Source organism: Helobdella robusta, assembly GCF_000326865.2.
Source record: "Helobdella robusta unplaced genomic scaffold HELROscaffold_28, whole genome shotgun sequence".
NCBI lineage: Eukaryota > Metazoa > Annelida > Clitellata > Rhynchobdellida > Glossiphoniidae > Helobdella > Helobdella robusta.
Genome location: NW_008704435.1, coordinates 269,765 through 334,370, shown reverse-complemented (window position 1 = coordinate 334,370; position 64,606 = coordinate 269,765). Strand labels below are relative to the sequence as shown.

The window sequence follows — 64,606 nt, the reverse complement described above, 5'->3', positions numbered from 1 at the left end:
CGCCAAACATTCGGTAGAATTTATAGAATATTGTAAAAATTATGGATATTACCAACATATGTATATATATATATTATTATATGTATATATATATATATTATATATATATATATAATATATATATAACGCCAAACATTCGGTAGAATTTATAGAATATTGTAAATATATATATATATATATATATATATATATATATATATATACTACATTTTAATTTAGATTATCAACATCTTCGTTCTGCCAAAGCACCATTTCTTCATCACAACTCAACATCCAATCTGAATGAAACTTTCTGCTTCAGACGCCAGAAACACTAGCTCTCTGCATAAATTCAAATCATCATAAAAAATTAAATATTTTATTGTAGCTTTTAATGAATTTTATTCTTTGTCTTTTTATTTTAATTTTATCGTTTACATTTTGATTTTATTTTTGTGGCTTTTAACCATCACAACTTTCATTTTTAATTATTTTTTTCGTTCGGTTCGGTGACAATTATGGCGAGGACGCCTCAGTCGCTTGTTTTGGCGCTTCAAAAATGACATTAATATTATTATATATAATGTATATATATAATATATACATATAATATAATTATATTTCTATTCGTTTACATAATATGTTCTAACCGTTAACTGGGCTTTTAATATGTTTTGTTTTACAACACTTTTCTTCGAGTTCATAGATAAGTTGTTCTGGCATGCCTTAGAAAAGTTTTCTAAATCAACTGAAAATTTTCTTTTGCTTGTCCAAAACTGGTCATTTAAATAAGCCAAAACTTCTCGTTTTTTAATTTCATGTGCCTTTTTATCCCATTTTACTGTCTTGATTTTATTTGTTAAATCACTGATTACCTTTTCTTCATTGTTTTCACTTGATGAAGAAGTTTACAAATCAACAAAATGATCATTAGTTTCTGCATGTAACTATAGATAACTAACAATTTAATAACGTTACGCGAATGAATGATGTTTCTTTCTTCAGTGAAACTGTTGATTTCTTCAAAAAAATTTTCCTCCGTGAGATTCGCAATGCACATCTCAATAAGTTCTCGAATCAGCGCACTGTTGTTGAATATAGAGATAAACAAGTTAAGAAAAATAAATAGAAGTTTTATGAATGTGTAATTACCAGTATATTACATACAATGAGCCGTTTAAAATAAAAGTATTTTAACCTGCAGTCTATTTTGTTTTACAAAAACTAACAACTATCACAACCGACGATCGTTCGAACATCCGAGAAAAAAATATCGCTAGCACAGTTATCAATAATTGCTTTTGGATCAAGAAATAAAGAAATGAACTGTTGTGTGCAGTTTTCATCGATTTACCAAAATAAACAAAAAATCGTTCTTGCAGTTGAAAATGAAAAATGCCGATTTAGAGGGTTGAAAATTCAAAGTCGTTAGGAAAGCATTGATAATTTGACAAATACGCTGCAGGAAATGTTTAACGAAAAAACTAACGATCGCTTAGTTCAATGTATAAATAACAAAAGTATTGTATTTCTGTATGATAAATACATAATATTATACTTTATAGAGTTACAAAATAACAAAGATTCATTTGTATGCGAATTTCATGTCCAAAACAAAGTGTGGCATAATGAATAATAACAAAAAGATGACTAGGAAAAAATATATGAAATAACAAATGGACCAAATTCAATTTAAGTTCAAACACACCTATTCAAAATTCATAACAAGACAATTATAGGAAAAATTATTAAATTGAAAAATTTTCATCATATAAAATCTTTAAAAAAACAAGTTAAAAAACCAATCATCCTGTAATTTAAAACGAAACAATTTATACAAGTCTATAAAAAGTTATTTGAGCTCCGTGCCGTGAATTAGTTGGCCCATCGGTGTGCATGTTTAGATGATCAAAAATTGAATAAGATAGAAAAGTTAAAAATTGGCTCAACCTTCAGGTGGAGCAGCATAATGACTCGGCATCGAAGATTTTTGCTGTCTTTATGTATGTATGTGTGTGCTTGAATGCTGTATTGGTTTGCTATATGTTTAATTTAAAAGTAACCAAACAAAAATGTACCAACCATTCTTGGCTTACATCGTCTGCAAGCTAAAAAAATAAATCGTTAAAAAATTGTTTCACTAAAAATGGAATATATAATGTAAAATAAAATATATGTTAACACTTGTTAAAAAAATATAAACACAAAAAAGAAATTAATTGAAAATTAATTAGTAAACTAAAAAATATAATTTAAATTAATAAGTTAAAAAAAGGTCAACTACACTCTTCCAAAGTTCAGAGGATTCAACAAAGCGCACAAACATCGTAAATGAATACGTGCTAAACGACGCATCACACACGAAGCATGTGATAGGCGGGGATCTTTTTGTCATATTCGAACCCGGTTACTGCGAAACAGCACCAGGCGACCTTAACCATTAGACCATCACGCCGCCCAATGAAGTTAAACAATCACGAAATGTTGAATATTTGGCAACCAACTCGAGTTCTATTTGTGAAACAAATAATGCCATTCATTAGTTTCAAAACATGTTAAAATTTTGAAAAAATTATAAACTGTTTCCAGTGAACAAAAAATATTTTTCTTACAAAACTTTTGAACAAATGCTGAGGTAAAAAATGTCTTTATTACAACTTTTCATTAATTAGAAAAAATAGAAATTGACACCATACTATTTGTTATTAGACCTGTCAGCCGAATATTTTTAGAAGTTTTGACCGACTATCATAAAATTTCGACTGACGGTTAGCCAAGTTTCATTCGGCGGCAGCTTATAGCGACTTTTCTTTGGCTAACGGTTGGTAATCAAAATACTTGTCTTATTTTGTTTATGGCGCACGTGTAGTTGATTAACGTTTTGAGTAATTTTTTAAATGAATTTTAAACAAAAAATAATTTTCAATATTTTCAAAAATCAATTTTCAAAAATTGTTACATAATTGTCACAATCAACTTCTTCACAACATCATCACAACTATCATCTCCATCGTCATCACCTCCATCTCCATTCTCCATCATCATCATCATCATCACCAATAAGATAAACATTCAATAGAAAATATTATATCATCAATTGTCTCACCAGATTCATTCTTGACATAATTAAAATTATCATGTACGAACAAAATTTTCACTACATTGTTAAATGCCAATAAAGACATTTTGCCATTGCAGCAATAGAAAACATTGATTCAACTGGTATACATTTTGTAAAGTATCTAATGTTTTGTATTCTATATAACAAAATATTTTCAGTTTGCTAAAATATAAGTATAAAAATTCATTGCAAATTTTTGCATCACAACTGTTTATAAATGTGTTTTATAAGTCTCAAATTAACGTTCGGTGGCTGGTTCGGCTAGCCAAAAAAATATTCAGCGACTGACGGCTAACAACAAAAATTCTACTGCAACGGCTAATGGTTGCTATCTATTTGCTATCAAGCAATCAATGATTTCCCACAACCTCATGCAGTATCATTGAAGTCAATGGTGTTTTTCTTTCTTGTCAATTTTCTAAATTTTTTCTTTATTTGGCCAGTTTAATTAAATTCATTGTTCCCATTCTGTAATGTCATCCATTCATTTTTTGGCAGGTGTTCTAGTTCTAACCTTTTTTAGTGTTCCCTAAACACATTTTTAATAAGCCTGTCAACCGACTTTTGTGAATGTATCTGCAAAAGTCCAAGTTTTATTTAATTTTTCATGTATATTATATTATTATGTTTTATGTATTACACAATCTGGGCATATACTTTTTCATATACATAACTTATTCGTCGTCTTTTTTTATTTCAAGACACAATTCGTTGTATTTCCTCCCTCTTTCTCTTTTTGTTATCTAATATTTCTTCGTCACCCTTTAAAAAGTTTTATTGTTTCACGCTTTTATAATACTTTTCTTGATTTTACAAACTTTCGCCTGCTTTGAAGCTACTTCTAGATTGTTTATTCTGTTTTCTTTTAGTGGCGTGGCCAGAAATTCTGATTTTTTTTGCTTATTTTCTTTTTTGTACTAATTTTCGTAATCAAAAACATCCTCTTGCTAATTTTTTCATTAATTTTTCATTTTATTATTAGTTTGTAGAATAATTCAGCATCTTCATCTGAGTGATATTTTTGTTCATTAAGCTACTACATCAATATCACTCGGATATTTTTTAAACCCTGCATATATCATGCTTTCATATACTGAATTGTATTAGATATTAAACTTGTATTACTTACAGTCAACCGCAGACTAAATGTTTTAGATAGAAAGAACGTTGCTAGATGTACAAGAAAGTTCTTTTCGAACTCCGTATTTGGCAAAAATATGTAGTTAGTATCGAAAGAAAGAGAGCGTGCAGATCGATAATATAAAACTACAGACGGATAACAATTTAATTGTTTTAGGCCGTTTAAATATCAACAGCCTTGAGTAACAAATTTCTAGCAGTCAATGAATTAATCCGAAATAAAAAAAACTTGACGCTTTGGCCATTAGTGAAAGCAGGCATTTCTCGTCCAACGAAGTGGGTTTGCTTTGTAGTGTTGGAGTCGGATGAAAAATATCCGACTCTGTATTCGATTTCGGCCCCTCAAAAAATCCGTCTCCAGACTTCGACTCTGGCCCTTCAAAAAATTTAGACTTCGACTCCGTGTAAAAATTTCTGACTCCGACTTCCGACTCCGATTTTCGGCTCATACTTCCAGAAAGATTTTTTAACTTTTGCATCATAATTTCACCTTATTATCACTATTAAATAGAAAATACTTGAAAAAATCACTTAAAATCAGTTAATGTAAATGTTTTTCAAAGTAAAATTGCTGTAAAACTATGTTTTAAAACATACTGAAAAAATTTGTCATGTTTTGGATCATAATTTCACCATTTCATCACTACTGAAAATAAAATAATTTAAAAAATACTTAAAATCAGTCAAAAAATTGCTACACACATTTATTTTCCAAAAATACCGTCTTAAAAATTTTCAGAAAAAAAATAATTAAAAAAAAAAATTAATAACATTTTCCGGAGTCAGATGAAAAAAAGTAAAGACTTGGTCACATGCAGAGGCGTAGGCATTGAGGGCTTTGGAACTGAAGCCTTTCTTCTGTTGCGGTTGCGCTCATGTATGAAAACGATAAACCTGGAAGTAAGAAAATACTAAAACAGGAAGTAAGAGATTACTAAACCAGAAAGTAAGAGAACACTAAACCAGGAAGAGCAGTGCGCATGAGTGAAAAGAAAAGAATAGTATTCGTTTGGACAGGCTGGACACGTGTCTCGTCCATACCAGAAATTCATCAGCAGCCTAAATACCTATCAAAATTATATCACAGTTTCTCCTTCCATAGCCCCCACGAATCACTTCGTTAGTTTTTGGTGTTTTTATTTGTTTTGAGGATCGTTAGTTTTAATCTTTAGGGTTTGCGATCCGACACAACACAATAGATAATTATGCTAGGGCTAAGGCTAAATAGAATATTAATTGAAATTTATTTATATAAAGTTGTAAAAATTTAGATTAAAAACAATATCACAACTATTTCACTTCCAAACTACTTTACAATTATCTAATTTTGTTCAAAACCACTGGTTTTAATAGCAAAATTTTTTAAAAATTGTGTCATAGGCAAAAAAAGGTTGTCAATTTTTTTTAATTTAAGCTGCCCACAATAAATTTCTAGCTGCACCACTGGTTAAGTGTGCACTTGTTAATCGCTGAAGAAGTTAGATCAAATTAATTTTAAATATAACGAACAATCACCATTAGTAAAAAAACTCGCTTTTTAACAAACGCCAATAATATAACGATTATGATTTGTAAAACCATGCCCTCAAACAAAAAAAATTCAAGCAAGTGAAAAAATGAACTTACGAATCGACATATTTTTTTTATAAATACTAACATTTGCTGTTTTCGAATAACATGAAACTTTTTGTATTATTTCCAGCTGATCCAAAGCGTCTTTCAGAGTCGGTAATATTTGAATAGCTTCTATCGCATCCATTATCCTCTACATTATATATTTTTCAAGCTTTATTAACTGTCACTAACAGGAAATCGTTTTCAAATCAAAAAAGGTAAACTAAGCGATATAACTAATACGAAAAAAATCCGAGCAGGTAAGTTACGTTCAAAAGGAAAAATCATAGCATAACATAAAGTTAAATTTGAGCTGATTTCAAAAGCTTTTTTGGCACCATCGATCTTATTGAAGTGCCAATTCCAGGTGAAATATCACTCAACTCAGAGATCCGGATTATACCATTTAGACAGCAGGAGTTTCATCAATAAGAAGCCCTAGATAAATAACTATAGACTAAAAAAATTAGTCTTATATGCTTATGCTGATTATAATATAAAAATATCTTTTAATAACGCTTTAATTTAATTGATTAATTCCATTAACTGAAAAAAATAGTTTAATAGTGCTTGATAGCTTTATTTACAAAAATTTGTTTCATGATTTGATAATCAATAACAACAATTATACAAATAATGTGAAATTCACATTAACTTAACAGCCTTAACTTAACTCTTGAACTTTTTGTCAGTACATTATTTTTTTTAAATTTTATTTCCCTTAATGTTGAAATGAATACTGGTTTTCAAACTTTAATAAAAAACCAATCAATAACGAAAACAGTTGCAAGATGAAAAAAGTTTCCTAATTAAAAAACAAGTGTAGAAAAGGTTTAATTTAATTAAACATTGAATTATATTATAATTATATTAAATACATTTCATCCAGGTAATGAAATGAATCTGAACATTGACCTGGAAGCAATTACATCATTACACTGTAATTTTACGCTGTAGTGCAAACGATCACCAGCCCTTGAAATCCTCTGCATCAATTATAAAATGGATGGAAGCAATTCCAGTTTAAAATTCCATAGATTAAAACGATTACATTAACATTTACATTTTACATTAGTTAACCATAACATTAACATTTAACATTAACTGAACAACATCACTAACTTGATGATACTTGATGATATAAATTTTCGATCATTTAATAGCAACCTATTTTGTATATGTTAATAAAAATTTAATATTTTAATAATTTAATATTTAATTTAATTAATTTTAATATAATTTTAACAAAGAATAACAATAATTTTTTAATTAATTTATCATTGCAAATAAAAAATCATTAACAAATTTTGATAGTTTTTAATAACCTTAACTAAGTCTAATTATAAATATTTATTTAGTTATGCTTTAAAAATTCATGTTAATAGATCTAACACAGGCACAAATAAATAACGATAACCATCTAATAAATGTAAAAAAGATGTTGACATAAGGTAGCCATAGCAACAATCTGTTGAACCTGTAAGAAAATTGTGAGCCGCATATTTGCTTTTTTTATTTTTCAATTCTTTTATTCAATAAAAGTTAGATCTAATAAATGTTGTTGTAAAACGAATAACAAAATTCAACATAATTATTACAAATACTATAAAATTGGCAATCTTTCAATTTAAGTGCCCCAATTCTTCCACGTAGTGCACACCAGTAAAATTGCAATGGTTTTTTTTATTTAAGTTTCTATGTTTTTAATTGCTTATCGGCAATAGTGTCATTAGGTTAGGTGAAAAAACAAAGGGAAAGGTGATTTCATGTGGAAATTCCTGATTGAAGAGCTATAACACTTGAATCACTAATTTTGCAGCATATCTTGCCAAGTTCATACATAGTTTCAGATTGTATGACAGCATATAGGGAGAAATATAAAATACATGCACTCAGCCGTGATACACCAACAGAATTTTGTAGATAACAATGATGACATTGACAACAATAACAACAATGACAAAACAAAAGTTTACACAGAAAACTAAAAATGTTCGGAAACGGGCCAAGAGAGAAATTCGTCGCCTGTGTGGAACATCAATAGAACTGTTTCTGTCAATAAACAAGAAATAATGACAAATGTTGAATGAAGTGGCGAGGTTGAAAATTTGTCTTAAGATGAATCGTATAAAAAACATTTGATGAGGTTAAAACCGATGCCAAAAAAGAATTAAACCGCTGTTTGAGTTTGACTGATGAATCAAAACTAGAGTATTGAGTATTAGAGTAAAACTCTTGTTGAGAAATGGCAAGCAAAAGTTTGGTGGCGTGATGGCTTAAATTTTAAGGCGCCTGGTATTGCTGTGACTGGTTTCGAATTCAAAGAGATCCCCACCTTTCATATGCAATGTGTATGATGCGTGGTTTTCACTGTGTGCTTGTCATAGATACCTCTGAAGCAAGTGCAAAAGAGGAAATAATCCTTAACCTTCAACTATTTTGTACTTTATAGTTAAATCCCTTCGTTACAAGTATCAGTACACGATATAATATCCAGTAAATAAACTGACGTTATCATTTCTCAACCAACGTTATCCTGAAGTTGTGAAGATGCAGCAGCAACAAAATATCAGATTAGCAGAAATTACTGTTGACAACGCCACCATGAAAGACCCTCTTGTACAACCTATTTATGTTGTGGTGACCTGATAACAAAAATTGTCAATCCGCTCAACAATGAAACAATTTTTTTGTATTCGATTCGGTTCAAAACATTTACAACACTTTTTGCAAACCGGAAAATTTTTTACTTTCTTTACTCGAAAGTAATTTTATAAAATTTGCTGTAGTCATGCTTGAACAGGCGATGTCAAAGAAAGCTCATAAGCTTACCTGTGGACGTCTCGATATTTCTAATTGATGGTAAACTAATCTTATCAGGTTTTCAAATATTGTAGCATGCGAACATATCAACGTATGGCATAGAATTTTATTTTTTTCATAAAAAGATAATGCAATAGGGTTAACAAATAAATGGTATAAATTTAATAAATTATTTCATTACCAATTGAATAACTTAAAAATTGTTAATTAAATTTTAATTATAAAAATTGCTTAATTTTCGTTTTCTATAAAGTATATTTTCAACATTAGCATTTTCATTGACATTTTTAATCAAATTTGTTGACAGGCATTAAAAATTGTCCACAAATCATTTCTTTGACGTCATGGGTTAATGTGCGATACATGTTTCCAATGATAATATCATCCGGAGCGTGCCGGAAGATTTCTTTTGAATAATTGATTTCAAAAACATCTTCAGAATCATTTTCGGAAAGAAATTCGGTTAAATATGACTTGAGACAAGAAAGTGAATTTAAAAGTTAGCTCATCCTGTTAAATTTTTGTCAAGAGTGCCCACCATAAAACATAAATGAGGATGGCAATTTTATTCCTTTATGGTAACTACAGGATCAATTCTTTGCTTACATCAATCACTCATTAATGATAAAATTAAAATAAGAGTGGAGCAGTTATTTTTAATGGTCATTTCATAAATGATCAAAAAATTGCCGGTCTATTTGTACTCATACCCTAATGGGAAAGTATTTTTTTGAGTAATCTGCGCAATAACTCATCCTATCTACAATTGTTTAACAATTCGTTTTTGAAAAATTCAGCATCAGCTTTTTCTGCATTTTTTGAAATGATAAATACATCTATATTAATAACTTGTGTGCAGTTGTGCACACAAGGAAACAAAAACAAAAGTTATAGAAAAAAATATTTTTGAGAAAAGCTAGCAGTCGCTTATTAACGAACGTTCAGTTTTAACCTATGAAGGAAAAATAAAAAGTGCAGTAAATTAGATGTTTTTATGAAATAAAAAATTATTTTAGGTTTTTTATGATATTTAGTCATAATTGTGGACTGGTTAGGATTAGGTAGTGGCGAAGCGAAAAAAACTAGCGCACGGTGCATGACTGCTGTTTGGTGCCCCTTCCACCATGTAAAATGAATTTTTTTTAGGTGAACTCGAAGAATGAACAACAATAACTTTAATCGGATCAACCAGCAATCTAACAATGATGATGATAATAACAACACCATCAAAAAGAACAGCAATAATAATAATAACTCTAATGGGAACACCTTTTTATTTTCATCGTAAAAACATACTTGAAATGAAAAAAACAATATTGATAAAACAAAATTAGTAATCAAAATTAAAATACAGTTAAATGTCATGAAATAATATCAGAAGCTCGTCATTTTATAAAAAAGAATGTATACCACGAAACCAGATTAGTCCTAAATAGTTCAATTAACTTGCATTTCTATCACAGTAAATACTATATGATGACGAAATTGCTGCATAAATAAGGTTGTTGGTAAAATCATCAGTCCATATTAAGTTAATGAGAGACAAATCAAAAGTATTAAAACAACCTAAAGGGAATATTTCAAATGTATTAATTATAACGTTAGAGTGTTTATAACTATCGGTCAAATTATTTTGCAAATTATGTGAGTACTTCGCCATTTTATAGTCTTTTGATTTCAGAAAGTTTGTCTCATGGTAAACCGTGAGCTCCAGGATTTCAATGTTGCTATCACAAAGTAGTGCGATGTCAGGACGTAGCGTCTTGAAGAGGCAGGATAGTGGCTGATATTTATCTTGATTCGCGTCTGCATACATGGAGACGTCAGGGCCTGCGCATGATTTCAACCTGTCCAATATTATTGAGAGAATTTTGTTGTGACGTGTTGTAGATCGCTTCAGCGCCGACGCCGCGTCACAATTTGATAAAACATGTTTGTCTGTTTGGCAAGCACTGCATAGAGGACATTGTGCAGTGGATGATTTTTTCCTTTATTTGAAGTTTGGCGTTTGTCGGAAGTTGTTAGATTAAACTTATCCTGACAAATTTAAATGGAATTTCCGAAAGGCATGTTACGTAGCTCGACCAACGATCTATGCGAGCAGCTGGGATGTGTGCTTGACTTGATTTTAATAATGTTCCTTGACATTGAAGGGATGTCAGATGATTCAAAGCTGCGGTTTGTTGTTGTTCTTTTATTGCTTTAAGCGTCGATTTGATGTCGTTGGCGTCAGGGAGCATATTAACGATTTTAATGAAGTCGCTGAACGATTCGCTCCACAGACATTTTAACTCCTCATTTCTATTGAGTTTTAAACAGTTGCGATGTTTGATCCTCAAGGATTGGGCGTAATGTTTGAAAGATCCAATGTTCAATCCACCCAGTTTGAAGAAAAGTGTTAAGCTCTCTGGCAAACAACTACTGATTGGCAATGACAGCCACATTCTTACTACCTCTACCTCCAATGGGTCAAGGCAGCTGCAAATCCAGTTCAACGAGACATCGTTTGTCCTAAGCTCAAAAGCCAGTTGTGATGGTATGTATCGTCTTAAGATTTAGAGCTTCCACTGGGCTGACGTATCTAGTTTGCCGATTCGCGAGAACAAACCTTTCAATTTACTAATTAGCATTTTCTTGGCTTCTGTGCCCTTTACTTCAAAATCATAGATTTTGCCCAGGTATATGAAATGCCCCCCTACTTCGAGTTGAGGAATAGTCCATCGTCTGTGGTCGGCTTCGGAAGGAAATGTTCGTAAACACTATTTTTTTTCCTCATGCCTAATCTTATTTGCATACCAGTTTTGTTACAACAAGCCTGGTTGATGTCGATTAAGTTTTGAGCAATTTCCGTGCAATTAGCAATAATTGCCGTATCATCGGCGAACTCTACCCATGCTCTCGTTTTCATTTGGCTGTGGGTCCCCAAATGTAGCTGCATTGTTGATATTCAGGCTTTTCCAGTATTTTCATTGAGGGGTTGAAGCACAAGTTGAACAGCAGAGACAAAAGGGGGTCTCCTTGGAGCACGCCATGTTTGACCCGGATAGGTAGTGTAAGTTGATCGCAACCGAAACTGATATGGTATAGTCGGCGTACGTGAATTTTATTAAATCGGCGATCAGCCGCTCAGTCTCATTCTTCACACAGGTTTACACCACTAGCTTCACAAGCTGCCTCTTTACATTTACAGCATAATGCCGGTCTTATTAACTTTACAATTTTTTTGATATGGCAACGAAATCTTTTTATAAAATTTATTATGAAATTAAATATTTGTAGATTGCTGTATTGTTATTTTCTGACAGAGTTCTATTAAAAGCTCAAAAAGCAATTTTCACCTGGATATAAAATTGTTCATATTTTTTGATATAAAATTCAAAAATTTGTTTCCACAATATCTAGTGAAATTGCAGAACACTGGAAGCCGGTACAGCGCAGAGCAACGAAGATGATCGAAGGAATTGGAAAACTAGAATATAGAAATAGACTGAAAGAATGCGGATTAACAACACTAGAAAGTAGAAGATGCAGAGAAGATCTGATTCAGACATAAGTTAATAACTGAAAAAAAAGAAACACCGTTCACCAGGTTCTTTCAACTAGAAAAAGGAAAGGATTAAAAGGTCATAGATACAAGTTCTTCAAGAAAACAGAAAATCTAATAAAGCAAAGATTCTTCAACGATTCTGGACCGAGCTGAGCGACGAAGTTGTCTCAGTGGATTCAGTCAACGATTTCAAAATCAAGCTAGGATATTAGGACATTTATTTTTTAGTGGTTCTTACACAGATGCTAGTCTACTGAACCACTTTAAGTTTAAACTTTGTTATTATATTATGATATTAATACTGCCAAAGTCCATTTTCTAGTTACAGATTTATAAATCATTTGCCTAGCTATCGATTCCAATTTATAATTGTAAAACAATATACTCTTATGCATTCTTTTATTATTTTTATCAATCATACTTCTTTTATGTATTGATGACATGAAAACAATATTTTTTAAATTAAAATTTTAATAAATAAATTTTTTCTGATTCACATTCATGAAATAATAATGAAATAATAAATAAAATTTATCTCAGTAGCATTTTTAATAGGAATTTTTCTATTTCGAAGTTTTTTCAGCCAACATTTTATCAGATCCAATGATGTAGAAAAATTATCTATTGTTATATTATAGCCTTTATTAAAGTATGGTTCAACTTGAGTTATCAAGACATGTGTTTCCAATGAACCAAGTCTATACCCAAATACGGTTTTACTTTCAAACAATATTTTGTGTTACAGCCACCTAAAACCTAAAATTTTATTCCCAACTCATTTGGCTTATAAGGCATACTTGAGCATTTGATTTGAAAAGAAAACCACTGTCAATGAGTAGTTTGGTATGAACACCATCTGTTTTTATTGAACCAAAAAATTAAACTGAACATAATGAATTTTTTTATCATAAACAATTAACTGCCTTCATATAAATTTTTTATCAAACGTTATGAACCTTTTGGTCTTTTTTCAAATTTTGCCTTTTCATTGCAGAACTAAAAATTTGCCAACCATAATTTTTAGACCTATCAAAATCAATAAATTGATCATAATAATTAAATTAAAATAATAATCACATGTGGATAGATCATCCTTTAAAATTAGAGATTGGAATCGAACCAAACCCGAACCGAACTCGAACCCTACTTGTGACCGAACCGAACCCGAACTTTGCTCATGGCCGAACCGAACCCGAACATTAAAACTGCCGAATACGAACCGAACGAACCTTTCTAATGTTATCCAAAAATCATTCGTCTGAAAATTATAGTTCTACTAATGATGGAAGTAGATGCATGCATTATCGACGGTCTAAATATTACAAATGACCGACAGCCAATGTAATCGTGATTAATTATAAATTAATTTTATAATTTTTGGTACGAAGAAAAGAAAGACCTGTCATTTGCGAGTGCAGAAAATCGCGGGTTTGTTTATGCTGAAATGCAAAGCACGGTAAATAAAACTGAGTCATCCATACCACCTGAAATCATACCAGAGCATTTTGATAAAACACATCTGGATCTGGACAGTGTTGGAGAATGTAGCTATTCAGATCATCGGCCGCCATTAAAAAGACTTAAAACTGACACTGAATTGGATTTACTCACAAATTTCAAAACAGCTGCAACTCCCCTATCTAATTATGACAAAAACAACAAAAGACACGAACAGGATAAATATTTGGCGCTGCCTGTAACTGGCTGTCCCGCATTGCAATTTTGGAAGGAAATGATGTCAAACACAAGCTTCCAAAAATGGCATTGATTGCTAGAAAGTTGTTAGCTATTCCTGCCACCAGTACAGCTAGTGAAAGAGTTTTTTCAGCATGCGGCGTGACATTGAGTGACCGTAGGGCTAGGTTGAATCCAGAAACATTAGAAATGTTAATGTTTTTAAAATATAATATGCAGCTTTGAAATCTTTAAATATCATTCACTCACATGGTAAATCATTTACTGCATAGCATTTTTTAATAGATTTGTGTACTTTATTTCGTCTTTTAAAAGAGAAATTGTTATTGTCTTTATTGTTTCATTAATTTAAAGCTATAATTTCAATCGTATATCCACTAGTTTTTATTACGACTAATTAAGTCGATCAAAATCTCATCGAACCGAACCGAACCCGAACTTGTTGAGACCTGACCGAACCGAACCCGAACTTTAGGCCTGACCGAACCGAACCCGAACTTTGAACCCGACCGAACCGAACCCGAACTTTGGACCTGACCGAACCGAACCGAACCCGAACATCAAAGGTAGGGCTCGATTCCCATCTCTATTTAAAATGCATAAATAACATAAAAACTTATGCAAACTACAGCACAGGCCATTTGACCCATTTAGCTGTTATAGGTATACAAATTTCTCGGCTGTTCTAGTGTTAACATTAAAAAAAAAATAATTTATTTATTTATCAACACAACTGACCAGAGACCTACAATGGACCACTTACCCAGTAGGTAAAAACAAAATAAACTTAATTACAACCAAACAAAATTGCAAATAGAAAAATAAATAAAATCATTGAAAATAAAAGTGTCATCATTTCTTTTATCAATCAATCCATTCACTCAATCAACTAGTTAATAAAACGCTATTTCCGCAATGTTCAACAGCGTTCCTCAATGAATTTTGTAAACCGGAGCGTTTAGATTCAATTAATATCAGATAAGTATTTAGGAAATAATTTAGATTGAGACTTATACAATTTAACAATGCCTAATACCGGATACTAATCCCACAACTTCTAAATTTTCAATCTAAATGAAACATTACTTTAAGAAAGCGATAATAAGTACAAGTAATATGCTATTTAACTTTATTAATTCATTATAATATGCTAATTGCCAGTTATCGACTATATGCATGATGCCGCCTTTTATATTACAAAGGCTTTTAAATTCATTCTACATATATGATTCTACTATATATATTAAATATGGAAATGGAATATGAAACAAAGTTAATCGACGTTCCATACTTAGCTAAGCATTAAGTTATAAAGTTTGCGTGAGGGTCGTCACTTACGTTATTTGTTTGTAAAGTTGCAAAGAATCGTTGTTACGTTCTGATCCGTTTTTGAATTTTATTTTTATTGAATTACCTAATTGGAATTGTTATTAAGAAGATGAGTAAACTTCAGTTAGGTTTAAAAGAAAGAGATCAACTGTACCGGTTAATGATCAGGTAAATTTCTCGCTTTCTCTCTCTCTTCCTCCCTCTTTTCTCACTCTTTCTCTTGGTAAAAGTTAAGTTTCGTACCAGAAATATACTTGTCTGACCCTCTGTGCAATTATTTTTGTGAGATAAGCATAGAAGTGAGAGTATACTATAAATAGATTTAAAAGTGAACTTAGATTATTAATATTAAAAATTAGAATGTTAATGTTAATCTCTAATCTAATCTCTTGATACATGAAATAATAAACTAAACACTTTAATATTAATTTGTTTAGTAATTTTAGTTTAAGCATTTAAATTAAAATGAAACAATTTGAAATAGAATAACATATTGCCATATTTACAATGGAAATGTTTTTAAAAAGATGAATTCATATTTTTAATGCTGGTAACATATTAGTTACAACTCCTTCCTTCTGCCACTCCAACATATCGTGAAGACCTGACCGCCATGTACTCGGAACTTGAAAAGACATTTAAACAGATGAGGCTGGAAAAGATTAAAGTGCAGGAGAAGCTGTTGGAGAAGGAAAAAGATTTCATCGAAATGTAGAGGTCCCTGCAACTGTGGATGAACAGCTGGAAAAAGAATGCTCTCAAGCCGCAGAAGAAATAGAGATGCTTAAATATGGTGAGGAAAGGTTGAGAAAAGAGAAGGATGATTTAGTGAAAAATCAAAGTTTACTCAGTCAACTAATGCAAGAGAACATGAAGACTTTGCAGCAGAAGCACGAAGACCTACCCGGCATGTCTAGCAATAATAATCAAATATCGGATTTAAATGCTGATAATGGTGCAAGTGAAAAGTCAGACGACTCTGATATACATTCATACGATTTAACCAACCCCAAATCTCTAACAGATTCCATGATGTCAGAAAATTTCTGATCAACTTCAGGGATTGTGCAATCTGATCCTTTCAATTCAGATATGACGTAATTGCTGTAATATGCTGTACTGCATAACTGCTGTAATTAGTAAGTTGGTTATGGTAATGCATGGTAGGCAGGAAAATAAAATTTAAATGCATTACTCGCAGTAGGCTTGAAAGTCTGTTGTGGCAATGTTGAATGTCTGACCTGGAAATTTCCCGAAAAACAAACAGACGGTTATAAATAGATTAAGTCTGCTGTATTTAATTTTAACTTCTCTAATTTTTTAAATTGCAAATTAAGTTAGCAGCGATGTTTTAAATAAATAATATTAGAAGTAACTTTGAAATGAAAAGCTAAATTCTAGAATGTCATTTATGCTATATATATAAGACTATATGTTAATATTTAGGTTCATTTTTTTATTATTACATTAATGATGTTGAACATTTGCATATAATGATCAGGTTGCTTGCTTTCACCAATTTCAATCCTAACTAACACATTTCAAATTTTATTAATCTAAAACTTTCAAAGTGCATATGTTCATTATAATCTATATTCACTTTTTGCTTTATTTATACTCTCACTTCTATGCTTATCTCACAAAAATATTTGCATGTGTAGTCAGACAAGTATACTTTTGATAATTATACTAATAATTAGCAGCTAATTATGCGTATATTATGCAAAAAGTGTATTTTTTATAGCTATAGTATGCATAATTAACTATGTTGGGTACAAAACTTAACATTTGCTAGTCTCTCTTCTGCAATGGCCATAACTGACTCAGTCATATCATCTCTTCTCTCATTTAATTTTAATATTAATTTAATACATTAATTCATTTGGTCAGAGCCTTTGCCTGCTTTGTGTACTCGAAATTTATTCAAAGTTTTTTTAACATTTATTTACATTTTTTTGCACCATTATAATTGTAATATTATACTAGTGAAGTCTGTAGTGTAGTGTACAAAATGTACCTTGGGCACAAATTTTTCCAGTTTTCTCCCTCCAACTCTGATGCTGCAAAATAGCTTAACTTAAGATTACTCGGGAATAGCCAGAGAAAGTTTATCAGCAAACGTTCAGTTTCGTGAAATGATCAATATTTTTAAGTTTTTAATGGTTTTTAGTAACAATTGTGAATGTGAATTGGTTCGTATCAGGATTAGGAGTTAGGGAAGTTTATTATTATTATTATTAATTTATGTTCTATGTATAGCTTCAGAGACACTTGGATAAACAATGACTTTTGGCATTTTCGTAGACCTGGATAAACAAAAAGTTCTTTAATCGTTTTCTAAAAAATTTGATTGTTGGTTGTTGACAAATAATGGTGGACAAACCATTCCATATGGAAAGAGAGCTGTACATAAAGCATTTGTTGACAACTGATGAATTGCTGACAGGTTGATGCAACTGAGTATGTGAAGACGAACGAAGTTGATGAGCGGCGCGATATAAGTTGATGAAGATATGATGGTTGAGATGTATTAAGTAATTTGTACGTGAGGATGGCAAGTTTAATTATAATGCGTTGATGTACTGGTAACCAATGTAGTTGAATGAGTGAATCTGTGCTGGAAGGTAAATTATTGATATTTAAAACAACTTTTGCAACTCTATTTTGAGCTCCTTGAAGTAAAGTTAAAAAGTAGGAAGGAAGACCGTAGAGAAGAAAATTACAATAATTTAAACAGGATAGTACAAGACATTGAGCCAATGTCGAAGCAATATCTTCAGTGAGAAAATTACGAATATGATGAATAGTCCACGTATAATGGTTACAGGATTTGATCAAAACTAAGACATGAGAATTAAAAGATAGAGAAGAGTCAAAAGTTTAGTCTAAAAATTTAAGTTTAGAAGTTAAGGAGAGAAAAGTATCAGCCAATAAAACAAGTGATGGGGAGAACATTTGATAAGAATTTGCAGAGTGCCAATAATACTTCAGATTAACTTACTTCAGATATATAACTTCAGATTTGTGGGGATTTAGCTGAAGAAAGTTTGATAAATGCCAATCGTTTATGGCCATAGTACATGCATTTAAGTTGTCAAGCTGAGATATATGATTAGAAGTGGGAATTTTAGCTATTATACATGTGTCGTCAGCGTATTGATAAAAGAGTAAGCCAAAAGTTTTAATGATATTAGAAATAGGAGAGGTATAAGTAGCGAAAAGAATGGGACCAAGAACAGATCCTTGGGGAACTCCAGTAGATAAGGTGTAGCTAGAGGAAGAAGGGGAGCCAAGTTTAATATATTAAGAACAATTAAAAAGATAAAATTGAAACCAGGATAAGGCAGATCCCGTGATTCCATATTCTGCCTCAAGTCTGTCAATAAGCATCTGATGATTAGTGGTATCAAAAGCTGCTGAAAGATCCAGGCTGACCACTACAGCACAATTTTGGTTTCCACATATGTTAGCAAGTTGGTTGTGAACATGAAGAAGCGCTGTTTCTGTAGAATAACAATTTCCCTAAGCGGATTAAAAAGGAGAGATACTAGGAGATGAAGTAATATAAGTGAGAATCCTGTTCAAGACAATGCGTTCAAGTAATTTAGAGAAGGTTGAGAGTTTAGAAATAGGACATACATTAAGTATGTAATGCTTTTTAGTAAAAATTGTAAATTGGTTTGTCAGGGTTAGGAGTTAAGGAACGTTTATTAAACAAATGTTTGCTGACTTTAGACAAGTTTAAAATTACCTATTAGCTTATATGCTGTGGGATTTATCATTTCATTTTTTTTATGAAATTTAAAAAATCTATTAGAAACTTCATGTGTGTTATATATATAACATGTTACTTGTTAACATTCTTTAAACACAAGCAGGAAATATTTGCAACAGATTTTTACACAACTGAATTTTAGGTACTATGTCATATATTTGTCATGTAAAAAAAGTTTTTGGCCTGATATGAAAGAATCACAAATATGTGCAAAAATTGTTGAGCAATTCCCTTGAAAAAAATTTTGATGATGTTTATTCAGATTATTTGAGTTATTTCTTTGAGGTATTCTTATGTAAATAACTTGCTTTCTAAATTATGTCTTTTTCTATATGAAATCTCCTGTAAAATGTTGAGAATTGATTTCATCATTAAATTATTTCTCACATAAATTACAGTCAATTATTTTATGATGGATATCAGTCACTTGCTGTTCAGTTGGCCAACATGACCAAGGCTCATCCTGCCTGTCCTCCATCTGACAGGCTCTTCAAAGTCGTTGCTCTTGGACTACGAACTGAAGAATGTTGGTTTTATCAAATTATTATAATTTTATATACATATATTCTATGATTGTGTTTAAGAATTTAAGAATCAATTTATTTTTTTAAACCTTGCTCAAATATATGTATATATATATATATAAAACAACATTTTACCTAAAAACTATTTGCTGAAAGATCATTTTGCGGAAAAGACATTCTGCCGAAAGACATTTTGCAAAAGTAAATTTTGCCATTAAGACATTTCGCCGAAGGACTTTTTGTTGAAAGACATTTTGCCGAAGAGACATTTTTTCGATGGAAATTTAGACGGTCGTGTATGGCGTAGTGATTAGGTCATTAGAATATTTGACATTATCTTCTCGGGTTCGAAAGCATGCTATGCCATGTGATGGACGCTACGTTTTCATTATGAATAATGCTGTGGCAACGATTGTGCAGGTCGTTTGGAACGCTGTTGAATATTTTCAATCAATCAATTAATATTTATTCAGCGCCGCTTCGTGCTGTTCAACGACTCTGAACAGACTACGTATACAAGTGCACCATCAATCACCGCTTCATATATACATATGATAGCTTTGACATATGGCATAGCCTGGTTTTGAACCTGATGACTCAAACATCGTCGATCAGCGCTCTATCTACTACACTGTAGCTGCAGTAAAATTGCATAATTGCATATTATACTGCATAATAACAGAAAGCAAGTTTACAGTTTTCAATATTTCAGGCACCATTAACTATATAAATAGGGCCACGAGCGTATTGATATTATATTTTCAAGTCAAAATATGTTTCTAAATCGAAATCATAACATAACGATAGGACTACTAATAAAAAAATATTATTTTTCTATAAGGCCACCTATTTAGTTTCAATGATGGTTTAAGCGCTGCACTTCACCAAAACACCAGAAAAACATTTAAGACCTGTTATAAACACTGCTAAAGTATTAACTAAATGGCAGTGTTTGCAGTTTGTTTTCAAAATTTTCTCTTGAGTATTTTTCAGTGCTATCAACATCAAACACGTGCTGCATGTTAACGTGAACAAATCTATGCATCATTCATTGTGTGTGGTAGGTAGGGGTGATGTCTCTTTGTCTTCGAATCCAGTGGCTATGACTACAATGGCATCCTCATTATACCAACCATGTGATTTCATTTCAGTCCAAAGACAGAATAAGCAAATTTTATGTTCCTAAATTACAAAAATGGCAAAATATAATGACATCATTGTCGCTTATAATAATTACAAGAAACATATTTAAAGGTTGAATAGTTACTTGTTAATAGTTAAAAATTAGTTACTTTGTTGTTTAAAAATGTTACATTTCATTTTAATACCAACAGTGTGAATGATAATTAATCCTTTAAATTTTTATTTGCATGTTTAGCCGAACACGAACAAATTGTACAAAAAAACTCAGACCCGATTGTTAGTGGGATTGATATGGAATTTGAGACGGATGGTATGTTTTAAAAAATAAATTATTAATTATTTCTATATGATTAAAAAGTGATTTTTTTTTGTTGAAATTTTGTTTATCGAGTGCACGAGATGCAGAGAATGTTTTTAATTTGAATAGTTTAATTCTTTATAGGCCTAGTTTGGGTACTTTCCTAATCTTATTTAAGATGTTCTACGTATTTCTCTTTTCTCCTTTTAAATTGGCAGATGATGCACAACATTCATAATTTTTCTCTTGTTGTAATTTGATTTTTGCTTATGAAATTGTTTTAAGCTATATTTTTTTGACTTATAAAAAATAACTGAACATAAATCTAAAATTAATTTGTGACATCCAATAAATGCATTTACTTTAACGAAATTAAGTTTCTCCTACATCGCCTGAAATTGCCCAGTATGAAACATGTTATGTAACTGCTCACAAAGGACCTTGCAGGACTGCTATATTTCATCCGAATGGTAAACACTTCATTAATTTTAAATTCATTTTTGTATGTTAGGAATGTTACTTGAAGATTTATTTTCGATTCTCTGTGTAACCTGGTGAACATTTCTGGTGATTGATATTGAATAATTTTTAAAATCAATATCGGTGGATGGTACAAAAATCATTCACTGAGGTTATTCAATATTGGCTCAGAAACGACCTCACAAAATTTGAAAAAAATGTTGTTAAAAAAGAGAACTCCAAGAGGACTGGAATTGTATATTTTTAAAATTTCGGGTCCAACGTTTTTATTTCATTTGAGGAGTATCTTGTCTCTGTTGGGATAAAAGTTAACAAACGCATCTATTAAGAAGTTTTTATTTCATCTGTACAATGCCATGAATAAATAAATAAGGACTGTGTGCATCTTGGTAATTTCCGAGTAAATTTTTTGATAGCTCATTCTTGCGTTAACAATCTTCTAATATCATTCTAATATTATGAATTATTTATCTTTGAACTTGCTATTGTTTTTGCTTCTGTCATACTGCATAAATGTTATTTCTTGAAGTTTTCCTACTTTATTCAAGGTTTTTATTTTTAGTTTTAGTTTTTAATAAAGTTGAATATTATTCATCTTCTGTTTTTTGGTCTATTATTATTATTTTTTTTCAAAAATGTAACTAATAAAAAATTTACTAAATTAAAATAGTATTTTTTCAGTGAATTATCTGATGATCATATTAAACATTGAACATCTTTTTTTTTATTGGGCACTCTTAAAGGCTCATCATCACATGCTTTTTATTGAGTTAAAGAAACATGTTGATTTCTTTAGGTCACCTTATAGCTACAGGGTCAGAAGATGCCTCAATAAAGGTATTATTAAATTTTATTATTATTAATATTATTATATATATTATTATTATATTTCAGTTCAAATTGCAATACAAATTCAACCTTTCAGATATTAGATGTGGAAAGAATGCTAATGAAAAGTGCGATGCCTATAGATCTGATAGCCCAGGAGACCCCTCAACAGCAGATGGAGAACCATCCAGTCATCAGGACCTTATATGACCACACTGCTGTTCGTATAATAAATTCTACCAAGTCTTTTGGTTGCTGAATGAAGAAAGTTACTCACTCGTTTTCAAATGAATCGATAGTTTACATATAGATTAGACTCCTTAAAATTTTTCACTTTTCTTTTTACTAAATAACTGTTGCATAATTAAAAGGAAAAACTTTTCATAAAATCATCTCAGGAAGTGACCTGCGTAGATTTTCATCCATCACAGCAGCTTCTTGCGTCTGGCAGCAAAGATTTCACAGTAAAGTTATTTGAATATTCAAAACCTTCTGTCAAAAAAGCTTTCAAAAGTATTCAGGTTGGAATTTGATAGTTGTTATTTATTTAAATCAGAATTTTATATTTTCAAATGGTTTTGTAAACTTTTTATCGGTCTGAATCAAGAGACTAATTATAATTAGTCTGGACAGCTTAACTATACTTTACTTTACTTGCTTATGACTTAAGACTACCTCGGATGAAAATATCTTTCAGTTTATTTATTATGAATTATGCTTAATAGAATTTCAAAAATTTTCTAAAAAAAATTATCTTAGAAATTAAAGAAAATTTAGTTGTTTCCTAAAAATTTTGATATTATTCGACAGTTTCAAGGTTTATTATTTATAAAATAACGAAATAGTAAATTAAAACAAAACAATAAGGAAATTGTAAATTAAAACAATACAAAATATAAATATACACCTGAAGGAAGCTGCTGAAGTCCGCTGTTTATCATTCCATCCATCAGGAGATTACTTACTTGTCGGAACACAACATCCCACATGTGAGTTTTTTTTTGCTACTCTAGTGCACATTTTTTATATGAACGTAACAATTTTCAAGGTTTAAATTTGCATTTAGCTATCTGATTTTTTTTTATATTTAATAAAAATTTTTTATTTCTACACACTGTTTGGGGTGAATGTTTAAAAATTGAGTGTAATGTGTAATTGTTTTTCTGATTTGTACTATTGCCGTTAGTTTCCATATTAAAATCTGCAAACATTTTTACCATTACCAATTTTATGTTCATTAGATAATAGAAAATCATTATTTAAAAACAATGATTTTCTATTATTGTTATTATTACTAAATTATAATAAATTATTTTTAACAACATAAAAGATTGTAAATATGATTGATTTAAGTATGATTGTGTCAGATTATTAACTGAACATTCAGTAATTAATAACAATTTAATGGCACGTTTGGTTGCTGCCATTTAACAGAACATTTCATTCAATTACATCGAAAAATGCATTTTGAGCATTAAAAAATATTTTGATTGACAGTATAAGAATCTTATCAATTAATCAATGAAAGCAATCAACGATCCTCTTTAATCTCTCAAGAGATAGAACTGTAAAAGACCTTAGAGTCCCTGATGATGTTACAAATTTAGCATCCATTGCTGGTGATCTGGATAAGCTGATTTAGATAATGCATGATCATAGCAAAAATGATATCTGAAAAAAAAATGATGATTTTAAGTGTTTGAATGCGTTTGAAATTGGCTGCCAAGAAAGTTGCTGGTAAGCTGAAAAACAACACTATAAGAATTCAGTTTGGAAAACAAAAATAAATATAATAAAAAACCAATATATATAAATATATGTATAAGCTATTCTTAGTTTTAAAGTGGTCTTTAGGCCATTAGATAGTTCATCAAACATTATTTTGCTTGAAAAAACTGATAAACCAATAGTTAAGCATTAAAATTTTAACAAAAATAGCTAAAGTGTCGCAAAAAATCTAGCGGGTATTGCTGATGTTTGGAATAATATCAATAATCGCAAACGAGAATTCATTATTTGTAAAAAAGTGACAAAAGAACGGTAATGGAGAAACTTAATGTCACCTTTCCAATCATCTGCTTTTTCTAATTCAATTTTATCGATATTGAAGTAAGCTTTCAACTTATCATGATTTTCACAAAATTCTTGCAAAAAAACATTTTACGTCCGAAAAATTGCCTCATGGAGCTCATCGTCTACGTGGTGCTGGCCATCAATGAATTTTAGTATAGAATAGTTGCTTTTTCAAAAACGTCATGAAGTTATTCTTCACTTGTTTGTCTTTTCTTTTTTAGTCTGAGGGATAAACTTTATTTCTTTTCCTCATTAACAGCAACGGCATAATATTCATGTGTGTGCTGTGCATACTATGCATTATAATATTAATTTTTTTGTTAAATTATTGTTATTAAAATTTCTTATTTAAAAATAATGATTTTCTATTATTGTTATTATTACTAAATTATAATAAATTATTTTTAACAACATAAAAGATTGTAAATATGATTGATTTAAATATGATTGTGTCAGATTATTAATTTAGCTGAAAAAATATTATCCAGTAAGATTATACGACATCCGATCAGCACAGTGCTTTGTGTCAAACAATCCTCATGATCAACACTCTGGCCCCATCACTGCTGTAAGATTATTTCATTGTTACAATGTGCATGTGCCTAATAACATTAAAATTATTTTTCAAGGTAAAATACAGTCCAACAGGTCATTTGTATGTTACATCCTCAAAAGATGGAACAATCAAGATATGGGATGGTGTTAGTAACAGGTTTGTTTAGTTGCTTTCGTCATTTCATTTTTTTCCCATTCTGAATTATTTATTGTCCATTTATATTTTACTAGTTAAACATTATGAAGGCAACATAACTGAATGATTAAGTTATGAAGTGGCTTATCACACTCATCAATAGATTAAAATAAGTTTTATAAAATTTTGATTAGGATTATTTTGTTTTAGACAATAAATTGCTTTGTTTTAAATGTGTACAACAGATGCATAAACACATTCATGAGGGCGCACGACGGCTATCAAGTATGTTCCGTCATCTTTTCAAGAAACTCCAAGGTTCATAGTTTTAATTTCATCCTTAAAAGCTGTTAAAGTCATTCGAAACATTTTAATAATTTTTACGATTGGTTTCTTATAGCTAGATTATTGAAAATTTTAAAAACTATTAAATCAATTTTTGTAAAATGTCAATTGTTAATTTTGTACTGGGCGCTAGGAATATTTAAAAAAGTATATGTATATATATGTTTTTATTCAAGGCATGAAGATTATTTAGTTTTGTCTTTATTCTGTCAGTATGTTCTTTCAAGTGGCAAAGACTCTCTGGTGAAGTTGTGGGAGCTATCTACATCAAGGTGTCTGATAGCATACACAGGTGCCGGAGTAATTGGAAAGCAAGAGCACAGGTCCAACACAATCTTCAACCATAGCGAGGATTTTGGTTTGTCAGTTTTTAATTTGAAGTAAATAATTTTAATTCATAATGTTTATCGTGGACTAGATCTTTTGAGTGCTCTTGTTTAATATACGAATGCATAGCGTAGGTAATGGATGCAGAATGAAAGAAAAGATAAAATGAAAGATTATAAAATATCTAAAACCTGCATCAAAACAAAATTAAACCTAGGTTTACTAAATATAAAGTCAATACGTTCTAAATATGATGCCGCTTATGAGTTGTTGTCTAATGGTATGAACGTATTCGTATTGACTGAGATATGGCATGGTTCATCTAATGATTTAACAGTGAGACTGGCAAAACCTGAAGAATTTGATTATGTTGACTGCGTGCGACCTCTGGACCCAGGTCATGGTGGAATAATTGTTTACTTTAGAAAAAGTTTTAGAGTTCAAATATCGAAATGCTGGTTTTCAATTCCTTTGCGTCAATTGTGCTTAAAATATTCTGCGGTAAAACAAGTATTATTTTGTTAGCTATTTATAGGCCGGGTTCAGCTCCAATCACGCCTGTTTTTTTCAATGAAATCGAAATCATGTTGGAACAGGTATCGTTAGGTGCTGATTTTGTGATACTGGCTGGAGATTTGAAAGTACACGTTGAAAGAATGGATGATGACCATGCTGTCAACTTTTGAGAAATCTTTCAATTATTTAATATGCGTAATAGAGTTGATGAACCTATTCATGTTCATGGTAGTAACTTGGATTTGGTGGCTTCATCAACGGAACTTTCCGCATCTGCCTGTTCGGTTGGTCCTTGTGGTTTATTATCTGATCATGGTTTGGTTCAAGTTAATTTTCCTTTGGTTTTTAAGTTTCCGGTGGTTAGAAGAAAACTGGTTCGTTCATGGAATCGTGTAGATTATAATCAGTTCACCACTTTAAAACATAACTCGCCAATCTGTGGACCATTTGATTCGTCTGATCCAGAGTTTTTGATCAAATTGTTTGAGAAAGAAATCAGAGCTTTAATAGACATTGTTGCTCCACAGTTTTCAGTAGCATTCAAGAATATGCCTGCTTCACCGTGGTTTGATGATGACTGTAGGTTTTCTAAAAGATCATGCAGAAGAGCTGAAAAAAAATTTGTTTTCAATTTCTGTCAGTAATCCAACATCGTCTGCAAACATTTAATTGTTCAGCTTTGGGCCTCCACATTTTACTCCAACATCTACATTTTTTTAGAGCAAATTGGAATACTTCTTCCAGCAAGATGATAAATAGTGTTGGGGATAGATTACATCCTTGTCTTACTCCCACCTTAATCCTAAATCAGCCTGAAAGTGCATTATCTACTTTTACAGCACTTATAGTTTTTTGGTATTTTGCTTTGATGAGTATTATTAGTTTCTCTTCTATTCTGCATTTCGCATTGCCTGCCAATGTCTTTCATGCCAAAGTCAAAAGCTTTTTTATAATCTATAAAATTGATGAAACAGGTTTTGTTTGCATCAATATACTTTTCCATTATTTGTTGAAGAGTAAATAATTGATCAATAGTGCTTTTGCCTGGACGAATTCCTGCTTGCTCGTCCTCTATAATTTCTTCAATTTAATTCTGTAGTCTTTTCTGCAACATATTAGTGTAGATCTTGCCAGGTATGCTTAACAGTATATTTTAACTCTATATTTTTTACAATCTGTCTTGTCTACTTCCTGTTTATATATAAAAATAATTTCGCCTTTTCCCCAGTCCGCAGGTATCATCTCTTGGTGGAATATTTTTGTTCATGAAGTGCTTTAATCATTGTTTACCCTTCCCCTTTAAACATTTCTGCGCTTATTTCATTTATACCTGGTGCCTTGTTTTTTTCAGGTCTTTTATGGCTTTTTCTACTTCTTCTTCGAGAAAATTTTCAGTTATTTTTTTTTCTTATTTTAAATTTTTTCTAAACTTTTGGTTTCTACTTCCAGTTTGCAATTGTAAAAGTTTTTAAAATGTTCTTTCCATCTTTCCTGAATTTCTTTACAGTCTGTTAATATCTTCCCATCTCTATCTTTTATTGTGGCTAGTTTCATTGTATAAGTTCCGGTAAGGTCCTTTATTCCCCTGTATGCTTCTTTTGTTCTGTTATATTTAAAATGTTTTTGTATCTCTACGCATTTTTGTTTTATCAAGTTGTTCTTATCTGTTTTTAATTTCTTTTTTATTTGTCTTGTGATCCAGTTTATTTGTTTGCCATCGGCCTTTATTAATCTCAACCGTCTTCGTTCATCGCATAGCTGCTTTACACAATCGCTAACCCATTGTTTTTCCTGTCTATTATCTTTAATTCTAATATCTTTTCAACATTTTCAATTACAGCGTTTTTTAATATTGACCAATGTTCTTCTATTGTAGAGTCTGTGGTTATTCCCTTTAATTTTTCATAGATCCCTTATTCATATTTGTTTTTTATCACGGGATTCTCTAATTTGTCTGTGTCCAGATGAAGTCTACCAGAGGTTTTTTCTCTTTCTTTAGTCTCAATTATAGTTTTGCCATGATTTGTTTATGATAAGATCCAATTTCTGCTGAGCATGTTCTTATATTTTGTACGTTGGACATTTATTTTTTGCTCACTGTCATGTAATCTATCAGGTTTATGGTTTTTCCATCTGATGATCTCCAAGTCCACACCTAGATTACAGTCATTTTACCAAATGATGTTCTGAATCTTGTTTCAAAAGTCTGGATGACATGGCTTGATATCCAATCAACTCTTGTGTTGTCTTTTCCGTTAATATAAGTGCAACTTCTTCCAGTGATTTTTTATCTTCTCTTCCTGAACATAGTATTATATATTTAGACTGATCTATCTGTGTCGTAAATTCGTTTTTTTCTTTCCACCTAGTGTCACTTTGTAATCCCTTTATTACAAGTTGCAGACCTCCGTTTAATTTAAAGTTCTTACATTCCAGTGGAAGAACTTTAAATTATACTATTTAAAGTTCCTATTCCAATGATTTCTAAAGAAATGAAAAAAAGGATTAATGTAGCTGAGATGTGGTTTTTGAGAAGAATTATGAAAATTAGTTGGGTCACAGCCCGGTTATGGAAAGAGGAAATTATAAATAATCCGACGGTTGTAGTTTAAGTTTTTGGTCACATCATGCGGAAAGAAAGAATGGAAAATTTAACAACTACTGGAAAGATTGCAGGGAGAAGAGATCGCGGTCAACAACGAATTACGTAAAGTTTTTGTGTCACTTGTTGAATATCACCACATTTCAACTACTACAAAGTGTTGAAGATCGGGTTTTGTGGAGGTCGATGGTCGCCAATGTCCTGAAAGGATAAGATACGAGAAAGGAAGAAAGAAGACTTATATATTTTTTTATACTTTATAATGCGACTTTGTCAAACGCAGAGCTGCTTACATGTTATTCTATACTTATAATTAAACTTTCGTGTCACAAAGGCTGTACACTATCCACACCACACGACGCACATACACATTATGTATGCACGCGCAAGCACCGCATCATACGGGTATGATGGTCTTTGAGTTTTAGACAGACAGTAATCGGACCATGCCATCGCGTAATAGCAGCGCGAGACACGGCACTTCTACTGACTGACGATAATAATCATACATTACAAAATAAAAAAAAGTAAAAATAAAAAAGTCCATAATAAAATATATTTAGTAAATTAAATTAAATTACAGTTTTATTTCCCGATGAGAAAACTACAAGTCTGTGCTGTTGGGATTCTAGGAGTGCTGATAGACAAAGGCTCTTGTCATTGGGTTAGTAATTTAAAAACGATTCTTAAATAATGCTATGTAAAATTGATGTTTTAATTTTCAATCGCCCAACTTAATACCTTGTCATCACATCATCGGGTTTATATGGTGATATTTAGATGATTTTTCACATGTTAATGTCAGTGTCTGTAATCCGGACAAGAACCGTTTCTAATATCATGCCTAGCAACGCACCACCATCTTCTCTCTTTTCAGTCATGGTCACCCACCAATCTTAATTGCTATTCTCGACCCAAGTAATTTTTTTATTTTCCTCTCCTGGTGAGAGAACCCGGTATGTATGTTGACTTTTGGGACCTTGTTAGCTTTCAGCGACTTACTTACTTTGTTACATGTTTTATCACTTTGCTACAAACTTTCTCCTCAAATCGGTTACAAAAATTTCTTCTATTAAATTTATATTTAACTGTATTTATATTTAACTGTAAAAAAAACGCAACTGTTGCATCTCGTCGAGTTAAAATGAAATTGCATATTATTAAAAAATGCCACAGGCCTAAAAATAGTTTTTTTATTTTATTTTTGATCTTAAAAATGTTCTGAATGTTTGAATTTGTGCCTATCAACTTTTGGCTTTTTCTATCGTTCTACCTTAAAGATATTTTTTATCTTACCTATATCGGATGTAATCTATCTATTGTTATAACTGTCCCCGGTCGACGACGAGTTTGTTTAATCCCCAGTGAAAAATTAAGAAAATTTAACTTCCAAATTATCGATTTAATTACTTACAAAACAATGATTAACTAAATAATTAATCAATAATCGACGTTAATTAATTTTACTAATAAAAGTTAATGTTCACAAACTATCAAATTAACGTTCAGAAACTATCGTTTTCCGAATAACAAGTCACTAACGATTATCGCAATTAAACGATTATGCAATAAAAATCCAACGCAGAGTCAAATGTCAAATATCGCTTTCAACACTAATAATCAATCGCTTTCTAATATCTAACATTCAATAACCATTCAATATCTCGCACGTCTTTATATACTCGTCTTACTGGCGCTTCTCGAACGTCTCAGATATCTCGCTGTTGGAAGGTTCTAGTTCCTTCTCGAATCGTATGCGTTCGCAGTGACACTAGCGCCTCTAGCGAATATATTTGTGACGGTTGTAACACTATGACAGCAGATTTTTTATTTTTCATTTAGCAGAAACAAAGTGATGTGTAAGGACATTTGGTTTATCATAAATAACTGACCTATGTTTAAATGCTTTAAAAGGCTCTCTCAGATATCTATTCTTTAGGCAACAATCTTTCCATCTAACAACAGTTTTTTCTTCTAGCTTATTCATGTATGTTCAATACCTCTTAATCTGAAATATTTTTTCTTTATTGCTCTCATCTTTCCTTTAAAAGCTTGTTTTTGTGGCCTCTTGTGCTACGGCTTTTTGTAAAATTAATGAATATGGATCTTTATCAGCTTTTTTTAAAGTTAATGAATAAGGATTTTTAGCATCCTTGCCTGTAATGATATTGTACATCGGAATCTGGTCCGGCATTTATCTAAAGTTGGCAACCTACAGCTGCAATCTTACTTCATATTATTGTCATTTAGAATTCTTAATCATCCGTGTTACTCCTCTTTGAATTTTTTCTATGCAATCGATTGTGTGGCATTTTATCGAAGGCTTAAGCAAAATCCAGATAAACTTTACCCTTATCCAAGTTGACAAACACCGTTTCAAAAAGTTCGAATGAGTTTGTTAGATGTGACATTTACGTTAAAAGCCCTATTGACTCTTACCAATTATACAATTTTTCTATATGTGTTCAATGGTTATTCCTATGAGAGTACTTTGCATAAAATGTTTGTTAAGCTAACTGGTCCATAGTTGCACAGTTCGCTTCTATAACCTTTTTTGGGCAGAGGCACAACTAATGCATCCTTTCAATCCGGTGGTATCTTTCTGGTTCATATAGAGGTTTGTTTGTTAGAGATCATGTCACAATCAGCTCTCGCTCATTTAGATTTCATATATTTCGAAAGCATTTTATCAGAAAACATTTTGTTCAGTTGGTAACCTTTAATTTAATAAATGCTGTTAAATTTATTTTGAATTAAAATATGTTTTTTATTTGTCCTCTACAGGCCACAACGGTTTAGTGAGATGCATAGCACATTCGCCTGTTAGTCCAGCGCTTGTTTCATGCAGTGATGATTTTAGAGCAAGGTTTTGGTACCGAAAAACAGATTCCGAATGAAATTAAAACCACAGTTTCACAGTTTGCATTCATTTCACAAAACAGTTTCCACGTTTATTAAAAAAATTGAAATGTGTTAATACGAATGTACTTTTCAAATAAATATCACAATTAACTGTGCGATAATAACGTACAAACGTATATACACGCACACATATATGTATACATATATACTTATAGTTATTTGTATACATATATATATATGTACATATATATATATATATATATATATATATATATATTTATTTATATATATTTATATATATACATCGAAAGACCATATTTTATACAGTATTGGTATAGATACCGTATAATTATGGCCATATATATATATATATATATATATATATATATATATATGTGTGTGTGTGTGTGTGTGTGTGTGTGTGTGTGTGTGTGTGTGTGTGGGCTGATAAAATGATAAAAGACCAGTAGAATGTCGGTTTCTTGAATTACTGCATATACATGTATATATATTTATATAATTAGGTATAAGGCCACTACGTATACAATTATAATTAAATTCTATCGCTATAGTAATATTTATTAATTTTAATTTTTCCAATAATATATTGTAATTTATTATTTAGTTTATTAATTAAATTAACAAAATGTTTCATAATATTCATTTTATTGCTATTAATTTAAAAAATAACATGTTAAAATATAAATAAATTAATGAAATATATTGAATAAAAATTTATTGTTTAGTTTATTGATTAAATTAACAAAATGTTTTATGATATTCATTTTATTGCTATTAATTTAAAAAATAACGTGTTAAAATATAAATAAATTAATGAAAATATATTAAATAAAAACTAATTAATTTAAAAAGTTTAACTGCACGCAACAAGAAAAATATGCCATGATCAGTGTTTTAAATTGAAATACAGTTAAAAATGTTGAGACTATAGTAACCAAAAACTGAAAGTCAAACTAAGTGGTGTATAGTTTTTATTTAATACATTTCATTAATTTATTTTAATTTTAATGTTATTTGTAAATAAATAGCAATAAAATGAATATTATAAAACTTTTTGTTTAATATTTAATACATTTCATTAATTTATTTTAATTTTAATGTTATTTGTAAATAAATAGCAATAAAATGAATATTATATAACTTTTTGTTAATTTAATTAATAAACTAAATAATAAATTACAATATGTTATTAGAAAATTGAGAAATTTAAATTAAAAAATAATACTATAACGATAGAATTTAATAAAAATTATATATATATGTATATATATATATATATATATATTGGAAGGAGACCATATTTTATACAGTATTGTATGAATTCTACCAAATTGTTAGCATTAATCAATTTAAAGTTTGTCTTAATTTTTCCTACTAGAATTTTCTGGAAATTGTTCATTTTGTTGAAAATTGAATTATCCAAGAATTATCCATTATTGAAAATAGAATTATCCATTTGATGAAACTGTTGTTTGTTGTTTTCCGAATTCATCATGCAGATAAGGCCTTATTTTTAAAATCATTTTTCAGTTCATGTTTGGTTTATATAGTTCCTTTAAGCAATGCAAAGTTCTTCAGCAATGTGTTTTAGCTGGTAACGTATTCTTCATCTTTGTTGTTGTCATTCCTTTGTTCTTCATTGTTATTGAAGTTAGTATTAAGTCGTCGAGTTGGTAATAATGTTATCATTTTTTGTTGTATGTTTATTTGGGGTTTATTGATATCTATTAGGACAGCTTCTGCAATTTTTAGATGTATTTTGTTGGTGTTTTGATAAATTATTTTTGTGTTGTCAAGAATATATATGTATATATATTATATATATATATATATATATGTGTGTGTGTGTGTGTGTGTGTTGTTAATAGACCATAATTTTTACAATATTCTATAAATTCTACCGAATGTTTGGCGTTAATATCTTTGTAGTTCGTTTTTTCGATTTTTCTCACTAAAGTTTTTTGGTGAACGTTTAGTTTATTAAAATTCAAAATAAACTTATTTTTCGAATTCATGCTGCAAATAAGGCCATATTTCATCATTAAATTTTCATGATGAACTTGGATAATTCTATTTTCAACAATTTGGAAATTATCAATTTGGTTTTCTAGCGGGGAAATCAGCAATTGATGCAATTCACATCCTTCGGCAACTGCAAGAGAAGTACCTCGCAAGCAAAGCATCAACAACTATCACACATTTTTGTAGATCTTGAAAAAGCATGTGATCGAGTTCCCCGTGAAGCAATCAGGTGGAGTCTACGTCGACAACTCTTCCAGAATATCTTTTTCGACTTGTGATGGAAATATATACGAATACTAAGACTCTCGTCAGCACAACGGTTGGAAACACAGATGCATTTGACATCGGTGTTGGAGTTCACCAAGGCTCGATTCTCAGTCCACTGTTATTTATAACTGTGATGGAAGAAATCACAAAACCGATACGCACTTGTGACATTTGGAATCTAATATATGCTGATGATATCGTTTTAACAGCAACGTCTGAGCAGAATGCAGCACAGATGTTTAAAGATTGGAACACCAGACTCATTCAAAGTCAACATCAGCAAAACCAAAGCAATGAACACTGGTGAACCCATCCAATCCACAGCTACTGGACGATGGCCCTGTTCAGTTTGTAAAGCTGGTGTAGGTAACAATTCAATCAAGTGTCAGCAGTGTAACCAGTGATGTCACAAACGTTGTTCAAAAATAATTGGTACTTTATCTAAAGTGTCCAATTTTGTTTGTCCTGCTTGCATCAATCCACAACAACACATTCGAAATAGCACTGTTTTTGAAGCCATTAAGGTAGAGAAAGTCACATCGTTTCAATATCTTGGGGATGTTCTGGATTGTACTGGAACAGGTGAAGCTGCCGTTCGAGCACGCATACGTGCAGCCTGGAATAAATGGCATCTCCTTGCCTCTATATTGATGCGGCGTGACATCCCACTACCATTACGCTCAAGACTTTATAAATCTGTGATACGTCCGGTGTTGTTATATGGTGCAGAAACATGGCCGATGACAACCAAACTGGAACAACAACTTCAACGAACTGACATGAAAATGTTTCGATGGATGCAACGAATTAGTCTGAAGGACCACATCAAATCTACCGAAATCCTGCGTCGTGCTGGTTTAGATGATATAAAGGACGAATGCCGGCAACACCGTACGGTTGTTTGGTCATGTCAAACGAAGTAGAAACAGTGCCATAACTTCTCTTGCAGATATTGAAGTTCCTGGCACACGTCCCAAAGGCCGTCCAAAGAAGTCCTGGTCGCAAACAATTGAGCAAGACATGAAAGCTCTAAATTTAAATGAAATGGATACAACTGATCGTCTAATTTGGCGCAAAAAGTTGATGGCAAAGAAAACAACGTCCTACCTCGGGAAACCGGGACTCTGGACGCAAAACGAAGATTGATTGAATTTGAACAATTTCCAGAAATTTCTTGTAAGGAAATTGAGAAGACAAATTTTAAATTTATTAATGCCAACAATATATATTAGTATTAGATATAGTCATGGATATATATATATATATATATATATATATATATATAAGCTTAAAGCAAAAATTTTTATAAATCAATTATTTTAATAACCTTGACACCACGGGAAGGAAAAATCACCGTCGTCCTTTAATATAAGTAGCTGTTGGTAAAACATGGCGACTACCTATTGTTTCAACAAGTGCTAGCCAGCTTTGATTACAATGTATCATCTGAGTTACTTTTCGAACCACCTATTCAGCAATATATGCCACTGCATTATCGATAATGGTTGACATTGTGTTTTGATTTAGAAACTCCAGGTCTGACTAAATTAGCTTCTTCAAAAATATGTTGAAATTGTTCTTCGGGTATTTTAAATTCAGAATCTTCTATTAATTGTTCCTGTACATTGCCTGAAAAATTAGATAATGATAAACATAAAATATCTTCTAAAAGGTATGTAATTTTAATTTTTGAATAACCTATTTTCCCAGGGACAGACCCTCATCTGAAATAAACTCGTTTAAAGATGGTTTCCAACTGTTGTACATTGGGATTGTCATTGCATTTTCCTAAGTCAATATAATAATATACGAAGTTAAAGTGTTTTAAAAATTACTTTATATGTTTTCAAACCTGCACTTCTGATAAAGTTGAAAAACAACTCCAGATGATCCTGACTGAATTTGTACGTTAGAATAAATTTTTGAGTTGGAAGCAATGATACAATTTCAACAAAAAATGTATAGTGAAAAAATAGTTTCTAATTTATAAAATTTTCTTACCAGAATTTGCAACCAATCTTGAGTTTAGTTCATCATTGATTTCTTTAAGTTTTTTAATTTTTTTTTAAATGCCTGAACATTTAATTTATATCTCTTTATTCTTCTATTGCAGCTGTATAACACTTTCCTTGTTTTAGTCAATGTCGTACTTAATTGATTAGCTTTCCTTTTCAAACTTTTTGGCGTCAAAGCATCAATACCAGTCTGTTACATTTCAAGTATATATTCCAAAAATTTCATAAAGTAATTTTTTAAATGACAATTCAGCTTTTTGAAATAAAAGCATCAACGAATGCAAACCATATAAAAATTTCTTTAGATAACTATTTGTATTTGAGAGTTGCAGAAAGTTTAATAAATTTTATTTGATACGTATATTATGTTATAACCTGTCAAACATACAAACCAATTTAACAGCAGATGTTGATGGTTTTTCAACTGGTCGCGATGATGTTGAGGGTAACTGAAATGTTAAATTATTAAAGTTTTATTAACACTGGACATTTTTGAATATATGTTATTATTTGCAAGGCAACTTATTAATATCTTTAAGGTGATAACTCCGGTCATAACGACAAGACAAATGTTTAATTATGTTTCTATCTTATGCATAAAACATAAACATGCTTCTTATGTTTTAATATAAATATAACAAAACTTAATGCAAAGCAAATTTTTAAAAATATTTAATAAAAACTGAAAATTTGTAATACTTGGTGGCTTAAAATGTAACACAATCTTGATAATATATAGATATAAAAATACGAACCAAATTTACACTTGACATCACATTAGTTATTAACGTTGCAGAAATATTATCGGAAACTAACTTTACATCTGAAGAAGGCTAAAAATACAAAATGTTTAAATTATGATAGAACCAGATTATTGGTCACAAACTTAAAAATTAAAATAAGTTTATTTTTAGTATATAATAAATCATTTCAAAACCTCAAAACCAGCTTTATCTTGAGCAGATTGCAACTTTGAGTTAACATTACCATTTAATGCATTTATTATGTTACTAATATTATTTTTTATTATACTACATTATTATATATAATTGTTTGCTGATTATTATAATTATATTGTATAGTGTTATACTTTATAGATATAGTATAGTGTATAGTAGAGTCTAAATTAAATTAACCTGTGCAAAGTAACATTTTAATCTAGATAGCCCTCTACAGACCATAATCAGCACCAGTTACTAATTTATTTTTTGAAAAATTTTTATGTTTACTGGAAAATATTGCTTATTTTAGTTTAAATATAATAGTTTGGGTGATTTTAACATCCATTTTGAAAAACCGAATGATCGTCATACTATGAATTTGTTGGAGACGTTTGATATGTTTCAGTTAAAAAACTTAATTAATGAACCAATTCATAAACACTGTGGCATACTCGATCTGATTGTTTGTTCACAAGATTTTTTTGGTTTCAGATTTAAACATTTCCCCTAGTGGGATTTTTTTGACCATAGTTTAATCCAGGCCTGTATACCACTAACTCACGAATGTCCTATAACAATTACGAAATTGGTTAGATCATGGAGATTTCTTGATGAAACCAATCTATTTAAATATTTAGAGAATTCACCATTAACAAGGAATACTGAATTCAAGAAATTGGCAGATGAAATTGCTCTTTTTCATCTTACTAAAGTTAGATGTGATGTTGCTGCTTTTTGCTATGATCATGAATGTAAGACTTTGCCGTAAAAAAGAAAGAATTTACAGAAAGCATCAGTCCACACTGAATACAAAAGTGATTGGATTGCAGCTCTAAAAAAAAAATCTCGAGTTTTCCCCATAAAAGAAATTGTTATTGGAAAAAACTTATCAACGAAAATTGCGGATCTCCTAAAAATTTATGGAATATAATAAACAAAGTATTATGCAATCAAGTTACCGGAGAATCGTCTAATGAAATTATTAACTTAGATTTGTAGTTTTTTGATCATAAAGTTAATAGAATAAGACAGACTACAAATGTTACTAAAAGACCTACAATTCATCAGACTGTGTCTAACATAAACTGCTTTTTCTCTGATTTTACGCTTCTTACAGAATTGGAAGTTTAAAAGGTGGTGCTCAGCTTACCATCTAAGACTTGCTTGATTGATATCTTTCCTACACATATTTTTAAAAATATATTGATCTGTTTTTAATTTTTCTGACGAGTTTTATAAATTTGAGTTTAAGCAGGGTTTTTTTCCTCTTGGATATAAACAAGCAGTAATTTATCCGGTATTAAAAAAAGTGAACATGAATAAAAATGATTTGACTAGTTATAGACCAATTTCCAATATTTGTTTTATTTCTAAGAGATGAACCACTTGAACAAGTGGTTGTTAAACAGCTTTTGAATTATCTGATTTTAAACAGCCTGTTACCAGTTCATCAGTCAGGATATCGTCGACACCCCCACTCTACTGAGACAGCGCTACTTAATGTTTTCTCTGAACTGTTTGCTGCGTTTGGCAAACAACATGTGGCTTTAGTAATTTTTTAGATATGAGTGCAGCTTCGATTGTGTCAATCATCAAATACTTCAGGAAAAATTGGCTTATGAATACTGGTGCAGTTATTGAATGGTTCAGCTTCAGATCCTATCTAGATGGTATGAAGCAGCAGGTGGTTTTCAGAAATGTATTATCTGAGGAAATGGTTTTGACATCAGGAGTACCACAAGGTTACCACAGATACTGTCAGCGTATCGACACCCATTTGCCAAATCTTTCATAGCCCAATCCATAAAATTTTTTAGACAATATGATTTATATTATTCAAGTGCCTAAGATTCACCTGTCTCCAGAGTTCTTTTTGGCATTACCAGTCTGCAACACCACCATAAGGTTTAAGAGCTTGACTTTCCGGTTTGTTGCAGCAGCAATTAGATAATGCACATCTTTTCTGTGCAATCTAAACCCAGCGAGTAATAAATTAGTAAACTATATGAATTCAGACGGCCATAAAGTTTGATTTAAGAAGCTAAAATATTACATTATTCACTGAGATAAAATATAATTTAAAAAAATGAATGTAACTTTCTCAACTTGTTATACTTGAATATTTAACGTTTTTGCATACAGCTGTTTTTCTCGTAAAATTTATACGATGCAGGTGATTTTTTACATGCCAGTTTCAACCCATACTTTTTTGATTTTATTGTGACATCAGTGGTTGGCTTGCCTAACATTTTCGTTCTACTGCTATAAACATTTATCGTTTTGTTTCAACTAAAGTGTTAAAATTGTGTTTTTGCTATTTAACTTGTTACCACCTATTGAAGTTTCCTTGCTAAAACAATTAATCTTTTAACATCTATTTACAGTTTATTTTATTTTAGATTCAAACTTTTTTACCACTTGGTTGCCTCATTAATTTTATTTTTATCAACTTTCTCCAATCTCAATCCTTCTTGTTCTTCACGTTTGTAAACTTTTTAATTTATATTGTTAATTTTACAAGTTTTAATTTGTATTGTTCGTCAAACATTTCTCCATTTCTAATTATAACCAGTTGCATTTAAAATATTGTTAAATTTTATCTCTGTAAACCTAATCTTTATACTTTCGGTCCGATATGCTTCTACTGCTGAAATTATGTTACTGCCTGGAATTTCATTGGCTAGCCATACAATTTTATTTTCATCTATATTGTTATTTTCATGTTTTTATTTGGTTTATGTGGCCGTACAAGCTTCTGTGTCTCCATGCTTTTTGCTGAATAAAATTGAGTCGCCAGGTATAACTTTGACATTTTTGAATAGCCCTCGGTGTTGTTGCTTGACAGCGAAGAAATCAATTTGCGTGGCTGATGGTCCACTTTTGTATGTTATGAGATGTTCCAACCTCTTTCTAAAACATGTATTCAGTAAAAAAAACCCGTGACTTTCAGCAAACTCAAGAATGCGGTTGCCATCTTCATTCCGTTTTCATAGCCAAAACTGCCATGTACGTTGTCAAAACCATCTGTTTTCTCTCAAACATGGCAATTGGGATCGCCTTCAATCAGGATTGTTTCAGATTTTGGTATTGTTGAGATGGTGTCAGAGAATGCAGCCTAGAAGTCATTTTTCATCTCTTATGATTCGCCTATCTGTGGTGCGTATGCAGAAAAAATAATCATTGTTTGCTTTTCTATGCAAAGCTTGATCCACATGAGACGTGAATTAATCATTTTAATATCCAGTACTTCTTGGGCTAGCGGTTCTCTGACAAAAATTCCAACACCATTTTTGGCCGTCTTTTAACCATTCCTGAATAGTCTATATTTCTCTTTGTCTGAGTTGATATGACAGACACTATTCGATTTCCATCGGGTCTCCTGAAGGCAGCAGATGTCAATCTTTCTACGCTCGAGCATTTCTGCGATTTCCATGCTGCGACCAGTCAGTGATCCAACATTGAGCGTTTCAAGTCGAAGTACCATAGAGAATTTTTCTGCAACATCCCTCCGCTATTGCATACTTCCCAGGGATTCTTAGCACCCTTTGATCACTTAAGACCTGCTGGGGACTAGGGGCCGTTGTTTTTGTTTGTGATGGCATAGAATAAATTTTGGGGAAATTTTTTTACATCCGGACACCCATCCTGACGACAACCACCAGTTATAAGTGGTGGGCCTAGCCTTTTGCTCAAAAGCACGCAAAGCAGCGTGGATGAGTTTTATGTCATGCCCAGGACATCGGACCTGGCACTTTAATTGATTTTATTTTGAAAAGAGCGGCACGAACTTCAGATCTAAGTATCTTTGGTCCTTCTAAGTCTTTTTTAATAGGAGGCTTTTCATCACGGATATCTAAACTTCTTCACAATAAAAACAATTTCCGGAGCAATTTTATGAAAAAAATATCAGTAAAAAATATTACTATTACACAAACTAACTACACTGTAAATGTATTTTCCTAACATTCAAGCAATCGATTCTAAGAAAAATAGAATGTAAAGTTGTTGTAATGAAAAATGTTGTGTTTTACATGGCATAAAAATAAACTTTAAAAATCTATTTCAAGAATTTTTAATGAAATTTATGAGATAACAAACAACGAACAAAAGAGGGGAAATTAAACGACAAACTGGAAGTGAAGAGTTGATGAGCATCCTGCCATCCTAATTGTTTGTTCACTGTGCGAAGCCTATTTAAAGGCTAGATATTCTTGATGTGTGCCCATTTTCAAATTCACATCAACGCTAAATTCATTTTTTTATTATATTTCAAAAGCAAAACCGTTGTTAAATATACAACTCTAACAAGTTGAGCTCATTATACATTTAGTTTTGTCATAAATTATAATTGCCAACTTCAATTAATACATTTATAAATGTAATATATTTAAGTTTTTATATTGAAATAGATTTATTTTTTTATTTTCATATTCAGGACACAACATTGGTGCGCTTAACAGAATTTTTAAATAAAATGAATTTTATCAAAAGTCATTTCGTTTTTATGTTGTTTACAATGGTATTTGCTCAAAACAACCAATGGTCAGTTGAAAGGGATTCATCAAAACAATCATCTTGTCTCAGTGAAACAACGGATAAAATTTGTAAATCTTGTGGATCTTTGGTCTATAAAGATTGCTGCGAAAATGCCGTCGCATTCCAAATATGTAGCTTATTGCTCAAAAACGAAGCAAATGATATCATTGAAGATGCTGCAGAACGTCCAAATCCCATTCTGGATAAAAGACCAACATATTTTTTAGGCAAAAGGGGAAAGTATTTTCTTGGAAAGCGAAGTCACTAATAGAGTAGCAAAAAATGAAAATTATTGTGATAAATAATGAAAATAAAATTTTCATTTTAAAATAAAATTAAATTTTAAAATAAAATTCCTTGTTTCAGACAAAAAAATTTATTATATTTATAAATATGAAACATTCATGCTTCGTCCAATGGCTTAGTATCATTGTTTTACATGAATTATTTTGAAAACTTCATTGTAAGTCATACTTCTTGCGTTTCACGTCTGAAGGATATTATTTTTTTATTGTCAAATTGTTCTATGAAAAAAACTTGAAAATTTGTTTTATGAATTTTACATGTTGCACACGTTAAGTTTTATAAGCAAAAAATAAACGACAAGCAAGCAACAAAAAATGATAATAAGGAGTGGTGTCACGTAAAACGTTTGTTATGAGATGCAGGTTAATCAACGTTATCATAATCATCATCGTTGTCATCATTATCACCGTTACAGAGTAGTCAAAATTTTAAGCAATTTTAAAAATATGCCACTGTAACTGTGCAGTGCAGCTCATTGTTAACTGCCATCCAATTGTTATGAATAAATTGGATTGTTAATTGAAGTTTAAAAAATAATGCCCCTGTGAGTTCATGACTGATAAAGTGTCCTTAGAAAGTTGTGAATGTTGACGTTGTGATGAAGATTGTAGTGGTGAAGTTTGTGGTACTGTCGTTGATTTTTAATGATATCATGTTGCTCCGATAAATTTGGTGCTGCGATGTTCTGGATGGATTGCAAGGTTTAAATAAAAATTTTGAAAAATCGTCTCTTGCATTAATTGGATGCGTAGTATCAGTATGTCCACGTTTGTACAGCGCCTCTTTCTTGAAAACTTCATAAGCGCTTTCTATAGTGCGCGATGTGAAAATATTGATAAGACGTTATCTGACTGTTGAATCAGAGTTGATTACTGCAACGCGATAATGTACGGAATCAAACTATTTTTTCGTTATGACTGCAGTCTTTTATGCTGCAGTTAGATTGGTTGAAGGATACTCGATTTTCACTTAATTTATGCTTATATCAGAGATGAGCTACTCTGGCTTCGTATGCCAGAAAGAATTTTGATAAAATTAGCTCTTCTTCTCAGAGATTCACTGGCCGGCGATCCTCCGATAAGGGAGATCTTGTGCTTTCAAGATTCATTTCTCTGCACTTCTGTAAAAGAAGATTTTCAATATCGTCACTCTTTTCAGATCTACTCGTTAAACTAAAAAAAGTTGACAACATAATCCAGCAGGTTTTCAAGAGCGTTTAAAAAATCATCTATTCAACAACCCACAGAAGTAGCGCTTCTGGGGTTCTTTCAAGAAGTTCGCTCTTCAAGTCATGTATTAAAATACATTACTATTGATGTTTTAAAACTTTTTTAAAAAACGTCGATCATGATCAGTGAAGGGACCCTTTTTAAACTGTACAGGAGGTGAGTTCTATACTTCAGCCACCATCAGAGCGAATCTTCGTTCCAAAGTTGAATATCGGAAGAACGTTATAACCGAATCCTCGTGGCCAAACGTAAATTTAAAATCAACGGACAATTTTCCAGCGTTATGATGTTATTATTAAATGATGATAATTATCTGATACTGTAGAATTTTATGCAAAAAGTATTAACTAGCCCGATAGGAAAGGTGAAAATATACAAATGCAAAAATTCATTAACTAACAAATTTTAAATCAGATTGGCGTGATCAATTCATCAGATGCTTTTTTCGAATCATTTAAAAGATCTATGCTGATTTTTTTAAAATTCGAAACTCACCAACGAAGACAATAGTAATTTTGCGATGGCTATTTCTGTTGACATAAGAATTGTTGACATAATTTTTAAAGATAGTTGAATGGTCACTTTTGAAACTAGGTACTAACTTGGCCAGGCTCAGGTCATCAGAAAATTTGCCTATATATTTATAATATATATATACAGTGTATATATATAATATATATATATTATTGTTCATCAACTTAAAATCGAATTTTTTAATCAATTTTTATATTTATATTTTTATATTTTATATTCAAATTTGCTTAGTAAATTTTTATCAACAAAATTGAGTCTGTTTAAAAACTGAAACTTTATTTTTATTAAACATTTTATTAAAATTATTGCAGATAGATCTATTTCGAAGTTAAATCGTCATCGTCAGTGCATTATTTATTAATTTATTGATTAATATTATTATAGTTTTAATATTATTAAAAATATATACAAATAAATTCAAAAAAGAAACATAAAATTCTAACGAAAAATTTTAACAACGAAAAATTTTAAAAATTTTGAACAATAGTGTCAAGGCGGCAAAAACAGCGTCAAAATTGTGAGGCGCGAAATTAATTCAATTTATTATTATTAATGTTATTATTATTATTATCGTTATTGCTGTTGTTGTTAATGGTGTTGTTATTATTATCATTATCATTATTATCATTGTTAGATTGCTGGTTGATCCGATTAAGGTTATTGTTATTCATTCTTCGAGTTGGAAGTGTTGTCGTGATTCGTTGTTGAATGCTGATGGAAGGTTTTTCAGATTCGATGAAAATGGCTTCGGCGATTCTTAGGCTGTAGTGCTGTTGATTTTTGAATAAAATTTTAGGTTGTTTCTCTCTAGTGACAATAATAATCTTACTCTTCTTCTTGCTCTTGACCTTTCCTCTGCTTTTGATACTGTTGATCATACTATTCTCTTGAGGCTGCTAGACGATTCTTTTAATAATACTGATTCTTGTTTATCTTGGTTTTCTTTTCATCTCTGTAATCGTTTTTCTCCTGTTGTTCCTAATAATTCTACTTATAGCCCTTCTACCCATACTTTTGTGGGTAGCTCAGAGTTCTATCCTTGGCCCTCTTCTATTTATACTCTATACTTCTGAATTATTGTTATTATTAATTTTTCTTTCACTACTCAACTATATGCTGATAATTCTTATATTTGTATTTCTTTTCCTCCGTCTAATCTCAATAGGGTTCTTCATAATCGATCTCTATGTCTTTCTTTAATTATCGCTTGGTCTGACTCTATGTGTCTTAAACTTAATCCTTCTAAATTTGAATTAACTTGTTTCAATAAATCTAAACACTCTATTACTATTTTTTCTATTATCTTACCTGATTTTAAAACTGTTGATGTTTCTCACAAGTTTCGTAGTCTAGGCTTTATCTTTGATTTTAGCATATCTCTTTCTACCCCTTTCTTTTCTCATATATCTCCATATCTTGTTTTCTTGCACTGGTTACCTATAAAATATAGATAAATTTTTTAAATGTATAAGTCTCAATCTAAATTAATTCTTAAGTACTTATCAGATATATTAATTGAACTTAAATGCGCCGGTTTACGATAGTCTTTTTGTTTCCGCTTCTCCTTAACTCGTGTTAAACACACTTTAGCAAATCTGCTTTTGCTTTTTCTGGTCCTTATCTCTGGAACTCTCTACCTCCTTCTCTGACTACTTCTCCATCACTTACGAAATTCAGAGCGAATCTCAAAACCCATGTGTTTGCTAAATTTATTGAGAAACGCTGTTGAACATCGCGGAAATAGCGCTTTATAAACTAAATGATTGATTGATTGAATATATATATATATATATATATATATATATATATATATATATAATTCTACAATTCTAAGTATGGGTAGAAGGGCTATAAGTAGAATTATTAGGAACAACAGGAGAAAAACGATTACAGAGATGAAAAGAAAACCAAGATAAACAAGAATCAGTATTATTAAAAGAATCAGTGCTAAAACCCAAAATTTATGCATGATATGTCGACGATATCTTTGTTGCCTACGACAACCTTGGCCGAATTAAAAATCTTCTTTCTACTCTTAATATTAATAAATCTTATAAAAAATTCACCATAGAATATCGAAACAAAACCTTATCATTTTGTATGCGCTAATCACGCTAGATAAAAACTGCTTTAAAACAACAGTCTATGTGAAACAGACAAACAAAGGAATATGTCTAAATGGAGTGAGTGAGTGTGCCTAACAATATAAACGCAGCACAATAAAATAAAAGCATTTGTAAATAGAGGTTGATTTTCATTAGCTATCTTTCGTTTGATATCCACATCACTTTTACAACTTGAGGTAATCCGGCTTTCGAGGTAATAAAAACTTTTTACTTTTTTCACCTTTTTACCATTAATGATTATGGAAACTTGGATGGTTTTTTGTTTCCGAGAACTTTGTTTGCCGGCCTGAAATTGTCGGCAAAATCTTAGATCAGTATTGTGTTATTCAAAAAATGGTAAAGAAAGAATTATAAATAAATTGTAATAAATTAAAAAAAAGTAAATTTTGCGTCATTTTGCTCCTGTCCGTTTTTAATAACCCGTTCTTGTAATCTAATAAAATAAACGTTGTTTAAAAGCGCATTTTTCAATTCCCAGTAGCGGTACTGACATAAGATTTTGCCGAAATTGTTTAGGTTAAAAAACTTTTAAATTATGTAAATTTATCAAAAATAACAAACGCGCGAGCATTCGTTGACATTAAAGACACACATTTACACAAACGCACCGCGCATGCATACTTAGCTCAAAACATTTCAATTCAGTGAGAAAACTATCCCATTGTAAATTAACTGTTTTCCTTCATGTATATTATTAGTTAACTGTCATTATATGAACGCCATATATAAAAATAAAAAATAATATATGTGGTTTATTTTATGCTGCATATATAGAACAAAATTTTAAGATTTTATATATTAACAAGTTCCATTTACATAAAGTGACAAGCGCATTATCTGTTTCTATTACTATTTAAATTCTTTGATATCTTGTGTTTACTTTTGTTGAAAACATTTTATTTTTGTGGTAATATTTACATACATATTATTGGAATGTCGCATGAAGCATTTTTGCGAACGGCTTTGACTAAGGTTGTTTTAATAAGGTTTTTTTTCTCTTATACTATGGACATTGTTATACTACAAACAAACATTGGAGGTATCGATAGAGAACATGACTTCCTCCACTTATTTATTTATTTTATAATTTTATATTTTTTTAATGTTTTTCCTCTTTTTATTGTTTTTTAAATTATCCATCTGTTTTGTTTGGTGTTCCTGTTTGAGAGTGTTTAGTCTGTTTGCTGTCTAGATTTAGAATGTTAGAGGATCTAATGTGTCTTCTAATCAATTGGCTGAGTGGCTTTTATTGGCAGAGTGGCTTATTGCAAATTATTATTAGAACCATTGACAGATGGCAATAGGTTTTGAAGTTTGTTTGGGGATTTTATTTTATTTTGTATCATGGTTAATTTAATTGTGAATAAACTATTATGTTTGGCAATTGTGTTGTGAAAAATGTATGCATTTATGTACTTGTACTGGTCCACCTTACTTGCTGGAGCTTGTCAGAAATTCTCACCCTTCATACTCACATACTTGTAGAATAGATTCAAGTTGATTCACTTTTTTATTCAACAGAGTAAAAGGACTTTTCTTGACCAAAATGTATCATATTTCTGTGAATTACTTAAAAACATCTTAGTTTGCAATATTGTGATAAAACCTTAGCTGCTTAGCACTCTGTGCATGAATTGTTTACATAGAATAATATTAAAGACCTTTAAATTTAACTCCACCCTTCATTAATATTCATGACCAACCAAAGCACTTCAATTTTTTAACCAAAGCTTTTCTTTTTTTTTCAATTTGTAATTTTTAAATTTTTAATGATATTCTAATAAATATCATTATTTTTTATTTAAAAAAATGTTATAAACATGAGAACTATTTGTAATTTTATTATATTTATTAAATTATATAATTACATTATATTTTTTAAAAAAGAAAACAGATGTATCTAATAATAATCAATAGTTAATAAAAAAATAGTGTCAAAATTTTAGACCGCATAATAATGTTGAATAAGTTCCAGGGCTTCCAGGAATCGTAGTCCCAGGAACCATTTTTTTCTATCAGTGATGGTACACAGCCACATAAATTCAGCACGGTATAATGCTACGTGAGCATCGCATGTACCATTCATTCTTTTAAATTTTTGTTTGGCACATCACAAATTCTCCACTCCATTTGTGTGCATTCTGTTTACTGCCTGAAATGTAATGGAGTGATTCACGGTTTGGTGGTTTAGACCGGTTATGGGTGTTATGCTGTTATAAGCAACCCATTGATTTGACCAAACTGCTGTACCTAAAATTATTAAATCGAACTATATTTCTTAACCAACCAAAATGAATTTTAAAACATTAAACTTTATGAAACCAACCAGGCAGAACATGTCGCTGTATCAATATCAACAATGTGGCAGCATCTCGCTTTTCTACTTCTTGCCTTTCTACTTCCACCAAAAAGGCATCCTTTTTTTGCGTATCCAATCCATGCCTCCAAAAACTCAACGAGCACTAACATTCTGGTTTCTCGATCTCTCGGCAGATGAGATGCAGCTCTCATCTGAACAATGTGTCCGAGCACCTATTTGTGCAGTGCTATCACGAGCCCAGTCCATACATAAATCCTGATGTAAATTGAACCAGTCAGGTAATGGGTTCCTGATGTTCAAATCTAGAGGCTCCACAATCGTAGCCTGGCTAACGTCATTCATAGACAAGAAAAACGTGACCTGTTATATTAAATTTAAAACAACTTGCATCATCATTTTTAAACAAATGAAATTTATTTATAAACAACAAAAAAAATCTTACCAAAATACAATTTGTTAACGACATTTGGCTACAGCTGTAGAAATTTCCATGCCTAACAGTTTTTTTGGCGCGGCAGCTGGAGTTTTTACACCTCCACAAGTAGCCAAGGGCCGTTGTTGTGCATCCTGCAAACCTTTTTTATTAAAAAAAATCAGAAACTGACAAATGCGAAAACTGTACAGCATGCAAGGCAATAGTATAAAATGATAATGAAAAATAATTAACAGAGAAAAAATGTTTAAGCATGAAAAGTTTGTAAAACTCATGTCTGCAAGACAGTGGCATGTTATCGTGGCTGCTTTCAAACCGCGCTGTTTTGCCCACCTCACAGCATCTTCTGTGTTTAAAATACTACCTACAAGTTCAACCATTTCTATTCCTTTAACTGAGGGGCAAGCAGCCAAAATTAACATTTCTTAAAGATAATTTTTTAAATTATTTGTTTAATAATAATGATTTTATTTTATTTTCAACATTCAAACAATTCCTTAAAAATTTATTAATAATTTATTACAATAAAATGAAGCACTTCGGTTGGTCATGAATATTAATGAATGGCGGAGTCAAATTTAAAGGTCTTCAATATTATTCTGTGTAAACTTATTGTCTTCAGTGATAGCATTTGCACTAAGTTGGTGCTTAAACTCGTGCTACTAATGAGTCCCTTAAGGGACGAAACGCGTCTAGCCTAGAACGAGTTAGGTGTTCACAGTAAATCACTTTTGGTCATGGAGAGAGATGGTGTACTTTATGTACTCGTACTACTGGCCGACCGTACTTGTGGGAGCCGACGACCGTACTTGTAGGAGCCAGTCGGAAATTCTCACCCTATATATATATATATATATATATATATATATATATATTTGATCTGTCATCAGATACATCGGCCAGTATGTGTACATAAAGTACACCATTTCCCAACCATTACCAAATTACATTATTTTGAACACCTTACTCGTTTTAGGCTAGACATGTCTCACCAGTAGCCTGAGTTTAAACAACAGCTTAGTGCAATTCTTATTTAATCAGATAAGATCGCATACTAAGATAATTTTTAAGTAATTAGTTAATTGCCAGTGTATCTGATGACACCCATACTTCTTGTTCATTTTTTCAATTTTTTTTATTCGGTAGAGTAAATAGTACGTCTCTAGCGACTAAAATGTGTTTTGTGAATTACCTAAAAACGCCTTAGTTTTCGATCTTATCTGATTAGATGAGAATTGCACTAAGCTGTTGGTTAAACTTGGGCTACTGATGAGTCCCATAAAGGAGAAAGCTCGTCTAGCCTAAACGAGTTAGGTGTTTGCAATAATGCGCCTTTGGTCTCGGTTTGGGAGATGGTGTACTTTATGTACTTGTATTGGCCAATGTATCTGATGACAGATCAACTATTTTCACCTATAATTCTTATTTTTTAATATATATAATATATATATATATATATATATATATATATATATATATAATGAGAATTATGGTGAAATATATATATATATATATATATATATATATATATATATATATTATAAGAAAACTTGTATAGCGACTTTTATAGAACTACCCAAAGGCGCTATCTGATATAACCAAAAAAGAAATTTTGTCCATTTAAGTGATCAAACAATAACATAAATATTTCGAAAGTAAAAATAAAATAAAGATGCCATTAACAAAGAATCAATAAATAAGGTTCCATAACAAAATTCAAACACACTCACAAAGAGTACGCACACCCACGACCAATATACACACACGCGCCCAAAACCTCTAGCAATTGAAAGTACAGATAGAATTACAAAAATAAATTCAAAAATTAAATTCCATGGATAATATCCATTTACCAACAGAGTTGCCAATAGACAGATATAACAGTTATCTCATCTACTCAACACAATGTAAAGCAGAGAATAATTAATTTCCTGAATAAAACATGCACGTACACACACACATAAACATACATATAAATATAATAAAAAGTGATAACTAAATAAACAGGATTATTTGACCTCATATCAATCATAAATATCTGTACACCTTCAAGTTCAATAGACTCATTCAATAGCAATTTTTGTCCACAAATATTGTTACACAATAAACAGTATACATTGTAAAAAGAACTAAAATAAATTAACCCTTTGATTTCATATATAGATGCACACATATATTTTATGACCATACATAATCACTCAAAGTCATTTTAACAACCATGTAAGAACCATACAGCAATCATGTAGCCCGAATTAACTTTTTTAAACCAAATCATAGATACGTTCATCTACACTTTACCCACACCAATCAAACGCAATTACGCATAGAAGATACACAATAACATCTAATTTAAAGTAACCAATAGATGAATAGCCAACCACCAGCAAAATATAAATAAATCAATTCAAATTATTAGAAACAGACACACACACACATCTCACAACATCCAAAACACATTCAACCTAAACACATCCAATCATAAAACACCCACATTCATTACGTACTCGACAACTCAATTATATAGATAAAACGTAAATAAAAATGGCATAAAATGTAGTCACGTGATCAAACTTTCGTCCACTCATCACTACTTTAGCTGCCCTATTCTGCACAGACTGCAACAATGCAGTTTCATTCGCTGAAACACCATACAGTAGGTTGTTGCAGTAGTCCAAACGTGAGTGGATAAATGAATGAACTAATGCCATCAAAGCGGGCTTGCTGACGAATCTCTTAATACGCTGCAACTGACGTAGATGAAAACAACATGACTTCACGACACCCCGTATATGATCCTGCATGGTAAGATTACCATCAAGTGTGAAGCCCAGAATTGTAGATGATTTTTCGAATTTAACAATGGCTTCATCCATTTTTAGTGCATTTTGATGTATTTTTGATGTCTGCTGCCATGTACCAATTGGCACTATCTTGGTTTTAACTTTGTTCAATTTTATACCATTTTGTGACATCCAAATATTTACTGCAGCCAGCACATCTTTCAGTCCTTCAGCTGAATCATCAAACTTTTCAACTAGAGCACATGACACTAACTGAATGTCATCTACATACGCATAACATTTCATCTTATGATTCTCTATTACGTCAAACACATCAGCAGTATACAACAAGAAGAGAAATGGTCCCAAAATCGATCCCTGAGGGACGCCGGTTAACATTTTTCCTCCATTCGAATATTCATTACCAAAAAATATCCGTTGTGATTTGTCATTCAAGTACGACTTGAAAAATCTCAGCACAGTGCCTGAGATTCCATAGCTTGTTGACATTTTTTGAACAAGTATATTGTGATCCACACAATCAAAGGCAGCACTCATATCAAGTAAAGCTAACAATGTCACTTGCTTTGAATCTGATGTCTGAAATAACGTTGACAACAGCTTTAACAGTGCCTTTTCCGTAGAGTGGAATTTTCTGTACCCTGATTGAAAGCACGGGAGAAGACTATTTTCATCTAAGTATTGTAGAAGCTGCCTTGTAACCACCCTTTCAACAATCTTTGCTATAAATGATAAATTTGACACAGGACGAAAACTCTTCAACTCATTTGCATCGGACGATGGTTGCTTCAATAGAGGTGTAACAATTGCTTTTTTAAAAATCATTGGATAACTTTCAGTTTTCAAACACATATTAATCAAATCCGTCAAGTACGGCAAAAACAGTTCAATGTGTTTTTTGAAAAGACTGGTTGGGATTGGATCTAGAATAAATGTTGTCGGAGGGGCTTTCAAAATAACTACCCTAACATCGAGCACTCCAAAAAATCAGAGAATACTTGATGTTCTTTAACCGTACAGCTGAAAGAAGGTAAGCCATGCCCTATAATAGATTTTTTAATGTTTTCAATTTTTTTCCTGAAAAAATTTGCAAACTCACTGGCAGTAATTTTATTGTTTGCTGCATCAACCGTATTAGTTTTTCGTTACATAAAACCTTGTTTAAAACTCGCCATAACTGTTTAGGGTTGTTAGCATTAGTGTTAACTAAATTGTTCCTGTATGATTCTCTTTTCTTTGCAAAATGTTCTTGTTTCATATTCATTAGGCCAATCCAGTTCTGTCTATTAACCATGCATTTATTTTTCCTATATTTGCGTTCATACCTTCGACAATCACGTTTAATTTCTCTACAGTCACTAACCATGGTGCAGTTTGAACAATTCTTGTTTCAGCTAAATGAAGAGGCGCAACAAAATAAACAATTCTCGTCATTTCTCTGTTGAAGAGTTCTGTTGTTCTATCCAAATCATCATCATTACAAGCACCAATTATCGGAGATCCATTAATCAAGGTAATCAAATAATTTTCATCAACACGCTTTTTCCAAGCCCGTACAGCCTTTTTAATCCTTAACGCAGGGGAACAAACTATTGACAAACAAAATGAAGCCAAACTGTGATCATAAATGACACTACTAGGCTATACCTTAATATGAGTAACAGGCATATTGATTACTGATACCATCAAGTCCAACGTTCCATCCTGCATATGTGTAGGTTCTATTATTACATTTTGCATTGAGAACATGTCAAACACATTCAATAATAGCCTGGCATTAACATCATCATTTCTTTCGACATGCACGCTCAAATCACCTAATAATATTACATGATCACTCAATAACATTACGTTCCCCAAGATACTGTTCAATTCTTGAAAAAATGCTTTAAAAACCAACTGCGATCCTGGTCGATAAATGTTAAATAGTACAACATTAGCTGTGCCTATTTTTGCCTCAAATGTTAATAATTCCGGCAAAGCTATCCTTTTGTGTTTAAAGAGGTCACGAAAGTAAATGATTAATCCCCCATGATATGGATCATCTCTTCCCAAGCAATCAACAAACCTGAATGGAGCATAGCTAATTTAATTGAAACATCATCTGATGAACCATGCCAGGTTTCTGTTAACGCTAGAATATCTAAGCCTTCATATAATAATTCATAAATGGCATCAGTCTTTGAAATCATTGATCTTATATTTAAGAGACCTGGACGTAATTTTTTCAATATCCATCATTAATATCATCACTCTCACAGCTATCAACCCCATCACGAGTAACATTAATTCGACCATCATCAACACACTTACCATCACGTTTACCATTATCACCTGCGTTATCATCATCACCACCACAATCACACAATTGATTATTCACCATATTACTTTCACTATAGCTATAACAAAATTCACATCACCAAAATTTTCACTTTTTTTGATTCATCACCAACCATTGCCTCTACCGAAAATATTGAATTAACTTTTCTGTTTACATCATTTATCAAATATTTAATGTCATCAAGTTCCTCCAATATTCCATCGATATCAAAAAAGTACATATTTAGTGCAATCTTTTTTTTATTCGAATTATTTTCATATTTCATATATCCCCTCACTTTGCACACAAAATCCTTTTTATCAACTGCCTCCTTCCTCGCTAAATTCATCAATTCTTTACACTTGATTCTTTGATCTTTTGTCATATCATGGCCAATATCTATTCCCTTCAGATCAGCATCTAGATTTTTCAAATTATTTAGACTTTCCATAATTAAGTTTTTCAAAACCTTTGACTTCAGTCTAACTAACAGCGGCCTGACATTATCTGATCTCTTACCCAATCTGTAGTGTTTGACAACATTTGACATATCAAATTTTTCATCTGTTATTGCGCTAAGAATGCGCATAATCCTTTCATCATCTTCTTTCCCGCTATCATTAAAACTGAAGTTGTTACTTTCTTTCCATTTAAAAATTATAGTTTAACGATCTTTCTTCAACCTCACTAAATAAATGAATTGTTTTCTTTGTATTAATGACCTCTTATTTTAGTGCCTTTATTCCATCATTCATACTCATCACTTCATTATTTACAGTTTCAACCTTCTTTCCAACAACATCTTTCACAGCATCTGAATATGACTTTCTAAGACCAACATGTAGTGAATTTATTTTTGTATCCAGAATATCTACCGTGATTTTTTATCAAGTACTCTTTTTATCCCATTTATTTGACCACTAATGACGTTGTTGCAATCTTGTATGTTTTTTATATTTTTCAGTTCATCTTGCAGCATAGTCATTTTACTTTCTAGATTCTTCATCACCATGTTCAAATCGTCATTAACAAGCGTTTTATTAAGCTTGTCCCACAAATCTTTAATCTGGTTATTAATAACCGCATTGCTTTTCTTGATCGTTTTTTATCCCCCCCCAATCACGCTTAAATGACTGCCAGACTTGAAAGCTTTCATCTCTCCAACACAGCCACTACAACACCATATTAAACCGGTACATTGTTTATTATTACGTTAAACAAAGGCGAAAACGAAACGTCCCTGTGCCTTCTCAAAACTAAGACAATTTTAAAACAATAAAATAAAATAAATTTTTGTTCTTATAAGTCAAATAATGTATTAAACCTTGTAAAAAAAAGATAATAAAAAAACAAATATAAATAAATTAATCGCATATCCTAATCAATAAATTGACGATAATATCGGTACATAGTGATATAAAATTCGAATATATCCCAATCTCACAAATAGAAACATAATTACGTTGTTGAATATTTTTCAACGTTTGTTCAGAAGCGCACTTCCAATGAATCATCAACTAACAAAATTTGCAGTGTAGCTTTTCCTTCATTGGTACTGTACTTGCACAAGCTGTACATTTATTTCTTGAAGCCATATTTTTATTAACAAATCAGTACATACAATTGTAAATTAATGTTAATTGTTGGTGTTTAAGTCTGCAAACTACAATTCAATAATCAACAAGGTGTGGACTTATCCAAAAAAAAAACAACTTTAATATTAGCTTTCTTGTATAAATATATTAAATTTTAAAAATAAAAATATAATAATGCTTCCCTTAATTTTATCCTTTAAATAAATCCCAATTCGAGTATATAATATCAAAATTAATACCAAAATTCAAGAAAAATGCAGAAAAAATTAAATAAGTCCGTTCACTACGAAATACAAACATACGTTGCTGACTGAGATATCATAGTGGCTAATTGTGAATATTATATTGGCAGATTGGGATATTCTGGTGGCTGCTTGTGATTGGAATATTATAGTGGCTGATTGTGTATATGTATATTATGTTGGTTGATTGAGATATTAACATGGCTGATTAGGAATATTTTAATGCAATGCGATTTGATGGTTTGTTAGTGAAGTAAATTGATAAATTCACAAGATGACCTATCATCAGCCATATCCCAACCTTAACATACCCTGTCACCAAATACTTGAATAAAATTTGAACCCCTTACAGTCCAAATAATTATAATCTCCAGTCTTCTTTTGAATTTATCAGTTATTACAGAAAAGGATGTAGAGAGTAAAAAAGAAGAAGTCATCCAAAAAAGACTTGGACTGACAACATCAAAGAAGACTTCAAAATAAATAACATGAACATCGTAGAAGCCAGAAAAATGACTAAAGATAGAAGAAGATGGAGACTCTTTGTGACTAGCTATTGCCGCCTTAGGCTGACAAACACCAGATGATGATTATGATGAGAAAAAAGGATGCAGTGAAACAAGGGTACAAAAATATGGAAATATTAACAAAATAAAGAATGATGAAAGAAAGACCCAAAACCAGATGAAAGGATTGTTTGGAACGGAATCTAAAGATGGCAGGACTCACTTTACAGAGAAAGGTAACAAGATGAGTTAGACTAACGCTGGAAAAATTGCTTTAGACAGACAGATATGGAGACAGATCACTGAGAAGTCATTGGCTGGATTCAGTCGTTGAAATATTGCACAGAAGATAGGGAAAATTTGAAAAAAAAAATTCAATTTTCATTTATGGCTGAAGAAATGTAGTTGCTAAAAGCCTCTTGATGTATTGAAGTTGCAAGCACTGCTTTAATCTCTATAGGTCTCTTTTCGTTGCAGACATTAAGAACAAAACAAATAGGTAAAATATCTATTAAAAATGTTGGATAAGTGTTTTTCATGTGCTTTTAAGTATTCAGATAAGATATCAAAAATTAAGTCTACGACTTTGTTTGATGAAAATGAATTCGACACTTTTTAAAAACTAGTTTGCAACATTTCCATATAAAGGTTAAAGAATTGTACATAAATGAATTACATGCCTTATAATTGACAAAGTGACACTCATTAACTATTTAATCATATTTTCTATTATTCTCAATTTTATTAATTCTTAATTTTACTGTTAATTTTAATTGATTCAAAAAGATTAATAAATGTAACCATGGTTAACTTTGGTAACTTTGACTTAAAAAGAATATTCTTTTCTTCCTGTGTTATAATGAAGTTCATGTAATAAAATTAACATTTAACAGTATAAATATTTTGATGCCACCAAAAATGAACTTTTGAAGATTATGAAATCATTTAACGATTTAAGACCTGCATCAAAGAATTTCGGTTAGTTGCACTTTTAATTTTACAAGGTGCTTCCTAACATTTTAAATTGAAGCTCCAAATCTTTTCAAATTAGCAACAATTTTCATTTGTTTCCATAAATAATTTAGTAAGATAACGACGGGTTGCGATAAGAGGTTTAAAAACAAATGAAAGATTTTACCTAATTTTGAAAAGTAATGAATGGGTCACGTTTTGCATCTGCTTAACAAATTTATTTAACTTTCATTATCAAATAATTCTTTCAAGTTTTGTCATTTCAGCTGCGTTATATGGATGCTTAAATTTTGAAAGTTCTTTTTTGTAAAACATGTCTCAATATATTAAAAGGATTTATATTTAAAGTATATCTCAGCTGATCAAAAAATTTAAAATCCGAGATTATGTTTGCAAATTTTGGTCATGTTCCAGTATTTTAAAGGTTGCCTCAACTTATAACTGCAAAAGAAAGTTAAGAAGGATTTTTTAATAGATTAGATCAAATGTTTCTTTATTTGAAGCTGAATGCTGAATTTAAACAAAATTTTATTTATTAATATGTAAGTTCATATTTATATTACATTGGTTTATATATTTAATGTGATTAAAAAACATTAAGAATATGGTTTTTTAACAATAAATTGTATAATTGACAACTGATGTACTGTATTGCAGTCATCGATGGTAATGCTTAGTACAAAGTTTTCTACAGGGTGATTGAAAAGTAACTCCCTATTTGAAAATATCTACAATCTAGTCCTAAAGCCATAATATACTTATCAACTTTTGTTTGTATTTTACTTCATGTAGGGCATTATTTAATCTATGCTTTTGATTTATTCTTTTATCTGTTTTATAAATTTGTTTTAGTTAATTTTTTGAAATTTCAAAACCCTACAAAAAAGAGTTGGATTTCTTGCATCACATGGGTGTGCCCAGATAGCTGCACTGCACGTTATGTGTTATTTGTCTTGTTTGTCTGAGCTTGTTTGGAAGAACTTGAAAGGAGAATACGTGAAAACAAAAGTTTTGTGTGAAATCAGTTGATGCAATTCCTGGACGATTTGAGAAATTGGTGGCAAAGGATGGAGTCCATAATGAATTTTAAATAAAGTCCATGTAAAATACACTCTTTTCATGTACATTTAATGTATAAATTGCATTTCAATTATAATCTGGTTATTTTATTTTAGGGAGTTGCTTTTCGAACATTGATTATCCCTGGAATTAAAAAAGTATGATATATAAAAAATTATTTTAAATAATATTTTGAGTCTTTATTCTGCAAAAAAGACACAAAACGGATTTTGTCAATTAATATTAAGAGGTTAAAAAGTTTCTTAATCGCAGTTGTAAATGACTTTTTGATAATCGGACAACGTAGTATTTGTTTTAATATATATATATATATATATATATATATATATATATATATATATATATATATATATATATAATTATTTTTAATTTCAGTCTTTAACGATGGCGTATCCAAAGATTTGGTTTGTCTGGAGGGTACAATTCCTGTTTCATACAAAGGTTCCTCTAATTTTAAACTATTTTTGAATTGTATAATTGAGGTTTGTATTGTATAATGTTTAGTGAAATTATCAGTTGCAAGTTTCTGGTAAATATAGGAGAAAAACGTAATTTTTCCTACTCGTACACACATCTTGTGCAGTGTTTTTTTCTATATGTTAATGTCTAAAACTAAAACAATATTACATAATAAAAAAATGTTTATGTTTCATTAATAAAATAAATCCAACAAAATGTACCAATTTGTTGTTGATTTTTTTTATAACACACTGCTTTTGATTGCTTTTATTTTTGCTTTTCTGAAATTAAATCTTGTGCCATTTGTTCTTTCACTTGAAGAATTCTTCATTCAACTGGTTTGCCGTTGCTAAGATATAGTATGCCGTTTAGTTTAGATTGTTATGAATTTCTCAGTTTTACGGATAAAACTTGTGTTTAGACAATATACTTTGACGAGACTTCTATAGCTGCGATTGGAAAATTAGACTGAAGATGTGGAGCTATGATGTTTCCGGGTACAGTTGGTTGACACAAGATCTTAACATTCCAGCTTACTAACTTTGGTTAAAAAAAGATTTCGCCTGTTTTGAAAAAGTTTAAGCGTAATAGTGTAATATTAACAGTAACAACTGTGGATCGAATAAACAAATTTGGGATATCATGAAAATATTTCTCTCATTTTCAAATCAACAAAAATCATTCACTACAAGGAACAAAATAAGCAAGATGGCTGATTACAACTATCATTTTATAGACGCTATTTATTGTTTTTAAAGTTACAACATCGAACATATATTTATAGAAAAAAAATTTAATTTTTAACTATGCCCCAAAGAATTTGGTAAAAAACATAACTGAAAATTCAAATAGTTTTGATTTAACAAAAAAATTAAGTAAATTGAACAGTTAAGTTTTGTATTTAGGCTTATATGTTAAATTGACAGTTTTATTGAATCATGTAACTATATTATTAATCGAATTTGTTCAAAGTTAATTTATAGTATTGTGTTTTAATTACTATTAATTGATTAATGAATAATACATTGAAAGCGATGAGTCAACGCTTTTAGAAAAACTTGTGAGCGTACTGAAAGGCCAGTCCGTACGTCCCGCAAAAGGGAAATCGGCCGTTTAATCTGACCCAGAGATCGAACGTATATTTAGTTGAGGCGATTTAGTTAGGAAAGTGAATGCCTGCAAGAAGAAAGTATCGAGCGTCCGGTGGCGTTTACCATTGCCACGGCACTGATCATCCACACCACCGTCGCAGCGACAAAAATTCTACAGCTTGAATCATGTAAACGATAATAGTTTCAATTCATAATGTATTTTTTTTAGGAAAAATGTACAACATTCCAATATGCATCTATTTGATGGAAACTCATCCATACAATCCTCCAATGATTTATGTCAAACCAACCCAGTCTATGCAAATAAGACAAGGAAAGCATGTAGATGCTAACGGGAGAGTTTATCTACCTTATTTGCATGAGTGGAAATATGTTAGATTTATTGTTTAATATTTTAAAATATTTAATTTTAAACATTTTAATATATTTTCTTAAATAAATCGTCACAGTTTCCTAGTATATTAATATATATATATATATTTACAATATTCTATAAATTCTACCGAATGTTTGGCGTTAATATCTTTGTAGTTCGTTTTTTCGATTTTTCTCACTAAAGTTTTTTGGTGAACGTTTAGTTTATTAAAATTCAAAATAAACTTATTTTCCGCATTCATGCTGCAAATAAGGCCATATTTCGATTCCGAATGAATCACCAAATAATAAAGTTAAACTCCGAATATATTACAACAATAAAGAGACGTCTCACCTAATACTGAAAAACAACTGTAGTCCTAGAGATAACTCTGTGCTAAGGCGTAATCACATAATATATGAATTTAATTGCCCCTTTGACGGCAGTGCACGTCAACATGACTCATATATCGGGATTACTACTACCTCATTGACTAGAAGGCTTACGATGCATAAACAGAATGGTGCTATCAAATCTCATTTGGACTCAACACACTCAATCACTATTAGCCGTGAAATCCTTGACAGTAACACCAAAGTAATATACCAGAACGGCAACTACACGCATCTTAAAATTGCAGAAGCAGTCCTAATTGACATCAATAAACCAAAAATAAATATACAACAAAAAATGACAACCTCACTTCCAACCCGGCGCTTAACCAACAACGAAAACAAAGAAGTAATAAAAACTAGCATTGTTAATAGTGACAAATAAGAATTGTTCAATGAAATATGTATTCTATTGTCTACGCCATTTTGATCTCCACTTTGGGTGACAAAGTCTAACTAAAAAAGTTTTTTCTCTTTGAAAAAATCCTTGCAAAGCAGTAACTATAAAATATTGTATGAGACTACAATGTGGTGCAGAAGGGTTTGCAAAATTAATGTTGGTTCACTATGGTTTGGAGTAGCTCTAGCCAAAGTTGAATAGTATATAATTAGCACATTGAATAAATGAAATTCGTCAAACCATTTTATTTCACTGAACTCGCCAGCATATTTTCTCAATGATTGTTAAAGTTCCAACTGGACTATTGTAATTTGTTACTGTTGGCAACTGCAACTAACATGAATTCAAAAAATTAAGCACCAAGCAGCCACAGTTGTCGACTTTAACATGTTCATGGCGTTTAATGATGTTGATGACGATTGAATTATTTTAGACTTTATATTTATAATAGTACAAAACAAAAGCTCAAAAATACGAGTTTCTTCGGAAGTTGACAAAATAAAAAAATTGCTAGGAAAGGTTAAAAAAGCAATGTTCATTTTTAAAAAATGTGACTAGTAAAAGCATCTCGTTTAATAGGTAGTAAATAAACGATTTCTTATTAAATTAACTCATCAATGTTTTTAGCCGCAATCGGATTTAAGCGGACTAATCCAAATGATGTCTATGGTGTTTGGCGAGGAACCGCCCGTGTTTTCAAAGCCGACTGTGCTTCCTGCAAATAATCAAAGCAGTAGACTGCCATATCCGATCGGCAGTTAGTTGGTTATATTGATTTTAAATTAGTTTAGATGATTTTTATTATTTTTGTTCTGTTTTTATTAATATCTACTTTAATTTCAATATTTTTAACCTTCTGGCAGTTGACATTCAAGTGATTAAACAGTTTAAAAACCGTAAGGTTATTTAAATAAAAGGTTGGTACGCTGATAAATATATTTCAATGCACAGATAACATGCCAATGCCATCATACGCCACTGGAAATAATCAACCAGCCCAGTTCGTTCCCAGTTCTAACTTACCGTATCCTACCTATACACAACCTCCGTATCCTCAACCACCTTTTGCCGCACAACCATTACATTCAAATCACTCAGTGGGTGCCAATATCAGTCATCAAGCTGCTACAAGTTTGTATTTTTGCACTTCACTTGTTTTGGTTCGTTGATAAACTGTAATCGTTAGTTAACTCCCGAATTTCATAACAACTGAAATAACTTTTCAACAGGAATTAAGTTTTTAAATTGTTTTCAAGGTATGACCAATTAATTGCATTTCTGTCAAAAGCATTTGGTAATTTAAATTCACTAATTTAAAAAGCAAACTAAATTAATTATAGAATGTATTGAATTTTTCGACAATTCTCAACTTTCATAAGTCGCCACCATTTCAACTTTATTAGTAAAGAGCTGTCAAATTATTTTCGTTCGTAGGCTTAACTAATTTTACTTTTGCTACTCAGACCTGTTATAAATTACTATTTAAATGCTTTTTTCTTTATCACGCAGATCTGTCTACACTTACAATTGGATTTTTTGTGCCACAAAGGCTATATCATTCCACCCAAACCTCGCACGCGACATACATACCCATTAAACAAATATTTCATCTATTAGCATACTTACGCAATTATTGAAATTTTGTCTTAAATCTATAAAAAAAACTCCTTAAAAACTGTGTTGAAAATTGAAAAACCATAAATTTTATTGCTGTTAAAATGTTGTGCAAGCTGAATGTACTTTTGTTCAACCTTTTCAAAATTTCCATAATATTATGTTTCCAATTTAAAATTATTTTAATTCACAAATTTTTTTTCCTAACGTCCATTTTCAATGTTTTTATCTCTTATTAAAACTCGTAGCAAAACAAATCAACTGATAAATACTTTTGGAGGGAGAAAATAAAATGCATTTCTGAATTTTCATTTGCAGGTTCATTTAACAATGTCCTGAGTGAAGAAGAAAGAAAATTATCGTTGTTATCGGCTGTAGAAGACAAAATGAAAAAAAGGTTGAAAGAAATTTTAGCACAAGGGCAAGTTCGTATTCCCACGACTCTGTTTAAATACGTTTAACGAAGTTATCTCATCTGGTTTTAATTTTTCATCAAATTTATAAACAGTTTCAAAGTATTGGTATTTGGCAGGAAATTCGTTGTCATAAAAAATATATGAGAAACGCTTTTAAATATCAATAGTATTAGAAAGAATTTTTGGGACGTGAATCTTGGATATTTTCTATTTTAATATCACTAAGCCGATACAAAATTTCAATTTTTCGAGCCAAGATAAGATTCGCAAAATATTATTTATACGCCGAAAATTATTTTTACTTTAATGTTGATTGTTGGCAAATAAGTACGTTTCAAATAAACCATGAAATATTATCTTTTGCACAAGTTTACTTTTTATTTTTTCCAAGCTTCAAGACAAAACACCCAGCTAAAATTTCGCATTTGAATTATATGTGAATTAAAAGAACGGGAAAAATAAAAGCAGAGCAAACGTCAATTTCGACGTTTTTTAATTAGCTGTCTTTGCATAATTGAACGTTACTCATTTTTCCTAAACTAAACCATGTATCATAAAATCTTTCCTCCGTTATATAATTTTCATGATCATTGTTTATTTATTCAATTCACTTCTGAACTGTTATCGAAGGATAATGCAATTGTATCCTATAATTTAAAAAATTTCAGGCAGAAATGGAAACATTAAAAACAACACAAGAAGATTTAGAAAAAGGTCGTAAAAAGTTGGAAGGAATATTCAACAAAATTGAGCAGGAACAAGTGAGTTCATCTGATCTCATAATTTTATAAACAAAACAAATTCAACCATTATCCTTGGATTTGTTTGTAATTATTAGAAGCAAAAGACGCATAATTTTTGTTTTTTCTAATGCTATTTGATGTTACATTAAATTTGCATATGGAGAAGAACGCTCGTATGCCCTTCGTTGGGTTTTTCAGACACTCTGTCCAGACACTCTGTTTTAATAAAACCGAAGTTTAACTAATTAAGTTTTATAACGTGTTGAAAAAAATGGATGGACTTGCAACAGTCTTATGCTGTCACATTGTATTTGCACATTTGTGAAATGGTTTTATGATGTTTTCTTTTTTCCCGGCTATTAAAGTTGTAGTCATTTCATATTTAATGTTTTATATTGGTACCTTAGATTTTTGAATGAATAAATAATTTAAACACTTGAAATAGATGAAACTAGAGTCAGATGTTCGAACGATGCAATCCAAAGCTACCGAAATATCCCAAGTACTCAGCAGAATGAAATTGTCAGAGGATGTGCTGATCGACGACATCATTGTTCCCGTTGCTCCTCTTTACAAGCAGTAAGAACTGTAAAATTTTTCAAACTAAGAAATGTAAAAGTAAGCGTAATAACTTTAGCTTCTGCTTATTTTACGTGCTTTCTTTACAAACTGGTAAAGATTCAAATCCCACCTGACAAGGTCTCAGTTCATTACACCATTACTTAGAAAACTCTTTTTCCACACCGTAAACTAATTTCTGGTCCACCTTTTATGAATGCAAATGTAAATGTAAGGGAAGATGCAATTTTAAAATCGAAGAAACATTTGTTTTTGTAAATTTTACCACCACTTTTTCATATAAATAATTAAAGTAATGAAATGAAGTTCTCCCTATCACGTTAGCGTTGTCAAAAATACGAATTAAGTAATTGAAAGCAATTTTTACTTGCAGAATTCTGGCTGCATTTGCAGAGGAACAGTCAATTGACGATGCCATTTATTACTTGGGTGAGGCACTAAGAAGGAACGTCATCGAACTCGACGTCTTTCTTAAGGTAAGCTTTTTAGTCAACACTTGAAGAAATATTTAATGTTCTAAGTTATTTTACTTCCCAAATGACACCTTTGTAAAGCAAA

General features: G+C 30.9%; 3 protein-coding genes across 3 annotated transcripts in view; 2 read left to right on the top strand and 1 right to left on the bottom strand.

Moving 5' to 3' along the window:
* Positions 1 to 3,882: 3,882 nt before the first annotated feature.
* HELRODRAFT_173835 (hypothetical protein) lies at positions 3,883 to 5,999 on the bottom strand (the record flags this gene model as incomplete). The annotated part of the gene is made up of 4 exons (XM_009020441.1): positions 3,883 to 3,986; positions 4,470 to 4,710; positions 5,012 to 5,098; positions 5,898 to 5,999. 4 exons carry the CDS (start codon positions 5,997 to 5,999, stop codon positions 3,883 to 3,885), a joined length of 534 nt encoding a protein of 177 aa, XP_009018689.1.
* Positions 6,000 to 15,357: 9,358 nt separating this feature from the next.
* Positions 15,358 to 31,747, top strand: HELRODRAFT_80748 (hypothetical protein; the record flags this gene model as incomplete). Its single annotated transcript, XM_009020440.1, has 14 exons — positions 15,358 to 15,416; positions 19,422 to 19,549; positions 20,926 to 21,000; positions 21,366 to 21,458; positions 22,265 to 22,305; positions 22,394 to 22,516; positions 22,695 to 22,817; positions 23,210 to 23,285; positions 24,858 to 24,937; positions 24,999 to 25,081; positions 25,306 to 25,378; positions 25,619 to 25,763; positions 29,434 to 29,514; positions 31,635 to 31,747. The coding sequence occupies 14 exons, from the start codon at positions 15,358 to 15,360 to the stop codon at positions 31,745 to 31,747; spliced, it is 1,293 nt and encodes a 430-aa protein (XP_009018688.1).
* Positions 31,748 to 46,614: 14,867 nt separating this feature from the next.
* HELRODRAFT_185660 (hypothetical protein) overlaps positions 46,615 to 64,606 on the top strand; it is an 18,499-nt gene continuing 507 nt past the window's right edge. Inside the window, exons 1-10 of the mRNA XM_009020439.1 lie at positions 46,615 to 46,681; positions 56,820 to 56,904; positions 58,354 to 58,419; positions 59,758 to 59,921; positions 61,324 to 61,453; positions 61,648 to 61,827; positions 62,629 to 62,735; positions 63,395 to 63,487; positions 63,915 to 64,048; positions 64,422 to 64,524. Of these exons, the coding sequence (XP_009018687.1) occupies positions 46,643 to 46,681; positions 56,820 to 56,904; positions 58,354 to 58,419; positions 59,758 to 59,921; positions 61,324 to 61,453; positions 61,648 to 61,827; positions 62,629 to 62,735; positions 63,395 to 63,487; positions 63,915 to 64,048; positions 64,422 to 64,524 (1,101 nt within the window). The 5' untranslated portion in view covers positions 46,615 to 46,642. The remainder of the gene's footprint in view (positions 46,682 to 56,819; positions 56,905 to 58,353; positions 58,420 to 59,757; positions 59,922 to 61,323; positions 61,454 to 61,647; positions 61,828 to 62,628; positions 62,736 to 63,394; positions 63,488 to 63,914; positions 64,049 to 64,421; positions 64,525 to 64,606) is intronic.